General features: G+C 40.6%; 3 protein-coding genes and 1 long non-coding RNA gene across 17 annotated transcripts; 1 reads left to right on the plus strand and 3 right to left on the minus strand.

Moving 5' to 3' along the window:
• Positions 1-690: 690 nt before the first annotated feature.
• LOC111854627 (kynurenine--oxoglutarate transaminase 3) lies at positions 691-12,603 on the minus strand. 2 transcript variants are annotated; one of them, XM_023832784.2, is made up of 14 exons: positions 12,514-12,603; positions 12,084-12,184; positions 11,899-11,996; positions 11,142-11,286; positions 10,506-10,655; positions 10,340-10,426; positions 10,127-10,252; positions 8,509-8,629; positions 8,340-8,416; positions 6,159-6,248; positions 5,834-6,020; positions 4,547-4,620; positions 4,361-4,447; positions 691-3,864 (listed from the first exon to the last, which is right to left on the minus strand). In XM_023832784.2, the coding sequence occupies exons 2-14, from the start codon at positions 12,180-12,182 to the stop codon at positions 3,799-3,801; spliced, it is 1,407 nt and encodes a 468-aa protein (XP_023688552.1). In that variant the 5' UTR covers positions 12,183-12,184; positions 12,514-12,603; the 3' UTR covers positions 691-3,798. The 2 variants fall into 2 exon arrangements, with proteins under 2 accessions (XP_023688552.1, XP_023688553.1); XM_023832785.2 differs by having other exon boundaries at positions 12,470-12,538.
• A 2,045-nt stretch (positions 12,604-14,648) lies between these two features.
• lrrc8db (leucine rich repeat containing 8 VRAC subunit Db) lies at positions 14,649-23,951 on the minus strand. 10 transcript variants are annotated; one of them, XM_023832778.2, is made up of 3 exons: positions 23,905-23,951; positions 21,215-21,486; positions 14,649-19,461 (listed from the first exon to the last, which is right to left on the minus strand). In XM_023832778.2, exon 3 carries the CDS (start codon positions 19,457-19,459, stop codon positions 16,898-16,900), a length of 2,562 nt encoding a protein of 853 aa, XP_023688546.1. In that variant the 5' UTR covers positions 19,460-19,461; positions 21,215-21,486; positions 23,905-23,951; the 3' UTR covers positions 14,649-16,897. The 10 variants fall into 10 exon arrangements, with proteins under 10 accessions (XP_023688546.1, XP_072567838.1, XP_072567839.1 ...); XM_072711737.1 differs by having other exon boundaries at positions 21,215-21,482; positions 23,905-23,919; XM_072711738.1 differs by lacking the exon at positions 23,905-23,951 and adding an exon at positions 23,617-23,874 and having other exon boundaries at positions 21,215-21,482.
• LOC140589813 (uncharacterized) lies at positions 19,301-26,731 on the plus strand. Its single transcript, XR_011990996.1, has 3 exons — positions 19,301-19,408; positions 20,484-20,582; positions 25,946-26,731. It is a non-coding gene; the product is annotated as an uncharacterized lncRNA (long non-coding RNA).
• Positions 26,732-30,577: 3,846 nt separating this feature from the next.
• On the minus strand, positions 30,578-60,692 carry LOC111854619 (volume-regulated anion channel subunit LRRC8C-like). Of its 4 annotated transcripts, none has more exons than XM_023832759.2 (4): positions 60,678-60,692; positions 35,740-35,864; positions 33,494-33,636; positions 30,578-33,218 (listed from the first exon to the last, which is right to left on the minus strand). In XM_023832759.2, exons 3-4 carry the CDS (start codon positions 33,629-33,631, stop codon positions 30,963-30,965), a joined length of 2,394 nt encoding a protein of 797 aa, XP_023688527.1. In that variant the 5' UTR covers positions 33,632-33,636; positions 35,740-35,864; positions 60,678-60,692; the 3' UTR covers positions 30,578-30,962. The 4 variants fall into 4 exon arrangements, with proteins under 4 accessions (XP_023688527.1, XP_023688528.1, XP_072567840.1 ...); XM_023832760.2 differs by lacking the exon at positions 60,678-60,692 and adding an exon at positions 36,217-36,234; XM_072711739.1 differs by lacking the exon at positions 60,678-60,692 and having other exon boundaries at positions 35,740-35,996.
• Between the last annotated feature and the right edge of the window lie 10,540 nt (positions 60,693-71,232).

Raw genomic sequence — 71,232 nt, forward strand, 5'->3', positions numbered from 1 at the left:
CACTAATACCCTTGCTTTGCCTTACAAATGATTCTGTAAACATAACTGAAGTACTCAATCTAATTCCACCGAAAATAAACATGCAGTCTTAGCCAGTCAAAGCAAATGCTTAAAGCTATTTATCTGGGGAGTAAGGGTATATTGGATCAGAAAAAAATACATTAGAACATATGCCAATTAACAACAGCACAACAAAATCTAACAATAATTTCTTCTGTTCTCTAAAAACTTACTGATATCTTGTTGGATGGCTAGATGATCACCGTTTCAGTTCCCAAACCTCTCCTCAGGGGCACCCCAGCCATTCCATGTATTTGTTTAATTTTCACCACCAGCTTCATTAGTTAAATAACTCAGGGAGGTATTAATTAGCTACACAAGGTGGGGGAGTGGTCAAGTCAAAAAATACACTGGTGTATTGGATGGTTGTGGCAAATACTTTTGAAATGGCTAAGCTGACACACTTTGACAGGCATAGTGTCATGAACATAAAGATCATTTAAACATTTCATTTGAGTGCTGAATAGTACTATAGGTGTGCACATAAATTCCAATGTCCTGAATAGCTAAAGATAATTACACCAATTATCATAAACAGATAAATGGCTCTTAGCTTCATGAAAAAATAAACTAGTACTATAAGATTGTCTAAGGCCAGTAACATTTCAAATAATTTATGGGCTTCATATGTGTTTATTCAATACCACCATGTTTATTGCAGATTAATATCTTCAAAATCGATATATCCACCCATTCATCCATCCATCACCACATATCCATACAGGGCTGTGGTGAATCTGGAGCCTATCAGAGGAAGCAGAGGTAATGAAGCAGGACGCCCATTGGATGGGGCTCCAGGCCACCACAGCCGACCACAGCCCACAGGCACATACACCGGGGGAGGGGGGGGGGGCAATGAGCAGCACAAGCCACTTCACATGCAGAAGCTGTCAATCACTTAGTTCCTCTATAGACTCATGTAGCAGATATGGAGGAAAGAATTAATCCCTTTACTACCTGGCAGAACGCACAGTAATATAGCCAGCTAATTCATCCAATGGAAACAGGTTACCCCATCAAGTTACAGTACTGCGAAATGGTAAACCGTAGTCAAGAAGAAAGTAAAATTCTCCCTTATCACCATTGTGAACCACAAAAAAACACTAATATTATTACTTATGACAACTACATGTTAAATATGACAGCAGTAAATAGGAGAAAGAACTTAAAATGAACTATGAATGAATACTTCAAAGCAATTCATACGTTAAAAACAGACATTATTTCTTAAGTATGCATGTAGTCATTTTGAGAATTCAGACATCGGTTACAGAGCCTGTAATTACAGTGAATATAAGAAGTCTGCACACCCCTGCTAAAATGGCAGGTGTTCGTACGTAAGAAAATGAAACCAAGATAAATCAAGTCAGAACTTATCCCACCTTTATTTAAAAATTTCAATCTACACCAAACACCAGGCTGCATAAATGTGCACACCCTTTAATAATGGGCTGTGGGGAGGGGTAGCGAGATGAAAGCCTTTAATCAAAAAGAAAAACATCCTCGTCCAGTGAAACCTTGCAAAAAGGTATATCCACTCTCCCACAACTATGTGTAAAAATGCATTATGATCTGATGATGTGATGTGGCCATCATTTCAAAAGGTAAGTTTGGCGCAAAAATAACAGCACATCATCAAAAGACCACCACAGCCACAGTGAAGCATGATGGAGGTAGTATTGTGCTTTAGGGCTGTTTTTCTTCAGCTGGAACTGTGCCTTTCTTCAAGGTGAATGGAATCAGGAATAGCTCCAAAAGTCAGTCTATTCTGGTACAAAGCATTCAAGCATTTGCTAGGAAGCTGAAGATGAAGAATTTCACCTTTCAGCATAACAACCCAAAGCATACCTCCAAATCAACAAAACAATGGCCTCACCAATTAGGATCAATGTTATGGAATGGCCCAGCCAGATATCAGACCTTAATTCAATTGAAAATCTGTGGGGTGACCTGAAGAGAGCTGTACAAAGGAGATGCCCTTGCAATTTCACAGATCTAGAGTGGGCAGAAATTGCCAAGTCCAGATGTGCCAACCTGACTCTTGCCCAAAAAGGCAGAGTGCTGTAATAAAATCAAAAGGTGCTTCAACTAAGTATTAGTTTAGGGGTGTGCACACTAAAGCAACCAGGATTTGGAATGATTTTTTCCACAGTCTGGTGTGTTTTCAACTTCTTTGTATAGGTTGCAATTTTGCAATAAAGATGGAATAAGTGATTTGTCTTGGTTTCATCTTTAAAATCACACAAAAACCTGCCATTTTGGCAGGAGAGTGTACACTTTTTATATCCAGTGTAACTTTAATGCTTTAGCAGACGTACACTCACGGAGCACTTTATTAGGAACATTATACTAATACTTGGTAGGGGCTCATTTTGGTCTCAAAACAGCCTCTTTGTGGCATGGATTCCACAAGATGTTGGAAACATTCCTTTGAGATTCTGGTCCATGTTAACATGATTGTATCACACAATTTCTTGTCAGCTGTGCATCCCTGCTGCAAATCTCCTGATCTGTCACATCCCAAAGATCTGGATTCAGATCCGGTGACTGGGAAGGCCACTGAAGATCACTGAACTGCTTGTCACGTTCATGAAACCAGTTTGAAACAGATTTTGCTTTTTACATGGTGCGTCACCATGCTGGAATTAGCCTTTAGAAGACGACCATGTGGCCATGAAGGGAGCACATGGTCAGCGGCAATATTCAGATAGGCTGTGGCACTCAAGTGATGAACAACTGGTATTACCGAGCTCAAAGCGTGCCAAGAAAACATTCCCCACACCATTACTGTACACCACCACCACCAGCCCCGACTGTTGACACGAGGCTGGGTGGATCCATGAATGCTGACGCCAAATTCTGGCCGTGCCATCTGTGTGCCACAGCACAATTCGAGATTCATATGACCTAGCTATGTTTTTTTGAGTCTTCCACTGACCGGTTTTGCCGATGCCTGTGCCCCATCTGCCTCAAGGTTCAAAGCGTTGCACTTTTCTGCTCACCACAGTTATACATAGTGGTTTCTTTTGCACTTATATCGCACAGCACAATCATTGTAGGCAAGTCACTTATGTAAATATTATGTACAACTGAATATATTTCATATATTTTTTTATTATCTTCATATTATATATTTTGCCCTTTTTCCATGTTCTTATTCTCTTATTATGCACAGCTGCTTGGAGTGACCAAGGTTACATTTCACTACATGTTGTATGTGTACAACTGTGTATGTGACAAATAAACCTCTTGAATCTTGAATCTTATCAGAGTTCCTTTAGCCTTTCTGTTAGCTTGAACCAGTCTGGCCATTCTTCGCTAAGATTTATCATCCATATTGCGTTTCCATCCACAGAGCGGCAGTGTTCGTCACACCATTCTGAGTAAACTAGAGATTATTCTGTGCAAAAACCCTAGATGATCAGCAGTTACAGAAATACTCAAAACAGCTGTCTGGCACCAACAATCAAGCCACGGTCAAAATCACAGAGAACACATTCTTCCCCATTCTGGTGTTTGATGTGAACATTAACTGAAGCTCTTGACTTGTATCTGCATGATGTTATGCTCTGCGCTGCTGCCACATGATTGGCTCATTAGATAACAGCATGAAAAAACAGGTGCATAGTTGTTCCCATTAAAGTGCTCAGTGAGTGTACGTCCACATGCTTTTATAGCTGTACACTGACAGACTAAAACACATACATTCAGCTGAATGAACTTCCTCAGGCTGCTCTACTATACAGAAGGACTTTGATTCCAGTTCTTCAGTATAACTTCTGCTGCATCCAGAGTGCTGTCTTGCTGCAAAAGTGGAAATATCTATGTAGGAAACTGTGGCATTAAAACAGAACAGCTATTCAAGATTGACATTCTGCCTTATATAAGTCTTGACATGTGATAGAAATTGTATAATGTAATATTTTACATCCTATTGGTTCTCGTTTAATTCATTAATCATTATCATGCTTTTGATAACTACAGAAGCCATTTCAAAGTCATTCATTCATTCATTCATTCATTCATTCATTCATTCCTCAGCAATGTACAATGGACAAAACAGGGTCAAGGTTAAGGGCCTTCCTCAAGGGATCGATGGTAAAATCTCTCTGCCGACTACGAGATTTGAATTAGTGATCTTCTGATCGCGGGCACGGGGTCCTAACCCCAAGAGTGGGAGAATCTTATCTGGACAGTCAGTACAAATTGGCAAACTTCTCTGGGAAAAAAAACACTCACCAAGGATGCCATTTCCTTACAACTCTTTTGCAGAACATATTTCAGTCAGTTCAAATGTTACCTTGATGAAGCACAGACGAATATATTTCTCAAACTGCCTCTTGGACGCCTCCCCACAAAACGCTGTCACAGGAATGGAAGCCAATTTCTAGATAAGAAAAGAAGGTTTGTAAAGATTTTATATTACTAAAGCCAGTACCAAGGACAAAATTTACAGAACAGAATACAAAAAAACAATGCTGTGTACCTTCTCACTGATCATCCACTTCACAAACTTATAGTCATATGCCTCATCGTCACCCATGTGTGACAAGTCTTGGTCTGTTTCCAAAGAAAACAGAATGGAGTATTTATCACAAGAATTAAGGTATTCCAAAGAAAACAGAATGGAGTATTTATCACAAGAATTAAGGTATTCCATTAAATGCTTCATGCACATTGCCCAAAGGACTATATTGGTAAAATGGATCTTCACAATTTCCCTGTAATATGTAAACAGCCTAGTGAAAGTAACAATTATCAAAACATTACCCATTTACAGCAGCAACACAAAATACTTGTCCCAGAGCATCATCATGAACAGTAATGCACACTTTTAAATACTGAACAGCATGGTAACAGACAGTTAAATGTGTTTTTAATAACAGTTTTTTGCCTTTTCATGGCAATTGATCATGAGCTCCCTGCCAAAAACCCCTCAGTTCAATTCAGCTGGCCCTAATTATTCTGATTGTTTTGGCATGTCAGACATTCTAAATTAGTATTTACTGAGCAGTAAACTGAGAAGAACAAATGTGAAAATATTCAGGGCTGAAAAACAGACACTCAAACTCATCACCCATGCAAACTGAAGAGCAAACGTCACTCACCCACATGTAACATTTTTGAGAAAATCAACTTGAACATTTAATATTAATTTTCTTTGTTCAACAAATTCATCATCCTCCATTTCTGTTTACTAAATCTGCATTGGTATAGTTCTCAAATAAGCACCATTTCTGTGACTGGGTGAATTCTGTAAAAATCACACTTCAAATAATTCTATGTACTGTAATTTCACAAAAAGACCATATAATGCTGTCAAATGCAACTTGCAACTCAAAACTGTAATAAATTGTATTTTTTATACAAGAACTACAGCAAAAAGTAAAAAAAAAAAAATTAATTGTAATAACAAAAATGTGGTATTTGGTAATTATTTCAATTCTGATTCTGCTAAGCAGGAAGTCAGTTCCTTCAGCTGTAAAACTCCTTTAATGATTCATTTATGATGATGATTATTATTATTGTTGTTAAATTAAATCCACCTTTGAATCGCTTATGCAGGACAGCAATATTATTACTTTACTACAAAGTACAGTACTTTTCTATATGATAGTTATTTGTATCTAGAGCACTGATATTTTGCAGGCGGCACAGCAAATCCAACACTGGAACACCATGGCCAATAAAAATGAATGGTTTGGGTAATGAAATATTACAAAATATGAATATTCAAACAAATCATTGAACAACCACCAAAAACTATTCATACTTAATGCAGTGACATCCACAATCATGAAGTAGCCTCCGTCGGGGATGACGGGAGACATGCCTGCAGTCCTCACGATGGCAGCCATGCGGTCTCTCTTTCCCTCCAGCTCCATGGCCAAAGAGGAAAAGTAACAGTCAGGGGTTCCCATGAGCTTAGATTCCCGGAGAAACCCCTGAGCCACCGCCTCCTACAGGGCAAACAGAAGAATGACACTTCTTTAAAGGGGCAAGTCAATCACGGTTAAATTCAGATATACAGAACCTTACAGTTCTACTTAGGCTATTCAACACTTAATGCAACACCGACAACAAATATAAGAATATACCTGTAAAGGAGTGGGACAGGTGTACAGGGTATTCTGCATCACTGTTTGAAGGTGTTTAATCAAATGATCAGGGCCAATAGACCAACCGAGCTAGAAACAAAAAAATGTATACAAATTAGTTGCATATAGTCTCATAATGATTTAAAGGAAAATTTTACAAAAAGTACAATAAACAAACAAGTTTAATTATGGTTGAGATTAATACTTAAACCCATGTGATGGGAAAAATAACAAAGTTCCATAATAAACATTAAATGGACTACGGACCCCAAGTTTAAATGGACTTCATCTTCATTCACTTACATTTAGCCCAGATCACTATAAGTCCGACAAGTTATCCAGCTAAGAAAGAAATCCTGCTTCATGATACAGGCCCCCAGTTGTATTTCCCAGGGTTCTAATTGACAGAGCTATAGACCAATAAAGAGCTGAGTCCCCCCTAACTAGTTCCAGGAAAGCAGCGCCATTTTTGTCCCCAAGTGGCTTCAGAGGGCAAAATGTCAGCATCGGCCAGTTGTGAAAGAGCTCTCTGACAAAAACACTTATATTTTGCACTCGGAATATCATAGAAAGAACATTTTAACACAGATTTATTCCAGAGACACTAGAGAATCCAAAGATTCCCAACTGGGTAGGTCCTGAATAACCCCTGGTAATCACTGTAGTCAGACAGATGGGACTTCAGTGTTAAACAGGTCATGCTTTTAAGGGTTTCAGAGCCAAAAACCAAACCAAAGCTAAATTCATTTAGTAAAAGTTAGCAGTCAGCGGTTTTTAAGTTTTGTTAGCTTACACATTTTTTTTTTGTGGTGTATTGATTTAGCGGATTAGTTTTTATCAAAGCTACCTTTTCGGTTAGCTGTGCCCAGTGCTGTTTATGACACAGTAAAACTGTTTTTGTAAAACTTAAAACTGCTGAGCTCGGGGGGGAGGTTATCACAAGATTTCAAAATCCCAGAACTGTACAGCAAACAAAAATGTTTTTGAAAACACTGTATACCACAGTATAATGTCCAGACAGTTTGAAGGCATGCAAAGGCCTGATGTCAACCCAGCTGACTGCCCAGCCCTACACATCACCCAGCCCTATGAGAGGAACTTGACCCTAAAGGTGAGCGGAATTTAAGTAGCTATAACTTAAATGTACTCCATTATTAATGCACATTCTTCCTCTGATGCATTTTGTCCATTAACCTCTGAGCATTGTAGGTTAATCTGTATTGATCTAGTTTTATACTAAAATGACTGATTGCCAAATTACCCAGAAGTGGGAATTTAACCTCTTCATAAAAACTGTCCCATAACAGTGAGACCACCAGTATCCAACATACAATTACAGCAGTAAGCACACTCATTTAGAACAGGTAATTCTGAGTGCTGTGCTGAGTCATCCAAAAATTCATGATACTAATTCTAATACTTAGTTACTTCTAGTACTTACTAGTTACTTATTTGATCCTGCTTGTGAATTAATTTCACAGGAGATCGTGGATTTTGAACTACACCCAGCTACACTTTTTGTATACTTGATGATTATTATTGATAAAGAGCTAGAGGCAATCAAATTACTTTGCATTTCTCAGTGGGTCAGATGATCCCTTATAACAGCCTGATTGCATCATGATTGTTGCTCATTTGTGTTCGCAATGTATCATTATCTACAGATAGTTCTGTGGTTCAATTACATTTTAGGCCAGGGCTCTTCAAATCTTAACCTCGATTCAAAATCCAGGCCTTGTTTTCAGTTCTCCCAGGTAGTTAGTTTAATAATTACTGATTCTGATTGGCTACAGAGGCTTCACACCCGGTTCATAGTGAAGGAAGGCTGAAAAATCAGCAGTGCTCTGCCTTTTTTTATAGTATACTATTGTGAAAATGTAGGCAGACGTGTCTAAAGCTAAAGGTTCTTCAAAGAATACAGATCAAAAGCCTTTTGTTGTCTCTTAGGTCTCCATAAGATTTGTTCATACTGTCTCATGTGTCCCATGGAAATGGGGCAAAGAGAGAATTTCCCCATGAGAATGAATAAATTATCACTATTCTACTTATTCAATTCTGTGTTTTGCATGCATCTATATATTACATTATCAACCATATCTAATAAAGACATAGGCACAAATCCCTGTTTTCCCTGAAGCCAAAAATGCCTTTATGCAAATATGCAAAATTTTCCGCACTAACCTTCCATCCCGTGACACTGAAGGTCTTCCCAGCGCTGCCAATCGTAACTGTTCTGTCCCACATCCCAGGCAGAGTAGCTGTCAATATAGAAGGCCAGATGAACCGTTATATATTCTGAGACAGGAAGAGAAAAGCTGTAGTGTAGGTATACTTCAAAGCATAAAAATACCTATTTTTGTGTGGGTGTGGCCCTTGTACACCAGCCATTCATAGACTTCATCACTGAAGCACAGTGTGTCATACTTGATGCATAAATCACTGATCATATGCAGCTCTTCTTTAGTGAATACCTAACAGAGGGACAAGATGAAAGACTTGCCCATATACATTTATAATTTCCTCATATATACTGCTCAAAAAAATTAAAGGAACACTTTTTAATCAGAGTATAGCATAGAGTCAATTAAACTTCTGGGCTATTGATCTGGTCAGTTAAGTAGCATAGGGGGTTGTTAATAAGTTTCAGCTGCTTTAGTGTTAATGAAATTAACACAGGTGCACTAGAGGGGCAACAATGAGAGGACCCCCCAAACAGGAATGGTTTAACAGGGGGAGGCCACTGACATTTTTCCATCCTCATCTTTTCTGACTGTTTTTTCACTAGTTTTGCATTTGGCTACAGTCAGTGTCAGTACTGGTAGCATGAGGCGATACCTGGACCCTACAGAGGGCGCACAGGTAGTCCAACTCCTCCAGGATGGTACATCAATACGTGCCATTGCCAGAAGGGTTGCTGTGTCTCCCAGCACAGTCTCAAGGGCATGGAGGAGATTCCAGGTGACAGGCAGTTACTCTAGCAGAGCTGAACAGGGCTGTCCGCCTGTAAAATTCTTCTTTGACTGCCATTAGGTATCAGGATGAAATCCTTGGACCCATTGTCAGACCCTACGCTGGTGCAGTGGGTCCTGGGTTCCTCCTGGTGCCCGATGCCCGGCCTCATGTGGTGAGAGTATGCAGGCAGTTCTTGGAACATGAAGGGATTGATACCCTTGACTGGCCTCCACACTCGCCTGATCTAAATCCAATAGAACACCTCTGGGACATTATGTTTCGTCCATCCAAAGCCTCCAGGTTGCACCTCAGACTGTCCAGGAGCTCAGTGATGCCCTGGTCCACATCTGGGAGGAGATCCCCCAGGACACCATCCGTCTTCTCATTAGGAGCAGCCCCGACGTGGTCAGGCATGCATACAAGCACGTGGGGGCCATACGAACTACTGAGTATGATTTTGAGTTGCTGCAATGAATTTTTGGCCAAATGGACGAGCCTGCCACATCATTTTTTCACTTTGATTTTTGGGGTGTCTTTGAATTCAGCCCTCAGTAGGTTGATAATTTTCATTTCCATCAAACCATTACCCAGTCCGTATCACTATAGATATCCAGTATGATTTTTTTTCCCCCATTGAGATCTGATGTGTTTTCAAAGTGTTCCTTTAATTTTTCTTGAGCAGTGTACTTTCTGTAATTATCAGTATTTTACTGTTTATCCATTTGGCACCTGATCACTACATTACAGACAACCATGAAGAATAATGCAGTCACCAATTTGACTTAAAAAACAGTCAAGACCACAAAGATAAAATACGTATGAACAGAAAAACAGAAACTGGACCTATTAAGATTGGACTGGACATATAAACCTAAAGGTGCAAGGGAAACAACAACTGTTAAATTAGCTTTGCAATGGAAATCATGAATATGTTCCTTACCGTCAAAGTCTAAAAGTTACATTATATTCACATGTCTCAGCAGTGAAGCGGCATAAACCAAATACTTTTCACTCACCTTCCCTATAGGATTGTTAGGGGTATTGATTATGATGGCCTTAGTCTTGGAGTTAAATTTACTTGCTAGTTCATCGGGATCCAGCACCCACTGCGCGCTGGTGATGTTTGCTTTGTTTTCCGAGTTCTGAACAGTGGAGAAACACACTTGGAGCTGTAGTCTGTGTCCAGTTTATACTTATGGCATAAATGTACAAACACCAATCATACTTACTAGTCTTAAAGGTACTAGAAGAGGTATCCCTCCAGCCATTCGCACCATAGGTACGTAGCAGTCAAAGAAAGGCTCAATGATTATTACCTACAACAGAGACATGCTGAGTAGAAGGCACAGGCAAATGATGTGACGATAAAAACCTGCAGCATGATGCATCCCTGACCTCATCTCCTTCTTCTACAAGACCTTGTATGGCACTGAACAAAGAGCCATATCCTCCAATAGTGACCAAAATCTCACTAAAGGGGTTGATGTCACGGCCATACACCTTTCCGTAGACCTGAGACAGTGCTTTGACTAGAGATGGGTGTCCCTGAAAAAAAAAACATAAATAAAATTAACCAACAAATAATCTTAGTACATAAATCTGCATGAACGAACACGGACTTAAAACTAAAAATACATGTGTCTGCAGTACCCAAGTACCAAAATAAATGTAAGGATTTAGTCTGAAAATAACATTTGCATTTCTTTAGCAGACGCTTTTGTCCAAAGCGGCGTACTATTGAGAAAGCAAGGTCAGTCAGTCCCTGGAGCAACTGGAGTTGAGGGCCTCACTCAGGGGCCCAAAGGTAAAATTCTGCCGACCCTGGGATTTAAACCGGTGACCTTTCAGTCACAGGTACAGCATCCTAACCTGCTGAGCCACCACCCCATAATTAACCTGACTATAAGATATCTCACACAGAAGCATAATATTCACTTCCTGCTCATGTCCATCATACAGAAGCATCAGAATGACTCACTGGTCTTACAATAACAAATGATTTGAACTGAAGCAGCTTGGGCAGGATCTTACAAAGCCTCTGGTGTACTGATTCATCCTGTCGACTGCTACTGCTTGTGCCAGGCCTTCTTTTATATAGGAAGGTGGGGGAATATCGGGGTATCCCTGGCCCAAGTTGACAATGGAGGGGTCTGCTGCCACAGAAGTGAGGGCCACCCTGACGACGGATGAATGAGAGGACAGACATGCAAATCCCCAGAATAATAACAGCCAAACATCACTAAGTGATCTGTTGTCAGCATTTTAAATGCTGGCTGAACCAATAATAAATTCACTTTATATCTATACAGTGTCATTCCACCCATTGCTCTGCATTTATAAACACACTAAGCGCACTGTACACACAGAAAAGGAAAAAACATTAATTAGAAGACACCAGTGACCTGCACTACGAAGCAGGGTTGCTGGCTTATCGGGGTATCTTGTCGGATTTAAGGTACCACAGTTTAAATGGACTTCATATTCGTTCACTTACATTTTGCCCAGACTACCTTAAATCCTTCAAGTTACCCCGATAAGGAAGTTACCCTGCTTCGTACTACAGGCCCACAGAAGAGATGTATGAAAACTCCTCAGGTTTGACCAGTAGGGGGACAAATGAAAAAAGGACCACCTCTTGGGGTCAACTGGCCGCCTGCCCCAAGGGTATGCTAACCATACAGTATATAAACATAAACATATAAACATAATTACACTGCAGAACAGCATATATCTCAGGATGGCAACACATATGGTGTTAGAACGCAGCCAAAGATGCTTCTACACTCACCAAATGTTCTTATCCAAACCCTCAATTCTTTTTGAATTTTTATGCCTAAAAGATGCCATGTCACGTTTAGAGGAATGCGTCTGCTGTCCGTAGGTGATCTAATACAAAACATAATAAATGGAATTAATAACCAAATACCAAAGTGAATAATCATTATATTTTTACATTGCATACTTGTAACTTACTCGTAAAGGAGAAACTTGTAAATATCCAGCTAAAGGTAAACGCAGTAGAGGATATTTAGAACAGAAGCATCTAAGTGCAATGTTCTGTACAATGTTCATGTCTGCAAGATAGAAAATTCACATTATTATGTGACGACATGATAAGTGGAATTAACCAGTAAAAAAAATCAAAGTCAAAATTGAGATGCAATTTAAATTGAGTGTAGTTAATATTGCACCTGTGAGGAATACAGAACGCAATGACCTTAACGCTTATTTGTAGTGTCCTAGTTATTAAAAAAAACGTATGATTTTCGGTTTCAGTATTACAGTTTTAAGATAACATCAGAATGTTACACAGAACAGATTATCGTGTAATTAATTGTGGTTATCTTGTAATTAATTACTTTTAAAGCTTTAAGTACTGAAATTGGATCGCAATCTAGCGCACCTTCCTGACTGTCTTAGGACGCGTGACCCACACCGGAAGAAGGAGCTTGGTATGTCCAGGAACCCCGGAAATGACATCACTGGGTCACGCATATGAAGGCGGACCGCTGCAGTTCATGTGTTTCCTTGTCGGACTGTCGTGTTGGTAGGGCGGATTTATAGTTATGTATGGAAGTCTATGTTATTTATTGCAATGCGGTAATAAATGGTTTTAGACTTTAAAAAGGGGAAGTACTAACGTTCTGATGTGTTGTCAAAATTTATAGTGTAGCAGGTATAAAGTGTACATCATTATATTTAGTATGGTGGAGAGTTACTAGATCGCGTTTATTGTGATCATAAACTGCACTTAAAACTTCCCAGGATTCTCCGAAATTGACCGAATTGAGAATATGTTAAGCGGTAATTAGAAGGCAGTACTTATTAGTAAGTGTCGTTACTCGATTTTCCCCCGGAGTACAGTACTCTGTGGGTTCGATAAATGTAAGATACTAAACGAAATTCTATTTACTTCACCTAATGCCAAAGACACTCAAAACCCACGTTATGGTTGTTTAATTTCAGCACTGCAATATAGTTATCCTTAAAATACCATTATACTTTTGTGTTTAACGAGTTGTCAAAAAACATGCAATGTCTTTCAGAGCAAACTGTCACTCCATGCAAAGCTTTTACTAGTATTTATATTATACATTATGAATGCATGTATTTGTTGGACAATGATAATAGTCTACAGAGAAGAGTCACATACGTTGAAGTCAACTAGTATGAGGGAGTTCATAGTCACTGAAAAGCAGCGTTATGTTAAGCGTAATGTGCAGTGTAAGTCATAATGTAAAGTCCCAAATTATTTGAATTATACACTCACCTAAAGGATTATTAGGAACACCTGTTCAATTTCTCATTAATGCAATTATCTAATCAACCAATCACATGGCAGTTGCTTCAATGCATTTAGGGGTGTGTTCCTGGTCAAGACAATCTCCTGAACTCCAAACTGAATGTCAGAATGGGAAAGAAAGGTGATTTAAGCAATTTTGAGCGTGGCATGGTTGTTGGTGCCAGACGGGCCGGTCTGAGTATTTCACAATGTGCTCAGTTACTGGGATTTTCACGCACAACCATTTCTAGGGTTTACAAAGAATGGTGTGCAAAGGGAAAAACATCCAGTATGCGGCAGTCCTGTGGGCGAAAATGCCTTGTTGATGCTAGAGGTCAGAGGAGAATGGGCCGACTGATTCAAGCTGATAGAAGAGCAACTTTGACTGAAATAACCACTCATTACAACCGAGGTATGCAGCAAAGCATTTGTGAAGCCACAACACGCACAACCTTGAGGCGGATGGGCTACAACAGCAGAAGACCCCACCGGGTACCACTCATCTCCACTACAAATAGGAAAAAGAGGCTACAATTTGCACGAGCTCACCAAAATTGGATAGTTGAAGACTGGAAAAATGTTGCCTGGTCTGATGAGTCTCGATTTCTGTTGAGACATTCAAATGGTAGAGTCAGAATTTGGCGTAAACAGAATGAGAACATGGATCCATCATGCCTTGTTACCACTGTGCAGGCTGGTGGTGGTGGTGTAATGGTGTGGGGGATGTTTTCTTGGCACACTTTAGGCCCCTTAGTGCCAATGGGCATCGTTTAAGTGCCACGGCCTACCTGAGCATTGTTTCTGACCATGTCCATCCCTTTATGACCACCATGTACCCATCCTCTGATGGCTACTTCCAGCAGGATAATGCACCATGTCACAAAGCTCGAATCATTTCAAATTGGTTTCTTGAACATGACAATGAGTTCACTGTACTAAAATGGCCCCCACAGTCACCAGATCTCAACCCAATAGAGCATCTTTGAGATGTGGTGGAACGGGAGCTTCGTGCCCTGGATGTGCATCCCACAAATCTCCATCAACTGCAAGATGCTATCCTATCAATTTGGGCCAACATTTCTAAAGAATGCTTTCAGCACCTTGTTGAATCAATGCCACGTAGAATTAAGGCAGTTCTGAAGGCGAAAGGGGGTCAAACACCGTATTAGTATGGTGTTCCTAATAATCCTTTAGGTGAGTGTATATGGATAGGCAAAGTTATTGTATCCTTAAAAAATACAATTGAATCAAGAAAATTTGATTTCACTGAATTTATTTTTCTTAAAACCCAATAACATTTAAAAGTCAAATTTACAGGAACCTACTATTGTAGTTTAATTAAACTGATGTTAGATATCTGTTCAATGTTATTTAACATAATTTCCATTCTCAAGCATATGGAATGGAAGAGCAGAAAGGACTGATACAATAATTTCCTTTAAAAATGTCATAAATCTAAAACGTATCTACTGGTAGTCTCCAGACTATGTAAATATTATATCAGGATAAATGCATGGAGGAATTATTGCATACATCTGCTACATACTGTGATTAAGAGAATACGCCAAGGGTTGATCACATGCGGTTGTTAGGGGACAAAAATGTAATAGTGCATATGTTTTGTGTGCATATGCAAAGAGATTCAAATCAAGCTTACAATTTTATTAGATAAAACAGCAACATTTTGTGTCACTGTCTGGTGTGTGTATGCAAGTAAACTAAGAGACCTGCTTCACTGTGGGAAAATATATGCTAAGTAGATGTAGTCATTAAAATTAAATAACTGCAACAAAGATCAACAACAATAACTTAATGGAAGGAAAATGAGGCAATGACATAAAATAATAACTAATAATAACTAATAACAATAATAATAATGGGCCCCAAACCATCATCCTGTCCAGAACATTTAGTACAGGTAATGCTGACAATAACATGACGAGGTGACTTTACTGTCTGATGCTTTACAACTCTTATTTAGGGTTAGTAATTAAAAAAAGATATGTATTACATAAACACACTGCTATTGTGGACAGATATAAGGTTAAAAACCACCATATTAAGTAAACACATAACATTTTAAGTGTTTTACTTGGCGAACATAAAAATGTGGACAATGTGGACTGTTGGTGACATATTTAGGTGATACATGGCATCTGGAATGGATTTAAAAGGGAAGAGCGCCATCTGCTGGTACTCTAACGTTTTTGTTTTTTGTTTTTTTTAAATAGCGCAAAAATAATGCATCTGAAAGACGTGCTATTAGTCTACATAATTTCCTTATCCGTACTTCATTAAGTATAATAAGTTCAGAGCCTTTTAAATGAAATGGACTGGTCAAGTAAAAATCTGACCAACAAAAAACATAAAGTTGCTTATATACACACAAACAACCCAGGTGTCAGTGTGTTGGTACCTGCTCATTATCGCAAACAACATGCTCTACAAACAGCAAATCAGGCAGCTGCAACTAACTGAGGTTAAGCTACTGTATGAATAAGCATTTTAATGACTTGGATACATAATCTAAGAAATTTTAACATGGTGTGATTGTTGATGTCAGACTTCAGGGTTCCAACATCCTGGAAACAGCCACTCTCCATAGATTTTCATACGCTGAAGTCAGAAGTGTGAGAATATATATGTTCATTCATTTTATCCAAACAACTTATAGCCGAGCACAGGGTCACAACTGATGTATGTGCTCCCTGGGACTTTTTGCTATGTGCACAATGCTTTGCTTGTTGAGCTACAGGAGCTGATATGTCAGCTCAGAACAGCAAAGATGTACAGAATGGCTTCTGAATGAACAAGTCATCAAACCTAGAAGTGGTTCTGGAGAGAAAAAGGGGTTATAACTCGTAATACAAGTATGTAGGCGTATCTAATAAAATGGCCACCACGTGTATCTATGTAGGTATGGAGGAATCTTTTTTTAAAAGTGAGGTAGAGAATCCTCTGAACTAACTCATATGCACCGAAGATCCAGGACAGCAGGTAGATGGTTAAGGACAAGAACTTGTGACTTTGCAACTCAAATGCTAGGAGGTGATCTGCTTTGTATGCTTTAGAAAGAGAACTAATCATTTGCTTCAGTGAAACTTCCATAACTGAAAAATTTAAGAAAAGCAATTTCCAAAACAATTAAAAAAAAATCATGATTAAGTTACTAAACCATATCTCACTAATACTGTATACATCGTCAAATAACATAATGCTATTTTTAATGAACACAGTGGCTAATATTTTCCAAAGTTGTCTGAATAAATTAAATAAACAATGTGTTGATAAAACCAAACAAAAATCATTTATAGTACAAAATAATTTTAAATGTTGGTTGCTGTTAATGTTTTCCTTCTGCATAAAACAGGTCAAAGCACACCCTATCGATCTGCAAACCAGACGCTTCAGTCAACTGTCACCACTGATTGCAAGTGATGTTAAATTTGTTTTTTATGAATAATAATATTAATAATAATAATAATGTTCTGCTGATTATCTCTACCTAAACACCATTTCCAAAACTAACACTGGATTCTTGACTGATGCCTTCTCTAACTTCCAGAGGAAGTGTGTCAAAAAGATGGTCTTCAACAATAAGACCATTTTTTCGGAGGAAGCGACATTGCCCCAGCTGGACCGGAAGCCGATCCAAACAATTTCCTTTTAATTCCAAATGTGTGAGATGCACCAACTGGCCTATTTTCTCGGGTAGGCTAGAAATAGAATTCTGTCCAAGACACAAAGTCTTTAGCTTGGTGCATTTGAAGAGTTGCTTGGGCACAACCTCAATCTTGTTACTTGAGATAGCAAAATGCTGGAGGTTTTGCAAGAACCCCACTTCAAGTGGAATCACAACAATGGAGTTATGACTCACATCCAAGTACCTCAACTTGGGTAGACTGAATAGAGACGAAGGCAAAGACTCTAATTTGTTATGTGAAAGGTAGAGGGATTCAAGGTTTTTGACATAGCTTATAGACAAAGGAATTGTAATGATTTTGTTATGCCACAGTTTTAGACATATTAATCTTTTTAGATGCTGGAAACTAATGACTTCTTCAATGGTCCGGATATTATTTGATTTGAGATCCAACTCCTGCAGGTTAGTCAAACTGAAGATAGCATGAGGGATTCGTTCCAGTTCACAATTATGTAACTCCAGTTCAGCCAAGTTCATCATCTTCTTCAAACTGTTAAGTACCAAAAGTTTAGTACCGTCATTATGCACCACCAGTCTTGTGAGATGCGGGGAAAGATCTGTTATGTTCGAAGGAATTTTTGTGAGATTGCTCTTCAGATGCAAGATCTTTAAATTCCTCAAGTCACGGAGTGATTCTAGACCAATCATTTTGTTATTTTCAGAGTTCAGGTTGCCCACCAAATATAGTTCCTTCAAATTCTTCAACAAATATACCCACGTGGGAATCTCTGCAACGTCTGTAAACTTGACATGAAGGCACCGAAGGTGGTCACGAAGAAAACTGAATGCAGTCTGCTCAACTTTGGCAGGACAGTGATAAAAATGCAACTCCTGAATATTAGTCATTTGAGAAACCTTAGCTGTGATCCTAGCTTCGGGAATTAACTCCAGTTTTAGGACTTCCAGGTCAGTGAGATCAAACACTGCATCAGGAACTCCAGAAAGCATAAAGAGATGCAGTTCTAACTTGTCTTGGCTGTTACGAGTCACATGCTGACGCAGCTTCTCAAAGGTCCACTCGTGGTTCAGACTTATCTCCCGTAGCTTGTTCTCACTTACCTCGGATAGAAATACACCAAAACGCTTGGAGTACAGCTGATCGTACTGGTCAACCATGTGCAAAAGAAAAGCAAAGTCATTCTTAACATCTGGAATGTCACTGAAGCTGCTCTCCTCTCTGACCTTCTCAAAGGAGTACTCCTTCAGAGGACGCCAAAAGAGCCAACACAAAGTGTATATGCATACTAGGCCATAGACACATATAAGAGAGATATAACTAACAAGTAGCTTCTTTAACATGTATGCCATATTATGCGTACAGTGGAAGCTTGCATATCCAGTTAGGTGTTTGATATTAGGTTCACACCTGTGATCAAAATTGATGGAGGCAACAAAAGTTAAAGTGTAACACAGGATCAAAATGAACTTCACTGTTTTGATAATGGTTTGTGCAACATAAAGCTTGTAGATCATATCACTGTCCTCAACATGGGCTCGGAACTTTCTCACCTTCTCAAAAAGAGCTTTAGCCTGCTCTCCGTCTTTCTTATCTAGGATTGTCATGCTCGGAACTTCAATGATAGGCTTCTCAGTGGAGAATTTCACCCCTGCTTTTGTCAACACAGGGGCAGATTGGTTAGGACTTCCCTCTTCACTGCTCATTGAAAAATGCTTCGGTAAAGAGGGTGCACCAGTAAGTCTCTGCTTATTCTCCTCCGAGTCCTCGCAGGCTGTCTCAGACAAAGCTTTTGTAGTCCAAGGAGACTCAAAACATTTCCCCAAGATTGATACAAAATGTTCAATTTTAGAACTAGTCTTTGGGTACTTGAACCAAAAGTTACTGCTGACCATGAGTACAATGGTATGGATGAGAGCAAGGTACGGAAAGTACTTTGAATACCAAGGCAAGGCTACATGGTAGCACATCTGGTTGACAAAGACATACTGTTGAAAATCCAAGTTTGTTTTAACCCCTGTTGCCAAAGGCTGACCTGGTATTTTGTCTTCTTTGACGGAGACTGATTGAGAGAGATGGAATTCACGAACAATACTGTCTGGCTGATCCTTAGAACTTAGTGGTGCAGCAGCTAGCGTGACCCTGTTGACATTCACCGCATTTCCAGTGGTAGCGCTCTCAGATGGCCTTTGCACTGTGAACGTGTTTGACTTGCTTGTTTCTTCCCCAGATTCCACAATGGGAAGACAAGCCACTTGGTCTTTGGTTAACTGCATGGTGCCAGAAAATATCGCCAACATCAGCATGACAATACCGAGATAATCCATGAAGACGTCCCACCATGGTTTCAATATTCGGTATGTTGGTTGGACTTCGTTAAGAGAGGCTACTTCTGTTAGGGTAAACATTCCTAAAACAGATGTAAAAAGAGGTTTTAAAAATTTGACTTTGTAGAAACATTCCATTTTACTTAATCTGTAGTATGTTTTAATTGTAAAACCAGAGCACTCTCTGAAATACAACTTATCAGCTGAATAATTTACTTCTGAGCCATGTTGCATAACTTTAAAACAAACAAAGTCAATAAATAATGCAATGCATGTCAAAAGCAAAGAAATTATAGTTTTGGCCCAAATATAAGACAGTGAGATTTTTTTTTCTTTCGAAGTTACATCTAAAAAACTGTGGTCGGCTTTGAGGGCTAGAATTTAAATGTCATTATTCACATATAACAGTGGGGTTGTAATATTGGCTATCTATCCTTTCCCCCCTTAAAAATAAATGTTTTTTTGAAATGTTTGCTGTTTACTACACTTATCGTGAGGCGATTGCCTGTGGTTGCTTTTTTAACAATTAGATGGTTAACTGCTTATATATTCTTGTGAAATAAAATTATTTTTCTTTAGAAAGATAAGATTTGGTATTCCAATTTTTTACAAAAATAGTTGCTGAAAAAGAAGGGGAGTCATCTAATATGGCACATAATCAGCATCATCTAATATTCAAGCCAAATCAGTACATAAGCATCTGTCAATTAGAAGTAACCTTAGAATTTTTTTATTTGACAATCGTTTAGGTAAACTGTCAATAACGAAAATTGTTTTCCTGTTGAATTTGTATTATCAATCTATCTTCCAGCTACTTATCTAGCACAGATTTCCGAGGCCACACAGGGCAGGAAAAAACCTTGGACAGGAAGTTAATCAATAGGAAAGCAGACAGACACACTCTGGGCAGTTTAGAGATGCCAGTCTGCATCTTCTGTAATCAATGTATTTGCAATGACAGTCAAAAGACTGGCCAAAGTGTTGGTAAAATATTCAGGAATAGTATGTTACTAACTATAGATCATTAAAAATCTGGGGGTGGGGGCAGTGCTGTAAACATATATCAATATATAAAGAATCAAGTTTTGTTCATTTTTCTTTACAGACATCTGTGAAATAGGCCCATCCTGGTTTATTCCCTGCCTTGCACCCATAGCTACTGATATATGCTCTGGAGCATCACAACACTGCACAGGACAAGCAGGTATAGAAAATGGATGGATCTATGAAATACTCCAATCTTCAAAACACTTAGGCTTCCTCTGCACAGTGATACACAGAGTACAGAAACATGAGGGAATGTCATAAATATAGCAAGGTTAATGGGCCTCCTGAGCCAAACATCTAATATAGCCGCCAATATAGGGTCCCCATGGGGGGGTCTTTCTCTCTCTCTCTCTCTCGATCGCTCTCGATCTCTCTCTCTCTCTTTCAAACCTCAGTGTCCGACCAAAGACAAAGAAAGGACATCCAGTTGTAGCGGCAGCCTCCGGCCAGCTATAAGATCAGGTGACAAAGAAGCTTTAGACCATTGGACAGCAAGTGAGGGGGAGGAGTGAGGCTCAGCAGGTTTGGGTTTCCAGTTCAAACTGGCAGAGGGATGCCACAGTTGGGCCCTTGAACAAGGCCCTCAATCCCTATTTTCTTCCGGGACTAACTGACCCTGCCTTCTCAGTCATACAACACTTTGGATAAAAACATCTGCTACATAAATGTTGAAAGAGAGAGAGAGACCCCCGTAATGTCAAGTACAGAGTCTCTTAAGATTTGCAGTTGCTATATATGGTTTCTTTGCTTTTCCCTAGTAATTTTGGTGAGCAAACCACGAATAGCTACCTGGTGCTTGGAAGTCAGGCTGGCTACCCGATGCTCTGGGTGCACTACCTCTGGAACTGACAGTGTCTGTCAGCCGCCTCAGGAGATGCTGCTGCTTGGCTGCAGTGTAGCCTCAGATGCAGTGCATGCCAGCTGCCAGGTCACCTTATGTGTGGCATGTTAGACCTATCGGATGACCGTCTGCGTTTTGCAGAGCAAACCCCTGGGCAGGTCCTCGGAATCCCGCTCAAACTCCAGCATGTCCGTCTGTATTCTCAGCCTTCTTCTTCTGGCTGAAGTAAACAGAGACCATGCAAGTTAATACTTCCAAGCCCTTCCAGCATTCCCTCTACCTTCCATGCCTCTCATTCTTCTTTCCTTACTACAAAACAGGTTTGCTCAACCTGGTCAGCTTGTGATGTTTGAGGTCCTCCTTTCTGGGTGATACGGGCCTCCTTGCCCTACTGACATGCTTGCTAAGCCATGCCAGGCGTAATAATTAACCCAGAATCCCACTGCCACTGGCTCTGCCCTCTCCTGCTGCACCCATGCCACTGAGAAGAATTTTAATTTTCTAGGCCCAGCAGATGTCTAAGAATTTATAGAATTTATTCTCACATACAATAACTCACACGCTCATGCTACGTGACTCAGAATATAACATTTTAATAATGTACACTGTGTTGTGGATACTTTTCATCTCATAATAGAGTGAACATGTTCCTGGACAAACAGTGACTGGTCAAGTTGGCTCTACTTCTTCAGCAACAATGTTCTAGCTTATATTCCTCAGCAAATCCATTTTTACATTTTACCTTCTGATGGGTTATACATTTTATAATTTCTTACTGCATTGTGCCTTAGCAACTTTTTTGACTGCTTATTATTATTTAAAAACTAAAATAAAAACAGAATGTGCTTAATCAATGCCTCACAAAAGAGGAGTAAACTCAATAAACAAAACTGACTGGACTTTATACCTTGTAGCACAACGGCAATCCTTAGTTTAGCATAACAGCTCAGGTGTAAATGTGGACTATCCAAAAAATGTCCCTCAAGAAAACTTTCAGTAATCACCAGAGTGCACAGTGGGAGGCTGTTCCCAACCTTGGAGGTGTGAAGCCACAGCACATCTTACTGAGTCACCCAAAATGACATCCCCGGACTCAAAAGCAACAAACAATTTCAGGATCATTAGCTGCTTTAACACCATCCAATGATAAATTCAAAACCATAATGTTAAACGAAAATGATATTTGTGTAAAAAATTATAACGATGTTAATCTTCAAAATCAATCCACGCGGTGGCAACTATCAAAGTGCTCTTACACACTTTCAGTACACATGCCAGGTTTGGTTAATAAAACCATTACCATTTAAAAATCGTTGGCATGGTAAAAGTACTCCACTACACACTATACTAAATCCACTTTCATGATTTTCAGTATAGGCTACACATTTTAGAAGCGCAAGATAGCCTATTTCATGGCACTCTAATCACCAAACGATATACTGAGCATTAATATTAGAAAATCTCCAGACCAACCAAAGATAATCTATATTTGAACACTTCAGGTTGGTGTAACAACTGCATGGACCTTACAAATGCCTGTAGAAAATATCACGGCAATATTATGGGTTCATCAAAGCGGTGTACATAACATGAAAACCACAAGCCTTATGCTATTAATAATTAATGTTATTCATACTACGTGACAGCAACGGCAAACATGTAGATATAAAGAAAATAAATCTTTATAATATGCTGTTTTGATTAAACGGGTAACGTAGCCTGTTGTAAAATAAATGCATTTTCACGAGGCTATTAAACTTGCATTGCTTAATTAACACTCATACCCCACAAAACTGTACACTGCTAAGCCATTCTGCTTTATAATAAACAAACTGGTCGTTGTTTAGTACACCTTAAAGTTCGCCATAAATAAACTGACGTGAACTAGCATTTAGAAAAAAATAACATACTTACTGATTAGTAAGACAGGCAGACATGTGAAATAATACATTCAAACCATCTAAGCCGCAGAACATGCCTTGTACCAGATGATCAAATAATGTTCAGTATCTCTATACAGTTATGTTGGCATCAAAAAATCCTTACTGTTATAATGATTGAATAATTATATACGCCATTGTTATAAGCTGCGCCATTCTTATAAATATAAACAGTAAACGATTGTTTAGCACGCTACAATATTACACAATATTTTTCGTTCCACCTGCTAACAGGCCTATCTTAAACTAGCAGTAAATACAATAAAACCCTCGTCTGCAGTCACAGCATGCAATTGGCTCGCACAGTTTATAGGCTTTAGGCCATGTTCCCATGTATGCAAGTAGGCGCCGGCATTTCTGTCTTCTACAGTGCACAATACGGTGTCCTATATTATTATTATAATATATACCTATGCCTGCAATGCGAAATATGCCGATTAGATGGTAGTTTAAAAGCAAGCAAACGCGATGTTTCGTTTCCCTTTCCGATGCCAATAATAATTCCCTCTTCCGTCCGACTTAGAGAGGTAGAGCCGCGCTGGATCGGCTAACCAGTCTGCGCCAGTTCCCAACAAATTCCCAGCAGCGTCTCTCCCATGCTGAGGTCTTATTCAAATGGAATTTAATGTTTAATAGATACAGAGAGATGATCTACCGATCCTATAAACGTGGCCATATTTTAATATTAATTTTGGTACCTTGTCTGATTGATGGAAAATATTGGAGCTGCTTAAATTGTTCCGCTTCCGTTTTTTTTTTTTTTTTTTTTTTTTTTGTAGAAGTGGTATACATTTGTATGGACAGTCTTATTATTAGCTAACATCAATGTATTGAAGCTACTACGTACAAATACTAATACTACAATATTTGCATGTAATTGCAGCATGTAAATGAAGATCTTTGCTTCTGAAAACACACAAGCACTATATCTGCGCTGATGTGGTGGAGTGAATGTGGCTGATTGGGGTTATTTAACGGGCGTCCCTCCGCATCAGTGGGCGTAAGGTGTACTGTTCTGTTTCGTAATGCCCTCCCCGCCGCCCCTGGTCCCGTTTGTAATAGTTCTGCAGTTTATACGGGTATGTTGCTTTGTTTGTACTGCTGTAGATGTTGGGTTAATATTGTTGACTAAAAGTTGTTTTAAAATTGCTTTTGGCAGGGCATCTGAATGGATTAAGTGGCAGTAGTGCTGGTGACCGTCTTGAAGCTTCTCATAGTTCAGGTGTGTTTCTTTTACATGTGGCATTTCGCTGACTGGTGTGTCATATCAAGTCAGCGTTCATATTGCCTAATTGAATTTGAATGTTTAGCTCTTAGCAGCCAATGCTGCCGTTTTGAGCGAGACCTCGAACTACGGGATTATCATAGCTGCAGGCGGGACGGAGGTGGCTTAGCTTTTCTTTAAGCTTTCAGACTCTTACGCCAACATCAACACTAGATGTACTATGTTCTGGGATAATTGTAGCCCCAGTAAAGTGTTCTTGGACTGGTCGGGACTTATCAGAGGCAAAAACAGCTGCGATGTTGTTTGTGTGGATTCATCATCTGCTCCGGACGCTTCTTTAGTTGGAGATTTTGTCATTCATCTTGGAGAATTGCTGTGCCCTCCGACCTTCATTTTGTTGTTGGATCGGACTGTAGAAGCGTTTGGGGCTGTAAGTTAATGTCTTGTTAAATTGCCTGCGTATATGTCTTGTATCGGTTGCCATGGCTACGTATAATGTAACTTTCTTGATCTGGTCTGCGGCTTTGTATTTTACCAGGTAGGCTACAGCTATAGTACGTTTGAAGTTAGTTTGCGGTTCGTTATTCACGTTTCAAACGGCCATAAAAACCTTATATATGCACGAAACAATACGAATTATTGCTCCTTGTGCTGGTCCTGATTTGTGAATTCAGAAAATACAAATAAATTACCTTAAAACCGCCTACAATGCATTTTGGCCATTTATTTTCATTAGCTTCTCTCGTCAAAACTAGACGTCCTCATGACTCCAAAAGCATTTCATATTAAACATATTGATTTGTGAAAAAGTTCACAACTGATAACATGTCCACAAATTGCGTGTAAAACCATAAAAAAAAAACATTGAAAAACGCGCGTTTTAAGGAGGACCGGAGAGATAGGTCTTAAGGTGGACCAACAATATAGCCCAAATCCACACATTTTAATAATTCCATTCATCCTACATGCATTTAAACTGGTTAAAACAGACCAAGATGACTTGTGATGGTCAAACAAGGACCTTTCACACCTTCATATACCCTTCAGACACTGACATTGATTTGTGAAAGTTTTCGCAAGTCATATTTCATGAGTTATGACTGATGGGAGTCATTATACTGTATTTTGTTTGCGTAACAAAAGACAATGGCATTGGGAAGAAGGTTTGTGTTCTCAGCAATGTCTACAATGTGTGTTTTTGTGTACATGGCTGCTTCTTTTTGTCTCACCATGATTGTAAACAATACAGTGTGGAGTCTTCCTGCATCGTCAAATGCTATCGAACCTTTTTTTTTCCCATTTCTTGTTTAATCACGTGACTACTGACATTTAGTCTCTGTATGTAAGCACATAATTCACGTCATGTTACTGTAACTGTTGCTTTGAAAGTTTTTTGAAGTGTACCTGTATAATGTCATTTAACCACAAATCACTGTACTGCTCTAATATAATTTGTGTATGTAAGTATATGCAGTGTTTAACTCATGTAATTTAATCTTGTTACTGTGCTGCAGCATATAGCAAGGTGATGAATATGGAGCTGCAAGGTAAGAGGAAGAGAGGAAGGCCTAAGAGGAGATTTATGGATGTGGTGGGAGAGGATATGCAGGTGGTCGGTGTGACTGAGCAAGATGCAGAAAAGCTTAAAGATGACAACCATATTGCAGCATACACCCATTCATGTCGTGACATGTAACTGTACTGATTAGTAATTTGTAATGATAGTGTAACTGATACTTTGAAAGTCATTTGAAGTGTATGATGCTTTGATGCTATGCAATTAGTCAAGTAATCACATGAGTGACTGGTGATTTTTAATCTCATTTGTGTTTATGTAAGTACATGCAGTGCATAATGCATGCAATTTAATCATGTTACTGTACTGTTTTTTTAAAGACCTCTGAAGTATATTTGTGTAATGAAATTATATGTAATGCATGTCCTTTGAAGTTTTTTCTGTGCAGAATATTTTTTATATATATTTGCATAAGCACGTGCTGTGTATTGTGCTGCATAACATTTAATCACATTACTGTAGTGATTTGTATTTATAACTTTCTCTGAAATACATTTCTATGAGCAATTGCTGTGTAATTCATGATATTTACTCCCATTACTGTATTGATTTTTTTTTTAAATCCTTAGAATCAATTTTAACATTTTTAATCAAAAGTATTTGTGTGATAATTCTTTGTCTTTTACTAAATGACATTTATTTACATTGGACACTTGTCATTGAACTGCTGGGAGATTAAATGTAGTTTTTGTAATTCTGAACCTCATTAAAGTGCTTTAACATTTCTGTTGCAATTAATTGTCATTCCACAAGTAAAGTTTTGTTTGTATGTCTGATTGTTTGTGCTATTTGCAAAACGCGTGGAGTCGGACAGTCAGCTCTGAGTCCGTCAATCAGGATGCAATTTCGCTCCGAGCCATGCCATCGCACTTACAAACTTTGGGTTACTTGACGTAATCCCTGGTTCTTTGATAATAGAGTGAGATGTTTCACTATGGGAATCGCTTTGGGCGTGACCAACTGCGGAAGCTCCAATGACACCACGTCCGTCCGTGATGAACAGGTCGACCTGCGACCAGGCTCCGCCCCTGCCCTACTAATGCGGTCGACCTTCCCTGACGGCTCTTTCTAAAAGGATTTCTTCCTGTGCCTGCGCAAGACGGGAAGTGATGGTGAAACACCTCACTCTGTTATCAAAGAACCAGGGATTACGTCAAGCAACCCAAAGCTCGATGTTTCACTATGGGAGTTTTGGCACTAATTTAACGCCATAGTAATCCAACAACCTGGGGCGGGGATATTGCAAGCACAGCATACAACACAGGGAAAACTTCAATGACAGGTCTGGGTGACAGTGTTACCTGCCGTAAGTTCCAGGGGGAGCCCTGCAGAATCTCCGGACCTCCCTCCTTCGTCGTCATTCGCCGGCTGCATCTTGGCTCCGCCTCCTTGACTGGACCCCGCCCACATATCCTCTGATGCATCACGCGTCACTTCCTGGTTCCTGTGAAGAAAAGACCGCGGATCGCAAACTTCGGGAGCTCTGCTCATTGTTTGGATTATCTTTGGTTTGCTTATTGGTTTGATTATCTGTGTATGACTGTTTTGGTTTCCTGGTTTCTGACTTTCTGCTTTGCCATATTGGTACCTTTCCCTTCGGTTTGTTTGTCTTCGGGTTTGAAATCTTGCTTAGGTCCTGAGTACTCTCTTTGCCTCGCCTTTTTGGATACTGTGTTTCGGACGACGCTGAAGTTGGCTCCTTATTCGGATTTTCCGGTCCACCTTAAATGCTTCGCAGCCCAATGCAATGGCGCTATTGCGCCTGTAGGGGGGCAATTTTAATACCTTAAACTTCTCTGGGCCAGGCAAATATCAACTTCTCAGTACATATCAGGTATCCTACTATACAGAAAAAGTGTCATTGTCCTGGCCCAGACTGATTTAATGCTTTAAAAATCAGATGGAAACAAGGCACGTCATACTATAGCGCACAATGGTGTTAATGGGAAACCTGGTTTCCATGCCCATTTTAATGCCTTAAACCTCTCTGGGCCAGGCAAATATCAACTTCTCAGTACACATCAGGTATCCTACTATACAGAAAAAGTGACATTGTCCTGGCCCAGACTGATTTAATGCTTTAAAAATCAGATGGAAACAAGGCATGTCATACTATAGTGCACAATGGAGATTTCATTTGACTATTCAATTGTTCTATTAAATTGAATTTTACATTCGCATTTCATGCTGTTGTTGTTGTTGTTGTTGACGACATGGTAGTGCATTTAAGGTCAATTAAACTGCAGCATGAAATGCGAATGTAAAATTCAATTTAATAGAACAATTGAATAGTCAAATGAAATCTCCATTGTGCACTATAATACGCATTACTTCCATCTGATTTTTAAAGAATTAAATCAATCTGGGCCAGGACAATGTCACTTTTTCTGTATAGTAGGATACCTGATGTGTACTGAGAAGTTGATATTTGCCTGGCCCAGAGAGGTTTAAGGCATTAAAATGGGCATACCAACTTGAAATGCCCTCTTAAACTTATCTAAACTTCATGTATAATAAACATGTTTTAAATGTTTTTTTAGATATTGTCATTTTCGAATCTATATAAATGCAAATGTGATTAAAGAAGAATAGCAGTAGGATATAATAAAATTTTAGACGCTGCTCACTTGTGAGTTGTGCTATTTTTAGAACAGGTCCGCGGGGACAGCCATGGAATCAGGTAGGATGTCACAGAAATTGTAGGATATGCAGTTTTATTTAAATGTAAGTATAGAGTGAATAGATATATGCCTCTCATTAATATTTTAGGCATACTAATAATCTGCTTACCAAATTGTGGGCGTTAGTAAGTGTCTGCATAGCACCAAAAAGATGCAGTAGATTGTCTGCGGTTGAACTGCAGTATACGGACTTGCATCTGGGCTGGAAACGCGACGGCCAGGAGCTAAAAAGCACGTCAATCCTCCATTAATTTCTACCTCAGTGTAAAGAGACATAAAAAAACATGTGTGACGGGATAGGAGCCTGCTGGGTCTGGGCAGCACCCATCTCGACCTATCCTGCAAAAGATTACCAGTAGGCTACATATGCAGATCAGCTAACTGGCTCAACAAGCGTCAGTGCCAAAATTAGGCCTACTTGATGGGAGACGACTAACGAATGTATGCGTGAATCAGACAGCATTTCCTTTATTTATTTATAAATATTTCAGCCCAAAGGATGCAACAGAAGCATCAGCCTTACTACCGCGTTACACCAAGTAGCCACCAGAAAGGAAGCTTGCAGTAATAACAGCGCCGCCACTGGGGTAGAGGATTACAAGCATTTATTCAAGAGCAACTCAAAATGTGGCACTTATTTGCAAACTGATATATTAAACGGCTACATGCTTGACAATAACTTTTTAATATTTAGTTTTATATGATATTATGAACAATAAATATATAATTGCACATTATATTGACATAGAACTAGATTTTTGGTAAAATTGGGCAAGATTTTTTCAAATTATATTTCAGTTTATCCATGCACTGACATTCAGATGTAAAACAATGTAAGTGCTTTTAAAAATCAACTTAAAATGTGAGTGCCGAACGGCTCATTAAAGCCAAATTGTTGTCGCCTAATTACTCTCTGAATTTTTTTAGGTACCAGATGGACTTTGTGGAATTTGGAGGCCAAGTCAACACCTTGATCTCTTTTTCATGTTCCCCAAACTGTTCCTGAACAATTCTTGCAGTATGGAAGGACACATTATCCTGCTGAAAGAGGCCACTGCCATGGGGGAATACTGTTACCATGATGGGGTGTACTTAGTCTGCAACAATGATTGTGTAGGTGGTACATGTCAGAGTAACATAGCATTCACCCAATGTTCCCCAGCAGATCATTGCCCAGAGCATCACACTGCCTCTGCTGGCTTGTGTTCTTCATTGAGTGCATCCTAATGCCATCTTTTCCCCAGATATACCAAGTATACACACCTGGCCATCCATATGATGTCACAGAAAATGTGACATCAGGACAACAGGACACCTTCTTCCATTGCTCCATGATTGTTCACTTGCATTCTTTACAGTTGCCATTGTAACGACATAATCAATTTTATGCATTTCACCTGTCAGTGGTTTTAATGTTATGGCTGACTGGTGTACATTGGTTAGGGTTAAAAAGTTTAAGAAGTAATGGCTGATATAAAGCTTAGCTGGCTGGCTAAAAATTCACCTCCACACTTTGTACATATTTATTGCCTATTTTGTGCATATTATTTACAAATTAGGTCAAAGCATCATTGTGCTGATTTGTTCAATGACAGCAATAAATTATTGAATTAAATTGAACTGAATTATTAGAGTCTATGTAAATGTTCATCTGGTGGATAAAAACCTTCTGTGGCAACTTTGTGTAATTAAGACTTAATAAAGTTGCTTTTTACTTCCCCGGCACAAATGCAGACACATAAATGACTGTAACTGTTGTGTCAGCAGGTTAGTTTTCATGTATAAATCATTAACCTCACATTCAAATGTTATGGGAGTAAAAGGTGCACATAGAAATGGATACATGAAAAATATATATTGTTATATTTTACAGTAAACAGCTATAGTAGTCAAGTTCTATTTTTTATTCAGATAATTGGCATTTTTGTGCTAAGAAACCAGTGTGCTGTAATGGTAATATATTTCCCGGCGCGAATCAAGAATAAAACATATAATAAGTATGAAATTGAAATAAATAAACTGAAACAGGCATGTAGCATATACAGTACAGTATAAAACCTTGACTTCATAATAAAATGCAGACATAGAACTTTTATCTGAGAAACTGTGTTCAGATTTTGAAAGCACGTATAGGGATCTTTAAAATGTTTTCTGCAAATACTGGAAACATTTAAAAACATATGAACCAAAAAAAAAAACACTGATGTTAAAAAAATATATAACACATTTCATTCATAATGTGCCAGTCAGAATTGGGAGACTGGTTACTCTAGGTTACTCAAGCTTCATTTGTTCCCTAACATCTGATGGTAACGTCTCAAAGAGATTGTCCTCCACAACAAATCCACTTCGAGTAAGGTTTCGGCAGGAGCGCAGCTCAGCTGGCAGAACCTCCAAATGATTGCCCTTTAACTCTAAGTGTGTTAGCAGAACCAAGTAGGAAATCTTTGGTGAAAGTAGGGACAAAGTATTCTTTCCCAGCTTGAGCGTTTTGAGTTTTTTGCAGAAGAACAGTTCATCTGGAAGGTTCTCAATCTTGTTACAGGTAACAGAGAAGTATTGCAAGCTCTGGAGGACACCAATCTCAGGAGGAATGAAACGGATATCATTGAAGGACAGATCCAGGTAGCGTAGCTTGTTGCATAAGAAGAGATGGGAGGGAAGAATCTCGATCTTGTTGTGGTTAAAGTGGAGGTGTTCCAAACTACCCAACTTCTTGATATTCTCAGGTATGTAGGTTATAGCATTGTACCACAATTTGAGGGAGGTAAGCTTTCGCAACTGTTGGAAGTGTACTATTTCCTCTATAGACTTGAGATTGTTGTCTTTCAGGTCCAGATCTTGCAGACACGTAAGTGTGAATATGCCACTGGGAATCCGCTCAAGATCACTGTGCACCAATTCCAGAATGGTTAGGTTGACCATCTTTTTCAGATTATTAAGCATGACCAACTTAGTTCCATCATTATGGACACAGAACTGCTGCAGATGACTAGACACATCAACGATGCTCTGGGGAATCTTAGTGAGGTTACTCTTCAGAGAGAGAATCTTGAGAGACTTCAGCTCACGCAAGGTCTCCAGGGCAATATTCTTTGAAATGTCAGGGCTCAAGGATCCAATCAGATATAGCTCCTCTAGATTACGAAGGCTGTAGATCCAATGGGGCAGCTCCCTGCTATCATCAAATTTTACCCGTAGTATCTTCAGATTTTCCCTTAAAAAAGAGGTGGCAGCAGTGTGAGTTTTTACAGAGCACTGGTATAGCGACAATTCTTGTAAGTCTTCCAACTGAGCAATGGCTGCAGGTATTGTCACATTGTTCATAATCTCAAGCTTTAGAGACTGAAGCTCCGTCACTTCAAAGATGGTGTCTGGCAAGCCAGACAACATGAAGAACTTGAGTTCCAGCCTGTTGCTGGAGTTGATCTGTAACCTCTGCCGCAGTTTCTCAGCGGTCAGTTCGTGGTTGAGATTGAGCTGCTTCAGTTTGTTCTCACTAACCTCTGAAAGAAACACTGCAAACCGCTTGGAGTATAAAGGGTCATATTGGTCGATCATGTGCAGCATGAAAGCAAAGTCATTTTTCACATCTGGGATGTCATCAATTCCGGTCTCCTGCCGCACATACTCAAAGGAATACTCCTTGAGTGAGCGGTAAAACAGCCAGATTGATGTATAAAGGCACGTGAGTCCATAAACACTCACAAAGCACAAGTAACAATATGATAGTTTGGAGAATAAGTCTGCCATTGTATGGTTACAAAAGAAGTGTTTGTATCCAGTCATGTCTTGTATGTCTACATTGCACATCACATTCATCCGCACATGTGGTACTAAGTTGCTGTTGTAAATGATAATTAAAATGAACTTCAGCACTTTCAACACAGTCTGGCGAACATACATAATATACAGCAATTCACCTTCTTCAACGTGCAGGCGGAATTTCTTTACTCTCTCAAACAGAGCCTTGGCTTGTTCACCTTCTTTCTTGTCTAAAGCTCTCGCAGCTGGCTTATCAACTACAAACTTCTCAGCAATGGACCTGAGGGAGTGGCTTTCTTCTAGATTGCTCTCTAATGTGGATATGTTAAGGTTTGGTTTCTTGCTTTCTTTTTTTTCTGGGTTATCCCCCGACACCTCGGACAGGGCTCTAGTGGTCCATGGTGAATCAAAACACTTACCCAAGATGGAAATAAAGTGCTCTATTTTTGAACTGGATCCTGGGAATTTGAACCAGAAATTGCTGCACACCATGAAGATGATTGTATGTATAAGGACTAGATAAGGGAAATACTTGGCATACCAATGCAATGCTCTATCGTAGCACATCTGGTTTATATAGTTGTATTGCTGCAGGTCCAGGTTTGTTTTTAATCCCTTCATTTCATGTACCACTGGTTCAGGTGAAAAATTAGCATGAGGAGCTAAGGTAGGATCCAGCATGATCTCAGATGTGTTTTGCGAAGGTACAGTTTCGTTTGGCAAGGACATTCTTTTGGGAAGGCAAATAACTTTATCTTGCATTACCTGAAATGAAATAAATGGATAATCACAATCAGATAATGAACAAAACTGATTAACTGGTCTTGGTGGGGGTGGGGGTAGAGAGATTGGGGGCTAGAGCTTATCCCAGGCAGGCTCGGATACACCTCAGATGGGATATCAGTGCATTAGATAATCATCATCATCATCATCATCCTAATGCTCATCAGCATCATTAACATCATGTAAGGAGAAACCAGTGGTAAAACATCCTCCTGGAGATGAAAACATGGCCCTGTTTGACACAGGATGGCACAGACCTGCAGTGTGCATCCAAAGACCCCGATCATAAGCATGGCTACAGAGAGGTAGTCAGTGAAGACATCCCACCAGGGCTTGAGGACACGGAATGCAGGCTGCTGCTCAGAGAACTGCCGGAATTCCGTTACCGGAATCATGGCTCCTGTGTGAATAAACAGGCTAAAGTTATGAAATTATCATTCTAATGATGTTCGAGGATTTATTTATGCAGACTGAGATTCTCTGGTATTTAGTTTGTGCTTGATAATAACCTTTCTCCGTTGTTTACTACACTTAACGTTGTACTTCTGTATATTAACTTTGTTGTACCAATATTGAGTTGGATGTTATGATTTATGTATATTATATATTTATTACATATTATATATTTATATATGTCATCTAAAAATAGCCTTCAGGACTTTACTGTTTAAAATGGCATCAAGCCACCACCAAGATCTACCAGAAGGGCTAGAAGGCCATTTGGAGAGGCCTGGACATTATACGGATAAAGTGTCAGATTTTATTGTTTGGCAGAAAGTCCCTGACTTTATTTTGAAGAATAGTTATTAGAGACCGTGTCTGTTTGGTTAGAAGTTCACACAGACATTAAATTATATGAATGTGGTCCAAGAATATTGTGATATGCTTTTTGTCACATACATATGACAGACTTTTATTATTTTTATTTAGCTATTTTTGCTGTTACCATACTTTAATACTTTCCAAGAGCAACCAGCTTAAGCAACAGAAATCTTCTGTACTCCTAAGTCACAATTTGTGCTATGGAGAACCAGAGCAATATGGAAAACACAGCAGCCTTTCAGGCTGTCAGGCTCAGTGGAAAAAATTCACTGCTTGCTCCTGTGAGGAACAAGACAAACAGAGCAAAGCCAGAGGATGTTTATGCATAGCCTACTGATAAATGTATACATTTACAGCTTCTCATACACAGAGGGCCACTACATCCAGCACTGGTTTGCAGTTAGTGTTTGTTTTGGGGTAATTTAGATTACAGTATATGCAACTCGCAATGTGAAGTTTAAACAGTAAATGAAATTAACAGTGGTTCCTCTCAAATGGAAAGTATCTTCAGTGCTGTTAATGAATTATTATCAAAACAGTAAGATGTGATAAGCAGTGGCGTCACTGGGACTGTTTTTAATATGTTCTTTAGCCCCAAATAGGCTAAATGAACACTAATTAGTTCTCCTTCATTTTCATTGAAATATGTCACTCCCTCCCCCTTAGCCGCCCTTTTCATAAACATCCAATGTCTTGACGCTACTCATGATAATTCATCGTATTTCCGCCCATTTTCTCTAAATAAAAGAGAAACATGTTCTCTCCGTTTTCTACATCTGTATGCGGCCTTTCCTTCCGTTACCCTTTGCCAGTGTCTTCCTGTTAGGAAACGTTGCAAAGCTCAACAACAAGCTGCGACAGATAGGACAATCCTTCCCCAGGGTGACGCTGACGGTCTAAATATAACATTCACGAAATCAAAATACGTAACATCTGTTTTTTCCAGAGAATTTTGTCATGTAACTTTATTTTATAGTTTGTTCTGAAATTATAAAAATAATTTACCCCTACGTTGAACTGTATTTTATGCACCTATTAATGTCATGAACCTCATGGGACTCCAATAGTTCTTAGTTCTTAACTATAGCTTTGTCCTCCCAGTTATTTTATTTCTGTTGTATCTATCTTCATATAATTCAATTCATTAGCATTACATTCAGTTTCTTTATTTAACTTTTGTCCAAACCGACGTATACAAGTGAGGCAAATATAGTAGCCTACATTTAGTATTACTGAGTTAAATATTAAACATATTAAATGGCTAATTAAATTTAAATGTTGGTCAGAATCTGCATGTATTAAATCAAGTTATTTGATTACATTACGCATATTGCAATATTTATTTTGTCTTGCTTTACATCGGTTATGTGAAGAGTACATTTTTACTCACACCGGATCATGGGAAAATGAAATGTGTAAATAATATATATATATATCGCGCACTGGAATACTTGATGAATGATAAGTACAGTAGTGAAAAATAAATACACTGCAAGGCGAACGAAAATGAGAGGACTTACCCATGCGTAACATTTCACTGCGCACGTAGTTTGTTTTATCATAAATACTGACGAATTCTCGATTTTCTTAAGTTTGATTTAAATGCTACACTGAAAGCAACTACTTTCTAAAGATCAGAAAAACAACTAAAACAGAACAAAAGTTTGTAGGTTTCTCTTACCCTGTTGTCAACGGAGGTTTCCGTTTTGTTTTCACACAGGGAGATCGTCCTGTGGAAAGCAGGATCCATGTCCCTCTGACCTGTCCTGTCCCGCCGATTTCCGCTATCCGGTATAACTTACGAGGCTGGAGGATTACAAGGATTGTACTTACTGGCAACACCAGGGCGGGGGCCTCATATTTCACTTTGATAAACTATGTCCCTGTTATCTGAAATTTAATTTTAGAAATGAACAGAAATGCTGGTGTTCGGGTAGAGATTCATCATTCATACTGTACATACATAATTTAGGTGTGTTTTTTCCCGGCAGATTTGATGAGGCATTTTACGTTACTGACTGCCGGTGTTCTGATAAAACGTCCTGCTTTATCAAAACATATCCTACCGTAGTGCTAATCGATAGCCCTAACCCTAACTCTTACCCAAACCGTAACCCTAACCACCCCCCCATCCCAAAAAAACCCCTAAAACCCTTACCTTAACCCTAACCCTAATCCCAAAACGGTGGAACTGCACATGCGCAGAAAGGTTCGATAGCACGTCTCGATAGGTAGGATGTTTTGTCAGAACATCTGCTCATATCTCTGAGGTTTGGGGTTTTAGTCTGCGTGTGTGGAGTTTGCATGCTCTCCATGTGTCAGGGGAGTTGCCTCTTTCAATCCAAGTACATGCAGTGAGAATAACATCTCCAAATGAAGTGAAAGTGATTAATTGGCATTGTTAACACACCACAGCACACACTGCAAAACAACAAAATGTGTCTGTCGCATTTAACCCATAGGTGAAATAGCAGTGGACAGCTACTATTTAGTAGTGTTGTAGTCAAGACCGCCTAAACCGAGACCAAGACATTGCCGAGACCGGAGGGTATCAAGACCAAGACACTGCCGAGACTTGAGGGTACCAAGACCAAGTCCAAGACCAAGACACACTAAGGCGAGACCAAGACCAAGACTGGTCGAGACCAAGACCGAAAACAGACTAGGGCTAGAATCGACATCACATTACCCAGATCAACTGTAGAGAAAAAAGGTATTGTTGTAAAGTGTCATTACTCGTTAAATCAAATTCATGTTATCTTTTCAATTATATTGTCCATATGTCCATATGTCTCTCATTTAAAATCTCCCAGATTTGTCATAGTTACGAGACCTGATGGAAAATAATATTCTCAGCAATCCTCTCCTATAACCATTTTATCAGACCTCGTCAAGGGAAAGAGATGGGATGTACCAGAAAGATGTTCATATTAAGTGTCTTATACCAGGGACAGAGGCCTCGGGTAAGCTATGAATACGGCTATGTAATGATCCTTTGCTTTGAATTGAAGAGAATGGAGAGAATGAGCCTCCAGATTGACTTGCACCTCCAAGACCGTGCTTTGTAATCAATGTAAAATACCTAATTTATTTGGATTATAACTATGCTATAGACTTCGCGGACATTTTCGGACATTTCTTTGCCGATGTATGATACGATGTGTATGATGTGTGTGGACTGTGAAGCACTGGCCGTGTCCGTGAAGAAAATGTATAAAATGAAACATTTTTGAAATGGATGCATCTGACTGGTTGCATTTGAATTGAGGCGCGTAATAAATAATGATACTGTTCTGTGAGGATGTGCAGTTTTCTCTTTTTTTCCCCATCCCATCGAGACCGCTATGTCCGAGACCAAGACAAGACCGAGACCAAATAGAGTCGAGACCAAGACAAGACCGAGACCAAATAGAGTCGAGACCAAGGCAAGACTGAGACCACAAAAAATTGGTCTTGAGACTGGTCTCGAGACCAAGACCGGTCTCGAGAACTACAACACTACTATTTAGTGCATGCATGGGTGCTTCAGTAGCACCCTGCTTGTCAGGGATTCGAACCAATAACCTTTACGATCACAGGCACACTTCCCTAACCATTAGGCCACCATTGCCCCTACAATGTATGTAGAATGTATCTATATCCCTGTAATGTATGTATCACGCCTTGTCATTGTGCAAGTTACATATACAACATGTTTCAATCTCCTACCCCATCTTGCTCTCCTGTGGGACACACGCACATAAACAGATCAGAGGAATGCTTGGCACTAGAGGGCGGGTCATCCATTTACCCGGCAGCCATGAACACATGGACTTTGCTCAAGGGTCAAACAGTGGCATGATGACTCTGCCAGTGGCGGGATTTAAACCAACAACCGTCTAGACACCTGCATGGACACTGAACCCACAGAACCACACACCACCTTATGTAAGAGTGTATGTTACTGTGAGTATGTGCCCAGTGGTGAGCTGGCATCCCATTCAGAGTGTACCCCAGCTCTGTGCTGCTTAGGATAGGTTCTGGGCACCCAGATCAAGATAAGCAATAACAAGATGGATGGATGGATGTTGCTGATGAGCTTACTAGGTTTCTTTTTTCTTTAATTCTTAAAATATTTCCCTGAACCTTCTAATAAATAAAAGCTTGAAAAATGTTAATACTTCTACATATTAATATTAAATATCTTTTTTAAATTATGAAAAGAGTGTCCTTTGTGAAGGGTCATGGGATTTAATCCCATAACCTTCCAAACACAGGCACACATCCCCAATTCCTAATCCAAAAACACACCACAGACTCATTTAAATGCAAATAATTTACTTTAAATTTAACTCATGTTTAAACCATCCATCCACCTAACCAATCTTGCAATGCTATAATCTAGACACTAGAGGGCAATCTAACCACAATTTTGGTATTCTCTGAAAATGAGCAGCAGTGACAGAATTTCGTTTACTAATAAAATAAAGCATTAAAATGAATTTAATGTCAAAGTAATGCAAAGCTGATTGTAGACCATTGTGGAATGCTACTACCTAACAATAAAACCCAGATACTGGACTGATGAAAAGAATTATGGTAAGTGTCCCTTTTTCTCTATAGAAAAGAATTCTACTTGACATCTGGCAAAATTATTAATCTGCATTCAATCAAAAAACCATGAATAAGTTTTCCACAGGAATGATAATTTTTGAACGATTAGTTAAATACAGTTAGCAGTATTTTTTTTAAATCAATATTAATTAGGTAAATATTTCACCCTTCAGTTTGCAAAGATTGAACAGTGAAATTTGGATTTGATCATTATTTCCAAGCTTTAATTGAAAGCTGGAGTCCATCTATTCATCCATCTTCCTGCTGCTCATCGTACACAGAATGGCAGAGGGGACCTGAACCTTTTCCCAGCAACACAGAGCACAGGGCAGTGGGACACTGCAGACAATTACACTGATTAGCTTAGCTGTTGACATGGTCAGCCCATGAAAACGCCACACAAATAGACTGGGGCAGTGCTGTTGTTCCTGGGGTCCCACTCAAAAAGTCACTTCATACCCCCCGCCCCTTGAGATCTAAAAAAATAAACTAAATAAAGAGCTAGCAAGTAGAGTCAGAAGATCATAGCTAGCTGGTGTCCCGTCCTGCCGGTCATGTCCATCTGACCCTCCTGTCTCCCCCCTAGCATGGCCCTAGCAAGCCACATCTGTTACTCATTTGTCTTATCTCTCATTCCTTCCCCCTTTGATAATCAACAAACAACAAAGAAATGTATTTTTGTATAGCACAACATTACATCGTCTCAAAGTGCTTCCCCACCCAAAGCCCCCAGTGAGTAAGCCATAGGCGACAGTGGCAAGGAAAAACTCCCCAGAAGGAAGAAACCTTAGGAGGGACCAGACTCAAAGGGGGAGCCCATGCTCCAGGGGCCGGCAGGGAGAGTCAAATTGGAGAGATGGCTAAGTGCCGAGTCATACTGTCCAAATCAAAAAATTTGAGACACAACCAGGGAGCAGGGGGGAGATGACAAGCCGATGCCGACGGTCCTTCCAATCGCCAGGCAACCAGAAGTAAGGCAGCGGGTTGTGCTGGACATCTTGATAGAGTGAGGTCTCCAGGCAGCACCCCCCCAGGAGGAGTAGGGGAAATAAAATGTGCAATTAGTCAAAGTAGGGGAGACTATAGGCAGTGCTAACAGTTAGGTGAGTGCAATATGAAGTGCAATGTGCAAGCTCTGGCAGATATGGCGATGGCAGCATAAGTAGAAGGGAATTGGGAGTGATTCCCAGCTGCCTCTTGTTACTCCTTCGTTTGTTCAATATATACCTACTTCCCAATCCGGTGTTTCCCGGTCCCATCATTAATGTTGCCCCTCCTCTCAGTTTATGGCCTTCCTCATTGTAGTCCTATTGTTTTGACCGCTCATGGTCTAGTTTATTTTCAGTCTCTCTTTAGTTTTAAGTCAATAAAACCACTTTTGTTTCATCAAAATGCCTTCTCTCAAGTCTTTTATCTTGAAAGCCGTGACAGTTAGCTAGTAGAACATGTTCCTTTGACATCTTCTAAATATCCATGATTTCAATGGTTGGTAAGTACCACCAGAGCTACTCACCCAGCCAGCACAACATCTCCAGTCTAGAGACTGAAAGAATATCATTTGACATATCCCTTCTGGAGCTGAAAGTCTCAGATGTTTCCTAAATGATTGCTGTTGTAATTGAATTTGTGGTGTAATGTTGGCCTTATCTTCCTATGCTTTGGCAGTGTGGGAGATCTTTTTGCACTTCTCAATTGCAGAGCTGACAGAACCTAGCAAGAAAACCCAGGGGTGCTTCAAGAACACACACCTCACGTAGATGTGCCCTCTAGCATGTTTTGTCTCAGTACTGGTTTAGCTCCAGCACACAGCTTTCTTTCTTTCTACCATAAAAGTAGCCATGTGCTTTTGAAGAAAAGAAAAGGGCTGACAGAAAATATTTGCACTTGATTTTGTGAACCCTATAGTCTTTTAATTCAGTTTGATGGTAGGTTTCATTTTATAGAAGGATGAACACACAGTACATTGGACTTTCCAAAAATGTGATTGAGAGCAAAGAGCAATACTTTGATATAGATTAGCAAGACAAGTCTAAGTATTAGATTAAATTAACGACACTGTTATTGACATGTTCATTATAATCTTCCAATATACAGTATTAGATGGTACTAAGGATACTGCATCTGTGATGGTTATTTCATGCTCTCTTATTTTACATGCTATTATAATGTGTGACTCAGCAGGTTAGGTCTTTGTGCCTTTGTGTCTACTCTCATTTTGTCAGAATAGTCACCTGTCTTTCGGGCCTTTGAGCAAGGCCCATGTAACAACACATTATGTAATAATGCTGCATTATGTAATAACTCGACAGAATATACCAAATTGACAATGCATTATGTAATAAAATTGCATTATATGATGAAAATTTGTTACATTTTGTCGAGTTATTACATAATACGGTGTTATTACATAATGCATTGTAACAGCCCTTAACCCCCCAAAATGCTCCAAGGGTGCTAGATAATTATTCCGATTACACAGGGAATTTTTTTTTCATTTGATATTAAAGAAGCCCCAGCTTCGGCAACTCTTTTGCCAGATGTATTTGAAACATGTTTTTAAAGAAAAAATCTGATATTGAAGTTGGTTGAGGTTTTGAGTATGGTGGTGTAACCTCTGGGTCTGGTCTCTTTGTTACAATTAGGAAGTCTTCCGTAAACAACCTGTTTCTTCTGGAAAGCAATTGGATCCACTGGACAAGAGGATTGGGGTTGTAATGGGAGATTTTATTAGCCGCCTTCTCTTAAACCACAAATTGTTTTATCCAGTATCTTAGAGGAGTAGACAGCCTAAGCCCTGAGTTCATCGCATCAATGCTCAGTGTAACAATGTTATCCCTGTGCTTCACACTTTTTGTATTTTAACGATTTGTCTTATAACTGATCAATCTATTAGTAACCCCACTGTTTCAAGTATAATCAGTAATAATATTCTGACTGACATTTTATTTATTTAGCTGACACTTTTATCCAAAGTGATGTATAGTACGAGTCAAGTCTGGAGACACCTGCTGAAAAGCAGTTGTTTTTCAACAATACAACAACCCTACGCACACCTCTGGGTTATGGATTAAGTACTATTTTGTGAACAAGGAAATAGATAGAGTGCTGTGACAGATGACCTGGCCCCCACATTCCCCTGACCTAAACCCTATAGAGCTGGTTTAGGATAAGTTGGATTGAAGATGCTGTCATTGAATTCAAAGGGGCCTATTTTGAAGAGTCTAAAATATGAGAAAATTTTGAGTTGTTGAACATTTCTGTGTTATTTCATTGCTTTGGGGCCTTTTACTATAAAGTGAATAAAATAGGCGAAATAGAGACAAAGGCATTAAAAGTATGTGTGTCCTGACTTTTGACTGAAACTGTACAGTGTTTTTTAGAAAGTAAGGTGAGACAATCTCTGGAGCAACTGGGGTGCTGCTCAAAGCCGTACAGTGACATCACTCTGCCAACCATAAGATTTGAACTGGCACCTTGCTGATTATATGGACAGTGCCCTTGTCATAACCTCGTGTGTGCCACACCCCCTGATCAACCACGTGTGCTCCCCTGATTGTGCCCAGCTGTTTTCCATCAGTCTGATATGTTCTGTGTATTTAGGTCGCGTCTGAGTCCGTTTCCCCCAGATCCGTCATTGATGTTAGTTTGTCGCTGTTCCATGTTTCCTGGTTCCCCGAAATAAACCCTGTTTTCTCGATACTCTGTCCGCCTGCTCCTGCTTACCCGGATGCGATCATAACAGTCCCCATCAACTGAGCCACATGCCCCCCCAAAAAATGAAGAAACATGACCAACATGCAAACATGAAACAAATAAGCCTACTCAGATAATAACAAAGAAGTGGGTATGGAACATAGATGGATGGATGAATGATTTTCTTACACTTAAATAATGAGTAGCAGTACAGATATTTGTATTTAATAGTGTTATCTGTGAATTTGACTAGGGCAAAACAGGACAAGAAATTAATTATCCAAATTCAATTATGACAGAAAATCAGCCCTTAAAAACAATTCTTATTTGTCAGGGGTGAGAATAATTTAAACAGGTTAAACAATTCTTACTAATTTTATAGGAAGTGCTAATAAATACAACAAGTGCTAACTGATGAACAACTCCCACTGGAACACTGCTAAATGCTCGTGGTGGTTGGTTGCTCGAGCAATTTGCAGTAGATTGATCTCTATTAGTCAAGGAGATCTGTGTGGGTTTTTGCAAAGAAGAGAAGACTGCTGGGATTTGACACTCTAGTCAGGATTGGTTTTACAGGAATCTTGTTTTTTTTCATTTACACTAATTGTACATTACAAAAGAAAAACCTAAATACTAAAAAAAACATTTGTGGTGGAAATAATTATTCTTTTTAAAGTAACTGTTTGTCCATTTAGGATATTTAGAATAGTGAACTTTTTGGACAACCAGGAAAAGAAAACAAACATACTAGCAATACACAAACTGGATACACAACGGTGTTACAATAGTTTTGAAGTTTTCATTAGTTTTCATTTTTATTTAGTTTTTTAGTCTCTTCAGTTTAAGTTCACGTACAGCGCAAGTTTTTTTGCTTTTATTTTCTGGAAATTACTTGTTATACTTTTGATTTAGTTTCAGTTTCAGTCTTCAGTGTCAGCTGCTTTTCTTTTGCTAACTGGATGATTAATACTACTTTTGTGTTACTGCTCATTTTTAAATAGTCTAATGTTAACTTGTGTTTTTTTCTGAACAAACATACACTCAGCACCCAGATTTAAACATTTTCTTTAAGGGCCTTTTGCACAGTACTGCACATTAAGTTACAATGCCATGTTGCCAAATTCTTTTACACATTTTCTTCCATGTGTCAGTCAGCTATTGATCACAGGGGCTGCAGATTCTCTCACTTCTCTCCTCATCACTCACTCTGCCCACCACTGTAACACCTCTGTCTCTGGTTCCTTTCACTTTTTTGGGTTTGGCTTCGCTACAGATGTTTAGTTTTTACTGGCTTCCTTGACATCTGTTCCTTTTATCACAAGGACACGACTTTCCCAATTACCTGATCCAGCTTATCTGACATTATTAGGCCACATAAAAACCTAATTTTTTTCCAGGCATCAAAGACTTTCCAAGGGTATTTTTTTAATCGAATCTAATTCTATCTATTTTAGATAGATCGATAGATAGAATTAGTAAAAAAAATATATATCCTTGGAAAGTCTGTGATGCCTTTGATGAAGTGTGAAGTACTGAAGTGTTCCTTGGTCATGTTACTCTTTTAATAAGGAAAACAGCCTTATCTTCCAAATACAAAGATGAATAACGGTTATATGCCATCAATTTGGGTACCTCCAATACACTTGCTATGAAATACAAGGTGCCAGCAGTGAAGGTTGTATAATTAGGGAGTTGAAGTTATGGTTGGAATATAAACAATGATTTTAACTGGGTTAGGTGCTCATTCTTGTTACTTTGAATTCAAGTTGTTAAATTCTTGGAAAGGAACTGGAGAATTTACTATGTCACATTTTATGCTTTGTTTCTTTGTTCCTAATAAGTTCATCATTGTTTAGACTTCTATCCATATCTGGATGGACATATGATGTTTACATTGATCGAGTATATATGAAAAACTGAAACCCTTTAGCTGAAGGATACTGTGTGTAGATTGGATATTCTATAAATATGATGCTTAAACTATAAGATACTGATCAAATAAACACCTTCAAGACTGTGAAGGTGTTTTTTTAAAACTGCAACCTCTTTCTTCTCTGTTTCTCATTAATGAAGGGCTTCTTCCTTGCTTTATGGGACTTTAGTCCTGCTTCTCGGAGCCTGATATGATCCTGTCCTAGCAGTGCACTTCACACCTGCACTTAATGTTTCCTGTTACTTTTGAAGGTCACTTGATGTCATTTTATGATTCATGAGAAACTGTTGTATAAGTTAACAGTCATTTCTGGCATTAGAAAGTTGCTTCCACCCTTTACGTGGCTGGTTTCTGGTCATTCCCAGTGTCTCCTGCTTCACCGTATTCTTCTGTACTGCTGTCTTAGAAATTTTGAACCTGGAAGCAACCTGCTGCTCAGTGTAGCCTTCTGCCAGCAGAACCAGGATTAAACCAGGATTTAAAAATGCAGATTTGTTTAAAAATATAGAGTGGTCTAATTTTTTTTCCACAGCTGTATATTCATAACAGCTAAGACCTCATCAAGGCTGACATTGGATGGGCAGAGATATTGATTCTATTTGCCGTTTTAATTAGCCCTGTCAATCAAGGAACTTTAAATATGCATGGCTGTTTGTCCTGAACTTACTGGCACTTACTGGCCCTTCTATATGATATATTTATATAATCATTTACATTAATATCATGCCCACAACCCTGACCAGGACAATTGATTGGAATATGGATGGATGAATGGATGGATGAATGGATGGATGGATGGAATGCTGTCTACAAAATTATCAAATATTTTGATTCATGGACTGATGTATATCACGCAAATAATTTTTCAAAAGCCTGTAATTTTGCTGCTATTCTTTCCATTAGCATCCAAAAGTAAGATACCTGCACACGTGTCACATGCTTCAGAAAAGTGTTTTTAAAGAAAAATGGACAAATTTGTGTTTTTCTATGTTTCTAACCTGTGTTTAACCTGTGCCAGTTTTCAAATACAGAGAAACCGTATACTTTTTGTTTTCATGTGCTCACAATGGGATTATTCTGTGTTAAATCCTTCCTAGGGAAGAATGCAAACATAAGCAGGGGACACCCTGGGCAGAATCCCAATGCAATGATTATATTCGGATCGCAAATCCATTGGTCCACTACTGTGGTAGCAAAATTCATTAAAGTAAACCCCCAATTGCTCCAGAGACTGCTTAACCCTGCTTTACCAAAAATGGACATTGCTTTGAATAAATGTATCTATGGAATTAATAAATTGTATAACATTTTGTTCATTGTATCCTTTCTAAAACAAAGGGAAGTATACCAGTTCTCAATTATGGCACTTCTGTAACTTTATTTTGTTAGCAACTTCAAGATTTAAAAGAAGCAATGCAAAAGTATAGCAGAAACCCCATTCATTAAGCCTTGTTTCTAATTCTGACCTTTTAACAATTGTTTATGACTCAGAATGACTTCAGTTTTTGTCACAGATTTTAACCAGGGATGTAAACTACTGGAAAAGTATTACAGTACATGATCCATTTAAAATTAAAAGTATCACATGATACAGCATTTATGATAAGAAATCTGCATGATGGTTTTGTTACTGTGTAAATAACTCTGTCTTTTAGATGTTTTCTAGTTATGTTCAGAAACCCTATTACTGTAATTCCCTAGTATTATCACTTGGGAAATGAAAGCCCACAGGATTCAGTTCTGGGGCCAATGTCATCCCTTTTCTACCATGCTATTAATTGGAATTCATAGATAGTCATAAAAAATGCTGCATTCATTTTCATTCATGTACTAGATGATGAACCAATTTATTTTTCAAACACAATGTAACTCAGCCCCAAATGGAAGTTGTCTCAATAAAGCAAAATAATATGTAAAAAATATAATAAAATGTTCTATTGGTTGGCAGTAACACCACCATATTATTGTTGGAATCAGTTGCTGGTCACCTCTTTCCTAGTGTTTGCGTCCTTTATTGTCCCCACCCGTAATGTTTGATTGTAACTGGCCCTGTCCCTTGTCTTACCCTCATTATCTTTGTATACATGTGCCTGCCCTTGTGTACTGATATGTATACAAGATATTTTCTTGGAAAAGTTATGAATGTCTCTAGATATTTGGGGAAAAAAAGTGACAGGTGAAAATTGTAGTGCATTTAGCAAAATGCTAAATGTGGAAAAACTGAGCAGGATACCATACAGCATTTTGCAAACAGCACCCCATACTCAGATAGGCGCAAGTGCATTTGCTATTTAAAAGAAGTGGACGCTGGATGGGAAAATGACAACTGTGTCCCTCTTATGCTATAGCAAAGACACCTGCATCACGCCTGGTGCTGCTGTGCACCGTTGTGTCTGGCAGATATCTTTCCATTAACATTGGGACTTTATTATTAATTTAATTTATTTTTTTGACAGGCTATGATTTTTAATTTAATGGAAACATCAATGAAAAGATTGAAGGGCATATCAGTGCTATCATTAGCTGTTTTTCTTTCTTGCATGGTCGAGGACGATTAACCATGAAAAGAGAGCCAGAGATAGGTCTGACTGAACAAATGAAACCCTCAAGGACTTGAAGACTAACCATGGTTAAAACACTTTCATTTGCATGCAACTTCTTTAACATGAATTAGAATCTCTACAATCAAACGTCAAACTGTCAAACACTGTCTCTATAGTTCTAGATGGAGCCGGCACACAATAGAGCAGTTTGTTCTAAGCTTGATGAGTTAATTAAAAATAGGTGGGTAGGCAATTAAGATCTTAATCAGCTATTTTCGGCCAGTGGAAGGCACTGTGTGCTAGGAAAGGAAAATACACTATCCCTATTGTAATCAAAGAACAAATTTTATGCTCATATGGTAGGGTAATAAAAAAAAATACATCAGATGTCAACATGTTTTATTTTGTACACATCTATTCATTTTCTAACTGCTTATGCTTGTCAGGGTCACAGGAGGTCTGCAGCCTGTTCCAGATAGCATAGGGCACATGCTGAATAGGATGTCAGTCTGTCACAGGGTATCAAGGAACCTTCAAAAATATGTCTGTACTTAATAATTGACAGCAGCACCTGCAGCTCAAGAAACAATCTATGGCCAGGGATGAAATATTTATATTTAATTAAATTTTCTTAATAGATGCAATTTTACAAGCTGTACGATTGAAAACACTAAGATACAAGAAAAATCCTCCATAAATTACCCATTAAAAAGAACACCACAGAGCGAATACTCAAACTTAAAAAAGAATTTAGAAAACTAGCAAAAAGTTGCCAGAGTACCAGAAAGTAGCATCTCAGAGCTCGCTCTAATGCATGCCTCAGACTTAGAATTGGACCCTGCTTCAACCTCCAGCTTTTATCTTCTTTGTGAAGTGACTGTACTGAGAAAGAGGTTCTCCCATTTCTCCCCTTCATGGTTGTGGATCAGAAAAAAAAGACGATGATTGCCTCCTGGTAACACCATTCCTTCCCCTCTCCTGTAACCAAGCTCTGTGCTTAGCAAACATCAAAGCGACCTATCATACCCTGATGGTTTAAATCTTTAAACAGGGAATAACAGCCTGGGTACATCCAGACCCTTCACATCCTACAGTCATGTCACTGTGTGTTCCTGCGACAATTACCAGGGGAGCAGCCAAGTGATGCTGGGAGAGCGTGCTCTGTCTCTCTCTCCCTGGACTTTGAGCTGTCGCTGTGATCAGGAGCTGGGCGAAATTCTGTTTGAAATGAGAATGGGCTCGTTTTCATCTGCTCCTCCTTGGGTAGTCTCAGGTGTCAAAGGCACGCCAAGGGTCATCATTAGAAACACCACCTTCAAACGCACCCGGGAATCTTAGGGCCGTACTCTCTCTCTCTGGTTCATTTATCAACATTAATGATCAAATTTACGCCACGCCGGAGCTCATTACCCTTCACCTGAGCAGTTCTACTTTACTTTATTTCTTTCTTTATTCGTTTTCTTTCTATATCACTTAATATTGGCCAGGGCTGGAAGGAAGACAAATAAATAGCTAGTAAAAAGAACCAATGAACAATTGAGTGATAAAAGGACAATCATCAGAGAAAGAGAGAGAAAGGCTTCTGTGCGATTTGAAAGTCAGAAAGATTCGATGATCAAAGAAAACTCCCAGTAACTCCAAACTGTTCAAAGGCCCTTGTATAAAACAATTCTGCAGAGAATGACAATGGCAACTCATTAAGGGCTAATGCATCAGGTGAGGCTGTGAGATTTGATCCCTGGTAATTCTCATTCATCCTTTTTATATTGATTATGGAGGGGATTGGGGGAAAAGGTGGATTCACATAGTTTCCTCATTGTAAAACAATGCCTCTGTTTATGTACAAAATATCTCCAAGGGTCAAAGGCTTTTCTTTAGGCCTTACAGGTTTAAGCTTATATTTTGGGGTGTGATATCTAACTTACAGTGTATATAATTATGACTTTTCAATAAGGACTTTTGATAAATGACAAATGATCAAATGGGTAAACGTGTCAAGAAAAAAAAATTCTCTTTGTGACTGGAACTAGAAGTAGACAAAGTGAAACTGACATATCTTCTCTTATTCTAATCTTATTCATTTTAATATATGCATGGCACTGTGTATTTATTATACCCAATTACATCATCAGAAAAAATACTCATTATTGACTGCAGTGCAGCAGCATTAGACACGCATTGCATATGACTTCAATGTCCTTAAGGCAGGATTTGCATCTGTTTCAGCACTTTGGGCGATGACCTTCACGGCACTCATCTCTGCTCGAAGGGGTCATGAAAAATTCAGGCAGCATGTTTGCCCGAGACCAGGCTGGTGGCACTGGCTTTGTTAACATGGCTGTTTTGTCTGCCTGAACACTGAAGAGCTCACAGCTTTTTTACGACAAACCACAAAAAAAGCACAAGAGACATCATGCGGAATATGGCTTTTAAGTTCATTTGTTGGGTGACGTTAGACAGGTAATAGAGTCTAACTTGCTTGGTATCATATTGGTCTGTATGGCTTTTGTAAGCATAAAACACTTAGATCATCCCAGTCCTCAGGGACCCCAGACAGGCCACATTTTTGTTCCCTCCCAGCTCCCAACACACCTGCACCAGGTATTTGGTCGTCTTGTTTGTTTTGTTTGTTCCTGATTGTGTGGTTCAGGTGTGCTCTCTGGCTGCCCCTGAGGACTGTGTTGACGAACATTTCTTTAGATATAACGCCAGATTTAATCAATTGAATGGAGCATATAAAAGGAGATACTCTTCTTATGAAAACAATTAAGAGGTTTGATAAAATATATTTTGGTCCATGAGACTGAGGAATCTTTGCATTGCTCCAGGGTGAACAGTGTTTGGATATTACACAAAAGAGGGTTAATGTGCTCAGATAAATACCTGATACATATTTAAAATTAGGCATTAATATTTTATGAGTATCAACCATTTATAAATCATTCATTTTATTTTGATCTTCTTTGTTCTGTTACATGATAACAAAGACCTTTTGAAGTCTCATTTGTCTGAGGGCACAGGAGACAACTAAGTATAAAATTCAGAAGAAAGTCTGCCAGTGGTTTCACTTTCGGTGTATCTTTAGTGGGCATTAAACCGCGCATCACGTGATGCTGAGCCACTTAGATAAGAATGAGCACTGCAGCAGAAAAAGGTGCCATTCTGCCTATAAACTTTTCTTCCTCCTTAATGACTCATTTGCTATCAGTACGACATTAATGAGTCACACCTTTTTGCAGATTTCCATATGTGAAATTCAGGATAATTCACTTTCATTCTCACAGGTACATAATCTGGAGAAAAGACTGTGGTGGAGAAGTTAATAGTGATTTATCCTTTGGGGTCACTGAATCCCTATTATGATCTGTACATACGCCATATCCTTATTATGGTCTGTACATACACTACATCCTCTGCAAGTTACCTACATTACCTAAATCTGCTTAAATTACTTTGTTTTCATTCAAAAAAAAAAAATTATGAATGTTATACTACAAATAAACAATGACATATATAAAATTTATATGAACTTTAATGATTTTTATTATACGATTATAATTATACCAAGTATAAAATTTGAGATAGGATTAGATATGAAAGATATAGTAACTTAACATGAGGCATGAGAATAAGCTAATAATCTGCAACTACTTTCTGGGAAATATTTAATGTGATGTGAACATAGTGTTACAGAGGCTACCTGGTGGATCCAAGGGCAGCAAATGACCTCACAGATCACTGGGGGGTAAGAATCCTGCCGCCACTCTGTGTGTGCAGAGTCTGCAAGTCCCATCCATGTGGAGTCCAATGCAAAGATGTGCAGGCAGCTTTACTGGTATCCATAAATTACCCATAGTGTCTGAGCATGTGTGTGAGTGTGTGCCTGTGATGTACTGGCATCCCATCCCGGGCGTCCTCTGCTTTGTAGCCTGTGCTGACTGACATACGCTCCACCTTCCAGTGACCCTGCCCTGGAAAAGTGAATGCACAATGGATTTTTCAAGAAGAAAGTAATACGATGCCTGATTTGTGCAGGCCTACGCTGACTTCCTGCAAATATTCACAAACACATGCGCAAATAAACGCAAGAAATTTATAAAATTTAAAAAAATTATCATTAGAATGCACCGTTAGGAGAATAATACATTTTATTAGATTACTTTTAATTACATCAATGTTTCTCAGTGACATGCTTGCAGGTACACAGTCAGACACTAGGTGGCACTATGTGACCTAAACACAATGGTGATGCTGCAGAAATGGAGCCAAGTTATAAAAGGAAAATCGAAAGGCGCCTGTCTGACTCGGGACGCTGCATTAGATTTTGAGCCCCATGAAAGCATATCATACTGGGCCCACAACCCACTCAGACGAATCTAATTATGTTCCAGATTTTTTGGAGGCCCTGTCACTCAAGGGTTCTTGGAAATTGCTTTGCATTTTCTGAAGAATACTGACCAATAAAGCAATTGTCTTCATTTCTTGTGAGAATTAACACATCGGTCCAAGGCCAAACCATTGGATTTGAATTGCTCGTGCTTAGTGAATTTTCCGTAATTTTAGATGGCTGGATGCGTAAACACATTATAAAACTCCAAATATCTTGGGCACTTTTAACATTTTTTGCTTAGCAAACACAACAAAGCACATTATATACAATTTTTCTAACGTTATGGGAAACTATTTCTATTTGGTTGTTTTGTTGAGTAAACCGAGCTGTTCATTAAGTCGTCACATATCTCCTGGACCCATCCACTTTCCATTAAATCAATAATGCATCACCAATTAAACAACTACAAATATAACAATCTCACCCAGAACCTGTCTCTCATTGTAGCTCCTGCCGAATCTGCATAAAAGAAGTAAACTCCAGCTTATCTGAACAAATTGTATCATCAGTATCTACTGCTAGCAAATTGGGTTTACCATTTTCTGTTTGGGTTCACAATATCACAATATCAGAAACAATATGGTGACTGTCATATCCTCGAGGTGAAGTTCACAGTTTTGAAACATCAGAAAGAAAAAATGCTTCGTATGAGCATCCTAGAATTTTACAAGAATCTACGCAAAGTATACTTCTCAAAGTGACTATAGGTCTACATTTTAATATTTGCCTCAATAGCGCCTAAAATAAATAAATGCTTTTGCAAATTAAGACATCTTCATGCATTTACAATACTTCATTGAAACCAGAAATTGCTGTTTTTTATGATGAGGATATCACAAAATAATTAAAGTGAATGCTGGACCACATTGCTGTTTAGTTTTAAAAAGTAGTTTTCCTCTGTCAATTATAATAAAATCAGATTTGAAACAGCTCAGTATGGGCATGACAGCTCACTAGTTCAATAGATATTACTTATGATTTTTTAATGTTACAGTCCTATGCTTGAGATCAGATTTCCATTAGGGGCGACATTAAAGGGATTCGGGAGTCGTCCAAATGGCCAAGTAATTAATGTTACCAAGCACACCCAAGACATTAAAATGTTAACAGTGCGGAGCCGTGTGATCCAGAATACCGAGTGAGGGCTTTATTATAGCCGCACAGACAGGGGGTGACATCCAGCCTAATTGAGGACATCAAGGTTCTTGCTGCTGGTTCTTCTCTACAGTTCAGATGTCCTTTTAATTTATTCACCCCCTCCACCCGTCACTGGAATCTGCTCTCATTACCAGTCTGCCGCGCGCCTCGTTTGCATTTCAAGCACAGGAGTACGCGGAAAACCGCTCGCGCTCGCGGTTTAAGGGCTCTTCAGAAGACAGTGCTTATCACGCGCAGAAGCCTCATCGCCGCGCGCCTGACATCTGGGCTTGTCTACTCCCAAAGGCACCGGGGCGTCATTAACGGGATTAATCAGGTCCTAATTTCATAATGATTGCTGTTTTAATGTATGTGAACAAGCACGGTCTCTTGACTCATTACCGCCAATTTACCTGAGATGTTTAAACACATGCACTAACATTTATTTTTGCTAATACATTCTTAAATCATAGATTAAGAAAATAGTTTATTGCCGACTGAGTGAATACCTCATACGTCAGGGCTGCACGTAGTCACATTTGATCTAAGAAATGATGAGCTTAATTATTACTACAGCTAGCAGTTTTTTTCTTTAAATTTTGCATTAACAGCATTTTCATCAAAGCATGATAGATAGATAGATAGATAGATAGTTAGATAGATAGATAGATAAACTTGTGCAACACAGAAAGAACATGAGAACTCCACATATACTGCACATACAATGGTGGAACAGAATTTAAACCCCCACCCCAGCTATACTATATAGTATACTAACTGTATACCACAGTATACAGAATACTGAGACAGTCCCCTACCCTAAAGACTAATCCAAATTCTTAAAGTTAGAGCATTTTTGGCCTTTGATTTTAAGAAGCAATGCAGCATTATAAACATAACTTTACTTGGATTTTTATGTGCGTTTTACTAAGCTGATACCATGCAACTAAACTTATTTAGACTTTTTTGTCTAAAGGGTATATTCGGTATAATCAGCATCATTCACATTAAGGATGAGCCTATAACAGTTTCAATGAATGTCACTTCCTGCACCTTACCTGGGAAATGTTGAATTACAAATGACTAAAAATGCTTTACTTTGTAAGCTTCAGTACATTATGTTACACATGGATTTATTATGTCCCATTGAAATAATTTACCATTGTGATTACCCATTTGCTTTTACTTAGTTAAATCTGAAAATTAAAATAAAACACTGTTAAACAATATTCAATGCATAAAAATCACTATAATGCAGTTACTGATGGGCTATCTAAAACTATTGCAATGGTACTAGCAAGCATGTATTTACAATAATTTAATTTGTTTATATAAAATAATTAAATAAAAAGAACTATATTGAATATTCTGCTGCTGAAGTTTCAGTAATTGTGTTACATATATGCTTTATATGCTTAGCAGGTATAATTGTATTTGTAATTGACGTTTACATAATATGGCTATTTATTACACAAATGTAACGGTCAAAGTGTTTTGGCATTGCTTTGGTTTGTCTTTGTGGAGATGCTTTTTTCCTCTATTTGTGCAATTCCCTCTGAACATGCTGCATGTTAAACTGACTCGAAAATGAGATTTTCTGCAGTCATGATATAATAACAGGGATGCAGAGACTTTGCATTAATCCTTATTAATGGGGAATCCTCACAAGAGAATTTCATGTGACCGGGTCAAATGGGAGCAAGTGGAAATAAGTGCTGTGCATGATCAGGCAAGAAGTTAATTAGAAGTGAGAAAAATACAGCTTCCATGTACTGCAAAAGAGCTGGAAATAAATTGAAGTGTTATATTTAAAAATGGGAAAATGAGAATAAGAGAATTATTGCTTATTCATATACCATCAAGTAATTGTGTGTTTACTTATTCTTTGACAAAGAAACAAAATTACCAGACTTAAGTTAAAATACATTTAAGATTATTGTAAACACATTTAAGAGGTTAAATTTTATTTTCATGGTGTATTAATTTTATGAAAGTTCATATTACTCTGTGGTAGCTTTACACAATGTTCTGTATATCCTTTGGTATACAAGAGAATGACATATAACATGACATGGCACATGATTAATATACACTATATTGGCAAAAGTATTGGGACACCCCTGCAAATCACTGAATTCAGGTGTTACAACCACTTCCATAGCAGTAGGTGCATAAAATCAAGCACCTAGGCATGCAGACTGCTTCTACAAATATTTGCAAAGGAATGGGTTGCTCTCAGGAGCTCAGTGAATTGAAGTGTGGTACTGTGATAGGATGCTACCTGTGCATTCATGAAATTTCCTCGCTACTAAATATTCCATGGTCAACTGTTAGTGGTATTAAAACAAAGTGGAAGCAATTGGGAACAGCAGCAACTCAGTCATGAAGTGGTAGCCTTACATCCAAGCCTTAGATCACCAAGTGCAATGGAAAGCGTTGGATGCAGTGGTGTAAAGCACACTGTCACTGGACTCTAGAACAGAGACGTGTTTTTTGGAGTTAGGAATCATGGTTCTCTGTCTGGCAACCCGACGAACAAGCCTGGGTTGAGAACGGTACTTGCCTGACTGCATTGTGCCAAGTGTAAAGTTTGGTGGAGGGGGGATTATGGTGTGGGGTTGTTTTTCAGGGGTTGGGCTTGGCCCCTTAGTTGCAATGAAAGGAACTCTTAATGCTGCAGCTTTCAAAGCCGTTTTGGACAATTTCATGCTTCCAATTCTGTGGGAATAGTTTGGGGATGGTCCCTTCCTTTTCCAACATGACTGTGCACCAGCACACAAAACAAGGTGCATAGGGACATGGATGAGCGAGTCTGGTGTGGAGGAACTTGACTAGCCTGCACTGAGCCCTGACCTCAACCTGATAGAACGCCTTTGTGCATTCAGGAGGCATCGTCCATAGATGCCCAAACCACCTCAACTGGCTCCTTTTGATGCAGAGGAGCAGCATCTCTACTTTGAGGCCCTCCAGGATGTTCAAGCCCCACACCCTCTCTCTCAGGCTGAGCCCAGGCACCCTGTGAAGGAAACTCATTTCTGCCGCTTGACCACATGACCACAGGTGAGGGCAGGACCATAGATCTACTGGTAAATCAAAAGCTTCATCTTCCGGCTCAGCTCCCCCTTTACCATGACAGAACAGTACAGCATCTTCATTACAGCTGACGCTGCACCGATCTGCCTGTCAGTCTCCCGCTCCCTTCTTCTCTCACTCATGAACAAGAGATACTTAAACTCCTCTGCTTGAATCAGTAACTCATCTGCCACCTAGGTGAGTGGCCTAACTATGCATGATTCACATAAACTCCTATACTCTTATGATGATAGATAATAAGGACCTTATCAGGATTGGGGGGACCAGGGCCTCACCCTGGAAGCCGGTCTGGGAGGGACCTCGCAGGAGAGCACATGGTGGCCAGACTTCTACCCATGGGGCCTGGCCAGGCATAGTCCAAAAGGGTAACAAGGGTCCACCCTCCTGTGGGGAGGGCGTGGGAGTTGGGTGCAGTGTAGATCGGGTGGCCTTGGCAGACCGATCGTCAGCTACCTAATCTGGCTCTAGGATTTTTACCCAAAACAAAATATAAAAAATTTTATAAGCTTACATATAATTATATCAAGATGCATACCGAAGATCATAAATCAAGTACACAAAATATGGTGAATACTACATTTAATTCTAATGCTTAATTAGCTGCTGTTGTGTGGATGTCACTGTGTAACTTCCAGTTACTGTCAAATAACAATGAAACATGAATGAAGGGGGTGGAGTATCTCTCAAAAGGTTATGGCGCTAGGCCAGTGTCCGGAATGAGGTCGATTCAGCTCCTTGGGCTAACAGATAATCATACCTCCATTGGGCTCACAGGCTGTTAGAGGGCTGTGTCAACCAGCATCCTGAGCCCAAGCCTCCCTTCCTTTTGGATAAAAATTTGTGATAACCACTTATCAATGAACCTCATAGGATTCTATCTTTCTTATTTATCCTGCCTCCTAGACTATTTAATCGTGGAACTAGAGTATAAAAAAATGCAACAAACAGCTGTATTTTGTAAATAAATATGTCTGAGCTCTGACCCTACATCCTGTCACAGTAATGATTCCAATCACTCTGAAAAAATATTAAAACGAATAACTAAACCATACTTCACCAAATTTCTCTGAAACAGTCATAAAATCTTTTTTAGAAAATGTATGTGCTTGGTGCCAGCAAATGCAAGCTGCCAGTGTGAGAAACTTAAATAACAGTGGAAACTGTTTATGGTCATGATTTATTTATCATCATCTCTAAGTAAGGGTTTCAGAGGTATTACATGACAGAAACAGAAAAAAAAATCAAAGCAAATGTCAGGCAAAAATCAAGTCCATGTTGACTCAGTACTAGGTTAATAAAATGAAGGTTTATGGAACTGAGAACAGCTAATGAGTTTCACTGAAAATTTTTCTGAAGCTTTCTCCAGACAGGGCTACATAAATCAATAAGGATATAAGCTTGCATTAATCATGAAAACTTTACATTTACAGCTGCCCCCCCTCCAGAATTGCAAATTTGACATTTGTCGTTTCGGTTATTTGTGAGTTGGCCATGACAATAAAATGGGAATTTTTCTGGAGCTTGACAAAGGAGCTATAAGTTAGGGTTGGGGCCATTCCGGAATTAATTTGTCAATTTCAGTGCAAATCAGGAAATGGAACTGGAGTTGGGATTGGAAAAAAACTATGGGGAACAGAATTGGAATTGAATTAAATTCCAACTCCAGTTTCAATTCCTGACTTGGATTGGAATTGACAAATTCATTCCGGAATGGCCCCAAACCTGCCATAAGCCTCTCTCTCATATTTATATATATATATATATATATATATATATATATATATATATATATATATATATATATATATATACACTCACCTAAAGGATTATTAGGAACACCATACTAATACGGTGTTTGATCCCCTTTCGCCTTCAGAACTGCCTTAATTCTACGTGGCATTGATTCAACAAGGTGCTGAAAGCATTCTTTAGAAATGTTGGCCCATATTGATAGGATAGCATCTTGCAGTTGATGGAGATTTGTGGGATGCACATCCAGGGTACGAAGCTCCCGTTCCACCACATCCCAAAGATGCTCTATTGGGTTGAGATCTGGTGACTGTGGGGGCCATTGTAGTACAATGAACTCATTGTCATGGTCATGAAACCAATTTGAAATGATTCGAGCTTTGTGACATGGTGCATTATCCTGCTGGAAGTAGCCATCAGAGGATGGGTACATGGTGGTCATAAAGGGATGGACATGGTCAGAAACAATGCTCAGGTAGGCCGTGGCATTTAAACGATGCCCAATTGGCACTAAGGGGCCTAAAGTGTGCCAAGAAAACATCCCCCACACCATTACACCACCACCACCAGCCTGCACAGTGGTAACAAGGCATGATGGATCCATGTTCTCATTCTGTTTACACCAAATTCTGACTCTACCATTTGAATGTCTCAACAGAAATCGAGACTCATCAGACCAGGCAACATTTTTCCAGTCTTCAACTGTCCAATTTTGGTGAGCTCGTGCAAATTGTAGCCTCTTTTTCCTATTTGTAGTGGAGATGAGTGGTACCCGGTGGAGTCTTCTGCTGTTGTAGCCCATCCGCTTCAATGTTGTGCGTGTTGTGGCTTCACAAATGCTTTGCTGCATACCTCGGTTGTAACGAGTGGTTATTTCAGTCAAAGTTGCTCTTCTATCAGCTTGAATCAGTCGGCCCATTCTCCTCTGACCTCTAGCATCAACAAGGCATTTTCGCCCACAGGACAGCCGTATACTGGATGTTTTTCCCTTTGCACACCATTCTTTGTAAACCCTAGAATTGGTTGTGCGTGAAAATCCCAGTAACTGAGCAGATTGTGAAATACTCAGACCGGCCCGTCTGGCACCAACAACCATGCCACGCTCAAAATTGCTTAAATCACCTTTCTTTCCCATTCTGACATTCAGTTTGGAGTTCAGGAGATTGTCTTGACCAGGACCACACCCCTAAATGCATTGAAGCAACTGCCATGTGATTGGTTGATTAGATAATTGCATTAATGAGAAATTGAACAGGTGTTCCTAATAATCCTTGTACACTGTGTGTGTTTTCAGCTGAGAAAAGCTTTTATGTCTACTGCATTAAAACAGTATATTGGTCACAACACTTCTGGGATGTTAGTAAACCTGCAGCTCTGCTGTGGATGACGAATTCACTCAAACTGCCATTCTGCAGCATTAAAGTCTTTAATATTAATATTTATCTTTTCTTATTTCGACTATGAGAATTGAGCTGGAATGATTTTACACAAAAATAAAATTATAAATTAATTATATGCAATATATATACAAATAGGTAAACTGGTAAATTTACAAATGACTAGAGGAATTTTATTTTTATTATTATTAATAATAATAATATGTTATGCTAAGTCTCTTCTACTGACCATTTCTTCTGTCAATTTTTAGTTCTCGTTACTATAACTACAGAGGCCCGCCATTGACCTTTCGAGCAAACTACACTCAAAGGTAGGCTTTTTCTATGGATAACAGAAGTAAAGCATGACCATAAATATTTGACTGCTTTGTCAGCTGTGTACCTGAAGAGGAGTGTTTGAAGCTTGATAAGACATGGAAGTAGTTCTGCTGAAAGGATCCCTGACAGAGTCAGTGGAATGTTCACAGTCTTACTGCTGTTATTAAGATTTTTTTCTGAAGAAAAACAAAACTACATTTGCTCATGCTGTGAAGTTACATCACAGTGTTTGCTGTATTTTTTCTTTTGCCACCAATAATCACATTTCTTCTCTGAGAATTACAGGGTAAGTGTGCCTTCTGGAAATACAGCACTTTGGAAAAAATCTCAATATTGGATTCAGAAATATACCTCGATTAAAGCTAATAAATTAATTATCAGTTTAGTTTATGAATGAATGTATGAAAATTGATTCATCTATACCAAGGGTGACCAATCTTATCCCCAAAAGGGCTGGTGTGCATGAAGGTTTTTGGCAGAGGTAGAAATTTCAGCTCCAGAAAGTAAAAATCCAGACCAGGATTATGCTCAACCAACCAGTTGAGCATATAGAGTTACAGTAATATAGTACTCAAGAGGTTGGTTGAAACAAAATACTGGTCTGGATTTTTACTTACTGGACCACCTCCGGTTTTTGGGATAACCTTTAGGTCAGCTGTTCAAACCCAGGTGTGAGGACGCTTCAGCCAATCAATCCTCTAATTACTAATCTAATTACAGAGTTGCAGTGAGTGATATGCGGGTATATCAGCCCTTTCTGGATTAGACTGGCCACAAATAATAATGCGAAACTTTGGGTAGAAAAAATATTTCGCCAACAGTTTTTGGAGATTGCTGGCAAAATCTCCAGATTGGAGGCAAATCGGAGTTCGATTGCTATGTGTGAACTTATAAAAGATGTGATCCGACAGAGTCACTGATGTGTCACATCGGCATGATACTGTTTCCTCAAAGTTGTATATGAGGGTTAAAAGGTTGTAGCTAATTGATACTATATAGAATTGTGATTTCCTGGTGTCATTCTCATGTATGATTTCATGAAAAAACACAGTTTGGAGACCAGATGAACTCGTCTGCAATTCCTCCTGGTGAAAGATCTTGTAGTGTGTGACCCCTGTTGTTGATCAGTTACTTTTAACAAAGAAGGCATATATTTCTTTTAGCAAAGGTATTTCTAACTCCACTCAACTTGGGTTCCTTTAAATCAGAGCTAGATAAGATTTTAACAACTCTGAGCTATTAGTTGAGTTCTCCCCAAACGATCTTGATGGGCTGAATGGCCTCTCATTTGTAAATTTCTTATGTTCTCATGTTTCCTGATTAGCTCTCTTTGTTCAATGTCTCTTTCCCTGATTGGTTATTCTTCACGGGAATGAAGAATGTTTCTCCTAAGTTTTCACATGGAGGATGGGACATACCTGGCAAGTGTTCTTTTGCTTACTTGTATGCATCTAAGTCGTGTTTTGTGTACATTCTATGCTATTTACAAGCAAAGAAAACTAAGAACTTACTAATCGCTGCTTATTGCAGATGGAGTAAGACAAGAGTGCAGTGAAACTGAGGGAAAAAGAGTGAGATGTGAAGTGACTAAATTTCTGTATCTACAGTATGATGCATTTTACTGATAACTGTGTTGTTGCTTTGATTTTGATAACCTACATGTTCCTTTTATGTAAGACTTTGTGTTTGCAACTGTCACGCCCCGCTCCGTCCGCTTCCGATGTGTGCCACGCCCACCTCATTACCTCCTGTTTTCGCCCTGATTGTTCTCACCTGTGGCTCGTTCTCCGTGGCATGTCTTGTGTATTTAGTCTTTGTCTGAGTCTGTCTTCGGCAGACTCACCATTGAATGTTGCTCGTCGTACGTCCCCTGTCCTGTTCTGCCAATAAACCCCCATTGGTACCCGACTTCCTGGCTCCGATCGCCTGTTTTCCTGCTCCGTTGCCCGCGATCGTAACAGAATGGTGAGTCTCTACAACACGCTCAGCGCTACCGGGGAGGTTCTCCCCATGGAGGAAGAGGTGATCTCCTGGACGAACCAGCTGGAGCTCTACCCGGATCCCGTAGCCCGCCGGCTGGTGGACAGCTGCTGGAAGCTCCTGAATAGGAGGTTCCACATCGGCGAGGAGCAGCTGCACGAGCAGGTGGACGAACACCTGCGGCAGCTGAGGGCGAGAGCAGCGGTTTGGCTACCACACCTGGGGTGTGCTGCCCGGGAACCGCCCTCCCACTCGCTACCGGCCACCTTCCCGGTCTCCAAAAGGGCTGGGAATAAAACGCGCAATCCTGAGCGTCACGCGGCTACGGCCGCTCCGCTTCCCCGCTGTGGGGAGCTGCCCTGGGTCCCAGAGGGCTCCGCACTCCCCCACACCAAAAAGAGACGCTGTGGAAAAGGGAAGAAAGCCCACCCGGCGACGCTCTTCTTGGGAGCGTGCTCCCTTCTCCCCGCCTTGGAGGACGTCGCGGATGCCGTCCTTGAAGGGATAGACCCAGGCGTATCCATGCCGGACCTGCTGGCTCCAGATCCGGCTACTTCGGACCTGTCAGCAGCACCGGCTGCTGCCGCCGCTGATCTGCCCGCGGCTGCGCTGCCTGCTGCCGCCGTCGATCTGCCCGCTGCTGCTGATGCCGCCGCTCTGCCCGCGGCACCGCCTGTCCTGCTTGACCCGCCTGTCCTGCCTGTTTCGCCTGCCCTGCTGGCGCCAGAACTGCCCGAGGTGACCGCGGTTGCGCCCCCTGCTGGCCGCGTGATGGCGGCGCCCACGACGGCGCCCCCTGCTGGCCGCGTGATGGCGGCGCCCGCCGAAGCGCCCCCTGCTGGCCGCGTGATGGAGGCGCCCGCCGAGGTGCCCCCTGTCGGCCGCACGACGGAGGTGCCCGCTGAGGCACCCCTTGCTAGCCACGTGACTGCGGCGCCCATCCTGCTGGCACCTGAACTGCCTGTCCTGCCGGCACCTGAACTGCCTGTCCTGCCGGCACCTGAACTGCCTGTCCTGCCGGCACCTGAACTGCCTGTCCTGCCGGCACCTGAACTGCCTGTCCTGCCGGCACCTGAACTGCCTGTCTCGCCTGTCCTGCCGGCACCTGAACTGCCTGTCTCGCCTGTCCTGCCGGCACTTGAACTGCCTGTCTCGCCTGTCCTGCCGGCACTTGAACTGCCTTTCTCGCCGGTCCTGCCGGCGCCTGAACTGCCTGAGGCGGCTGCGGTTGCGCCCCCTGTTGGCCACGTGCTGGTGGTGCCTGCTGCGGCGCCCCCTGTTGGCCACGTGCTGGTGGTGCCTGCTGCGGCGCCCCCTGTTGGCCACGTGCCGCCTCCGCCTGCACCCACGCTCGCCGAGGTGCCTGCTCTGCCTGCGGCACCTCCTGCTGGCCGCACACCCAAGCCCGTCTTGCCTGTTCTGCCCGTCTCGCCTGTCTTGCCGGCTCCTGATCTGCCTGAGGTGCCCGCCGAGGCGGCCCCTGCTGACCACATGACGGCGGCGCCCGCCGAGGCGCCCCCTGCTGGTCGCACGCCCGAGGTGCCTGCCAAGGCACCCCCTGCTGGACACACGCCCGTGGCCCTGCCTGAGGCCGCCTCTCCCGTCCTGCCTGCGGCCACGCCCGCGGCTCTGGCTGCCCCGCCTGCGGCCACGCCCGCGGCCCTGACTCCCTCGCCCTTACCCCGGCAAGGCCGACGCCCCCCAGGACCCCGCCTTTCAGTGTCCCACAAGGGACGGGGACATAGGCCGGGTCCCGCCCTCCCTGCCCCCTGGCTCGCCCGTTCGGCCCCTGGCTGTGGCTCGGTGGCTGCCTGCGGGTCCTCCGGCTCGGGGTCGGCGGTCTCCTCCGGGTCCCCCCCTGGATCCTCGGTGCCGGTCCTCGGTCCCGCCTCCGGGTCCTTGTCGGCCGCCTCCGGGCCCCCCTGCTCCGGCTGCGCGTCGGACGGCGCCTTCGCCGGCTCCGGCTCCGGCTGCGCCTCCGCCTGCAGCGGCTTCCCCCTTTGGCTTGCCTGCACCGGTGTTCCCTCCTGCTCCCTCCAGGTCCCCTCCGTCACTCCCTCGTCCCGTTCCCTTGGCCCCTAGGTGGTCCCCTCCTGCTCCCCCCTTCCTCTCGCCTGCGGCCCCTCCGGCTGCTGCCCGTCGCCTGCTTGGGCTCCCTTGGGCTCCCCTGCTTCCTCCTCCCTTTCCTTTGGTCCCGCCTGTTTCTGCTCCTTGTCCCTTTGTTCCTCCTCCGTGCACCCCTGGCCCCTTCGTGTCGCCTGTGGGTGTCCCCGCTGGGTCTCCTTTTTCTCTTTGTCTGTCTGTTTTCCCCGTTCTCTGTCAGGTCCTGTCCTTCTCGTCCCTCTTTCTGTTTTGTCTCTCGGTCTTGTTTCCCTGGTCTTGTTGAGGGTTTTGTTCTTGTCTTTCAGGTCCTGTTCCGTCGTCCCGTCCGTCGCCTCCTCCCGGGCGCGCCCGGTGTGCGCACCTTTGGGGGGGGGGTTATGTCACGCCCCGCTCCGTCCGCTCCCGATGTGTGCCACGCCCACCTCATTACCTCCTGTTTTCGCCCTGATTGTTCTCACCTGTGGCTCGTTCTCCGTGGCATGTCTTGTGTATTTAGTCTTTGTCTGAGTCTGTCTTCGGCAGACTCACCATTGAATGTTGCTCGTCGTACGTCCCCTGTCCTGTTCTGCCAATAAACCCCCATTGGTACCCGACTTCCTGGCTCCGATCGCCTGTTTTCCTGCTCCGTTGCCCGCGATCGTAACAGCAACGGTACAGTACTGTGATATTTAGCTTTTGCTAAATAAAATTTGTGCATTTACTTTAAACACATGATGTTGTGTGAGAGTAATCAGAAGTCAGAAAGTCAAATAAAAGTCAAGTCAAAATAAATCATTCAAAATATATACGTTGCCACTTCTAGAATTATAAAAGAAAATGCTGGTTCACAAAAAACGGACAAATGACACATTGTGCTTGAGCTAGAACAAACAAAATATAAAGTTGTTAAGTGTACATGCTCTTTGTAGACTAATAAGCGTCATAAACTATGATATTTGCCTTTTACACGATGCCTGTTTCATGAAGCAGGATGTCTTGCTTAGTCAGATACCTTGTTGGATTTAAGGTGGTCTGAGCTAAATGTATGTGAACGAAGAAAAAGTCCACTTAAACCGTGAAACCTTAAATCTGACAGGTTATGGGTCTCAGCAAGAAATCCCGCTTTGTGAAACAAGCCCCAGTAGTTTGATTTTATTTTTTTTCTTCAGTATCACATGGCATGGTCAGTCAGTTGGACACCAACTAAGAATTTACGAGATATCTGAAATCACCCCTGAGACTTACCTCCATCAACTAGGTGTGAATTCATTTGATTGGTTTCATGTTGCATCCTGCACCTTAATTAAATTAATTTGGTTCTGTGCTTCAAGCATAGAAGAACATACAAGTCTGTCAAGCCCACTATACTTTTAGCCTATTAATAAAAATTGTTAGTTTTTATTTATTGGCTCTGGTTAGCCAGCCCCTTTCTATCACCCACACCAGCCCAGAAGCGGCCCATTAACATGGTCAGAGATCCCTGAGCTATTGGAATTGTCAGAGAGCTCCACTCTGTTTTCTACGAAAGCGTAGTTGTCAACTGGGGGGTGGGGGAGAGGTGGTGCTCAATGATAAAATATGCTAAGTGAGGGTGCCTGATGATAAGAATTATTAATGGGAGCTTCAGATTAAATTGTTTGGGTCCTTCCAAATGGCGCTGCACCCGACTAGCAACTTTCATTTTAGCGGTGGTGGACACACAAGATGACTCTACACAGCCATTTTAGGTTGAACCCCTTTGCGTTACATTGGTGGTCCCACCACAGGGAAGTCGCAGGTAAATACTACCTCTGCAGTTTGTGCAGCAACACAGTGGTGAGTGTTTGACAGTAGTCTGCCTCTCCAGATGGACATGATATGAAAACAGATTGATGAAGAGTCATGTAGGTTAAATAAACATTAATAGAAATAGGAATGCCATAGCAGAAAGGAAGTGTGCTGTCCTACCAGCGCAAGACAAGCACACTGTAATGTCAGTACTCACCAAAAAATGGCCAAAACGTATAGGAGAAAATGCTAGCTGCCGTTAGCTGTTTCATCAGCTATAAAACTGACAATGAGATTTAACCAAATCCACAATTGTAGATCTCTTATTCATAGTTATAGTACTAAATGATGGGGAAAATTTGAAGTCCTTCTGGGTTGTTTTAATGAGGACTTCTTTTTAAAGATCATAAAATGCCACCAATTTAAAACTGTCTATCCCCCACTTCACATGTGTCTGCAGTGAAAGATGGAATAACTAAGACCTCTTCCCATTCATGTAGTCATTTTCATCTCCTTTCAACTTTTAACAAACTCTTAACTTTTCAAAGGTTTTTCAGTCTGCTACCAGCAAACACATTATATTTTTAACATTATATGTTGAAAAGTGTTTGTTCAGACAAACTTTCTTAAAATACCTTTTTATTAGGATATAGGTGATGATTGTGATTTACTTTTCATGTGAGAGTCATTTAAAAAAAATTGAGTGGATGAAATTCACACTTCCTAAACTAGTTCAAAGCACTTTTTAAAACTGAATAATTGTCTTCAAGACTATTTTAGTTAGTGAAGGTGCTCTTAAGGCCTTCTTCCATATTCAGTTATTCAGGATTATGACAGAAATGATGATACTTTTATCGTACTTGCTTCTACCATACATATGGTTCAACTGGAATTCTTTCACTTTTAACTTTAGCTTTTAATCTGTAGTGGACTATAATATAAAATATTAGTGTTACTCTTTTAAAAAAAAATTTCAAGGTCAATGCAGGGATTAAAACAGGATATTATGAGGTACCAAAATTTCTTAGAGCAGTATAAAATAACATATCACTATCATATAGCCTTTGATGGTATATGGCATATTTTTATGCAATAGTATTTATTGCTACAAGGTGGAAAGAGGCCCACTGAAGTCTATTTTTTAGCTATTTAATGTTTAGTTTTAAAATAATTTTATTTAATATTTTTTTATAGTTTTTGGACTAATATCTTTCCTGCCCATTTTTGTATATTAGCAAACATTAGATTATTTTATAATAATTGTATAACAAAGACATATAACTTTACTTTTTTTTTTTAATTAAGGATTGTGTTATATTGTGAAATTTAACTGCAAATCATTTCATATTCTTGGGAGGTCCATCCTTTGGTAATTATTTAGGTACTAGCCTTTGTAGTAGAATCTTTACCCTCTGGTGCAGTATACCGGTGTCACGTCCTGCACACCTGACCCTCCTGTCTCCTCCCTCTCATGGCCCTGATGAGTCACGTCTGATGCCTGTTGCCCCTTCTTAGTGTTTGTATATAAGTTCCTGTTTGTGTCTTCAGCCCTAGTCTGGTCATTGACGTTGAACCCTCGTGTTGCCTGTGCCCTTCCTTGTTCCTATCATCCCATTTTGATATCTTGCAATCTTATTTCCAGTTTATGTTCACACAACGCCTGCTCTTGAGTCATTTGTTCCTCAAGTGCCTAGCAGCTATCCACAGGAAACTCTCGTGTTCCACTTCTCGGCTTGCATGCCTTCTACCTCAGCCCAAGCCTCCTGTCCACATACCTTGATGGGATGCAGACAACCTGTTGATAGACCCGCTCAGTAACAGTGATTTGGAGGAGTCCAACGAACTTGATAAGCCACCCCGCCTGTGAGCTGAGGAATTATTCTCCCTCCAGTACGCACACCTGAAGTGGGATCTAGATTCCACTATGTGGGTGGTGTCCGAGGCACGAGCGCTGTTAATGCGGGCAGGGGAGATAATAGTGGCGCTCGTCTCGGGTAAAGCCATTCAGGCCACTGGTTCTCCCCAGCTCGCTGCTGCTCAACCCACCGACTCTCCCCAGCTCGCAGCAGATCTGCCCACTGGCTCCCTGCAGCTTGCCTCAGCTCCATCCACCATTTCTAGACAGAAGGAAGAAGTGGAGGAAACGGGCTGTGCCCTTAGCTACCGACATGTCAGAACCAGTGCCTCCAGAGCCTGTTCCAGGAGAGGCTGCTGCCATGCCTTCAGGGCCCAGCCCAAGAGGCCACCACCACGCCTCTAGAACCTGCCTTCATTTCTGCTGAGCCTCCAAAGCCTGTCTTCACCTCAGCTGTGTCTCCAGAGCCTGGCTCAGGAGGGTCCACTGCTATATTTGGTCTTTGAGTACGACTCGCAAAGACCCGCTCCATCTGATCGTCCAACCGGGGAGGGACCTCACAGTCTGAGGTTCAGGTCGTCTGTTCAGAGGGGGCACTCCAGGCTTCCAACACAAAGAAGGCTATTCCACCCACATCCCAATGCCCCAGCTCAGAAAGGGTTGCCTGGTACCCTGGTCCCGGCCCAAGGGGGGCCCCTTCACCAGGTTTGCCTCCAGGTGTCCTAGCTTCACCCCACTTGCCTCCAAGTGTCTGGACTTTGCCCCCCTCACCCAAGGTATCCCGGCTTTGCCCAATTCACCCCAGGGGTCCTGGCTTCGCCTGCTCATCTGCTGATGTCCTGCCAGCTCCAGTGCAGTCTCCTGATGTTCTGCCAGCTCCAGTACAGTCTCCTGATGTTCTGCCAGCTCCAGTGCAGTCTCCTGATGTTCTGCCAGCTCCAGTGCAGTCTCCTGATGTCCTGCCAGCTCCAGTGCAGTCTCCTGATGTCCTGCCAGCTCCAGTGCAGTCTCCTGATGTCCTGCCAGCTCCAGTGCAGTCTCCTGATGTCCTGCCAGCTCCAGTGCAGTCTCCTGATGACCTGCCAGCTCCCACCTCATCTCCTGATGTCCCGCTGGTGCCTGCCTTGCCTATTGTTGTTGCCTTGGTGGCCTCCTTTCAGCCTCTTGGCTTGCAGTCAGCGGTCTCCTCATCCCCTACTGGTCACTGCCACCAGATTGGATTGGAGTGATCCAGAGGATGTGTTTTTGAAGGACTTGTAGTGGGACCCCCTGGACTTTGCACTGAGCCCCACTCTATAGGCCTAAACCTCAGTCCAGGGCTTAGGTCGACCCAGCCCTAGATCCCAGGGCAGCTACCGGTGTCGGCTGAGGCCCAAGAGAGGGGCTGGCCAAGTCTCCCACAGCTTCCCAAGTATACCTGCCTGGGCAAATCTCTAGATGAAGCCCAGAGGGAAGAACCCTTGGCGCCCTCCGACTCCTGCCCTGCAGTCCCCTCAATGCCCCCCTGCTCCAGCCCTGCTGGCCCTCTGCAGCCCTTAGGTCCTGTGGTCCAGATGAGCTCCACCTTACCAGTGCATAGGCCCCGGAGGATCCACATTCCAGGGTCATTGGCCAGCTCCACATTGTCCGGATGACTCCCTGGACGGCCCGTTTCGATCCATCATGCCTCAGCCCCTGCCCCAGTGTCCTGTCCTGCCTTTGTTTTACCCTATGTCCCTTTCACTCCCTCCGATGATTCCATCTGTCTTCATTGTTCCCCTGTTTGTCTGCCCTGTTCTTGTGTGGAGTGTTCTGTCTGTCTCTTCTGTTCCCTAGTCCCCTTTGATGTTTAAGGGTTCCAGTCCCTGGTGTGTTCCTGGTTCTTGGTTTCATCCCGTGTTTGATCTGTTTCGTCTATGTGGTTCTGTTCAGTGTTATTCAGCCCTGCTGTCCTCTAGTCCCTGATCCGGCCCCTGCCTGTTCAGTGTCCATGGTTCTGCTGTGTGTCCTGTCTGGTGCTTCTGCCCTTTGGGTCTTGTGTGCTACCTACCCCAAGTATGCTGCCAGTCCTGCTGTGCTTTGTCCAGCTCAGTATCCCTTTTGTCCCTGCTCCTTTGTGTCCACCCTGGTGTTTGGTCCACTTGGTCTCCTCCCCTGTTCATTCTTTCTTTATGCCCGGAGGACACACTTCAGGGAGGGGAGGATACTGTCACCTCATGACTGACAATCCTGCCCCCCCCTCACGTGGCCCCAATGAGCCACGCTTCATACCCCTCAATAGCTTTCATACATAAGTCCCTATTTGTCTCATCAGCCCCAGTTTTATTTCCAGTTTATGTTCTTTGAGTTCAATTGTTTCACTACAATGCCTGCCCTCGAGTCGTTCATTCCTCGAGTTGTAATAACCAGTATATAGTATTGTACAATCGCTGTATGTTTGCCATCTTCCATTGATACACTGGGGGAAAAAAAAAATATTTTATACCACAACAATGAAATAAATATGGAATGTTGTTGGGACAGAGAGGAACATTCAGATATCCCAGAAGATAATGTCTTCTCCAAATCTGTGATTAAAGTTTAATAGTGTTTGAAGTGTTTTTTTTTTTGTTTTTTTTTTTATGGAATTTTGCTCTGAGGCCCAGAATTGATTTGGGGAACGATGAAAGGAAGAAACTTTCTTGAAATCTCTTCTGAAAACTTAGTAGGCATTTCCACCTCTAAATTTCTGGTGCTGGTGGTGATATATACATATTACCTGCTTAGCCACACATGAAGACTCATAAACAGGACAATCTGTTGAGGCTCTTCCTAAAACTGCACTGTGTAGTACAGCTCAGGTAATGGTTGTAGTCAGGGATTTGTGCTGTGATTGTGAGCCCCCTAGTGGAAAGAAAAATGTGGCACTATTTCATAGAGAGAATTGATGAAGATGTAAATATTATTTCTACACATTTCAATGTAATGTCATTGTTCTGTAATGTTTTTCCTCAGTTTCAGAGCTATGGAGGCCTAATAATTAGTAGTTCCATTCTTCACCTAGAGTTTTCATGGATCATTATCGTGTAAGTCCAGAAATGTACGTCCGGGGTTAACAGAATGAAGAATTTTGATAGTCATTTTAATTAATAAAAAAATGCCATTTTTTAACATGGACATGTATTTTAAAATGTAGCCTACATAGTTTTTTTTCTCTCAATCAAAACATTTTGCCAGAGACACAGGCAAGTCTTACCAAAGATATGTTTACGGACCGCCCTCCACAACTATTGGCACCCCTTGTAAAGATTTGTAAAAAGGGTCAGAAAAAAATTCACCTTTTGGTGAAGAAGCCTTTATTTTGTCAGTTAACACACAAACGTAAGCACCTGGAGTTTGCGAAACACTACTACGACTTTGACTGGAATCAAATTCAATGGTCTGATGAAACAAAAATGGAGCTTTTTCCCAATACACATAAGGTGGATTTGGCATAAAAAGAAGGATAGCTATAATGAAATTAAACTTATCCCAAATGCAAAATATGGTGGAGGTTCTGTGATGTTGTGGGGCTGTTTTTCCTCCAAAGGCCCTGGAAACATTGCTAGGGTACTTGGCATTAAGGACTCCATGAAATACCAGGACATTTTAAATCAAAATTTGCCATGAAACAAAAACTGGGCCGTCATTGGATCTTCCAGCCGTACAGTGATCCTAAGCACATGTCCAAATCAACACAAAAATGGTTAGCTGACTGCAGAATCATGCTTCTGCCATGGCCATCTCAGTCCTCTGACCTGAACCCCATTGAAAACCTGCAGGCTGAGCTGAAGAGGAGAGCACACACACAGGGGTGCCAATAATTCTGGCACATGTTTTTGCTGAAAATAATTTTTTCTTGATGAAGGATTTGTTTGATCTGTTTTTCTTTCAATATATTTTTTTAGGAAAGGTTGACTTTTTCTCATTTTTTTCAGTGTGATATGAAACTCCTTCATCAAAAGGTGGATTTTTACTAACCCGTTTTACAAATCTTTAGAAAGGGTGCCAACAGTTGTGAAGAAAACTCTATTTTTAAACAAATCTGCATTTTCTCATGAATATTAGGATGACATCAAGTGACTTTCAATGGGAAGCATCTAGTGGAGGTGTGAACTGCACTGCTAGGCCAGTTTATATCAGGTTCATAGAAGCAGGACTGAAGTCCCGTAAAGTAAGGAAGAAGCCCTTCATTAATGACAAACAGGGAAGAACCAGTTTGCAAAAATATATATGTTATTCACAGACACACACCCATAAATTGAGAAAAGAGTGAAACAGAAAATTGTGTTGTGGTATCTTAATGTTTTTCCTGTGGCTGTGTATGTGTAGATAGATAGATAGATAGATAGATAGATAGATAGATAGATAGATAGATAGATAGATAGATAGATAGATAGATAGATAGATAGATAGATAGATAGATAGATAGATAGATGTGTTTGTTCTTCCTTGCCATGGTTTGTTATGGTGTTTTAGACTTGCAGGTTTTGTGGCTGATAAACTTCCAAATCCTCTACATGCGTCCAGCATCTACATATTGCCAGATCCCAGCAGCAGTGCTCTATTTCTTTGTGAGTTGTTGTACCAGGCAACATGTAGTGTGAAAATATACAGATTACTTTGGCAAAGAATGTGTCAGAGAAA

This window comes from Paramormyrops kingsleyae, chromosome 1 (assembly GCF_048594095.1).
Source record: "Paramormyrops kingsleyae isolate MSU_618 chromosome 1, PKINGS_0.4, whole genome shotgun sequence".
NCBI lineage: Eukaryota > Metazoa > Chordata > Actinopteri > Osteoglossiformes > Mormyridae > Paramormyrops > Paramormyrops kingsleyae.

Coding starts and splice junctions, on each gene's coding strand:
- LOC111854627 (XM_023832784.2), bottom strand. CDS start 12,182: ATGAACATTGTACAGAACATTGCACTTAGATGCTTCTGTTCTAAATAT. Junction 4,621..5,833: donor TGTGGATGTCACTGCATTAA/GTATGAATAGTT, acceptor CTTTGGAAACAG/ACCAAGACTTGTCACACATG. Junction 4,448..4,546: donor AGTGGATGATCAGTGAGAAG/GTACACAGCATT, acceptor TTTCTTATCTAG/AAATTGGCTTCCATTCCTGT.
- lrrc8db (XM_023832775.2), bottom strand. CDS start 23,217: ATGTATTATTTCACATGTCTGCCTGTCTTACTAATCA. Junction 19,462..23,180: donor TCTGCCTGTCTTACTAATCA/GTAAGTATGTTA, acceptor CATCTGTTTTAG/GAATGTTTACCCTAACAGAA.
- LOC111854619 (XM_023832755.2), bottom strand. Junction 33,219..33,493: donor TCTTTGGATGCACACTGCAG/GTCTGTGCCATC, acceptor ATTTCATTTCAG/GTAATGCAAGATAAAGTTAT.